The sequence below is a fragment of the Nicotiana tabacum genome, chromosome 20 (assembly GCF_000715075.1).
Source record: "Nicotiana tabacum cultivar K326 chromosome 20, ASM71507v2, whole genome shotgun sequence".
NCBI classification, from domain to species: domain Eukaryota; kingdom Viridiplantae; phylum Streptophyta; class Magnoliopsida; order Solanales; family Solanaceae; genus Nicotiana; species Nicotiana tabacum.
In genome coordinates, this window is record NC_134099.1 from 141,471,502 (window position 1) to 141,543,590 (window position 72,089).

A 72,089-nucleotide genomic window follows, 5' to 3' on the forward strand; every position below is an offset into this window, starting at 1 on the left:
ACTGCTTTAAGAGTTGAGTTGGGTTGAACTAGCTAGCCTTGTCTTCACGAGAAGCGCCATCACGACCGGGTTCGGGGTTAGGGTCGTGACAATAACACCCCATCCTTATTCTCTATGGGATGCCAGATCAAGCTATCGTCTACATTTTTTAATAATATTTTATTGTAGCTAATCTTCAATATACTACTTTTAACAATTAAAACGGACATAAAAGCACATGTACTGAATCGTGAAGTAGCAACACAGAGAATAACACCTTTTCTTTGCCCAATTCAATACCGCATAACGTAATATTCAGAAATTAAATATAGAAATTGAAGAAATGAACCTTTGAGAAACTGAGCTTGAGATTTCCTTGAAGGACCACCATCATTAAACAAAATCACTTTACCTGTCAAAATAAGGTTTATGAATAGAAAAGACGGCGCAAATTAAAATTAGAATGTTAATTATGTTTTAGAAACAGAAGAGGGAAAACATCTAACTATCTTATAATGAGGATATGATATCATAAGTACACACACAAGGTAGATATATTTTCAACTGATTGAAGAATGAGTTAGCCTATTGTTATTAATTCTTAACAAGTTCTAACTTTTACCAAATTAACATTTTTACTAATATTGTGAATATTTACAAATCGTTGTGTTTATGTATATTTATCCATAGGAGGAACGAAATTCGTCTCCCATGTTTCATATTTTAAAAGCGGTGTAGGTTGTGAAATTTGATCGTAAGAGTATGTTTGGAATATGTATATTTTTTTTTTCTTTTTCTTATCTTCTTAACATATCGCACATATAGTTTAGTTGTATGTGATGTAATATCATAAGAAATTACATATTTTCGGATTTTTAGATTGCTAAATAGAAACATAATGGCTAAATAGTCTTTAGATGAAGAGAGGTAGAATTTGTAATTGTTGTTGTTCATTTGTCGTATGAGCAAATCGTCATGGTTATGCAACGGGTGGTGATTGGAGCTATTGTTCCTGCACTATTTGATACCCCAAAAATGAGTTAGTCAGAAGACTTTGAAATCGTCATAGAAGAGTTTGGAATACCTTACAAATTTATAGAAGGTTATCTAGTGATGACACATTATCGATGTTATAATTCATCTAACTTTTGTCTTCATATCTACGGTTATTCGTGAATATATAGTAAAATGCTTCAATAATTTCATGGGAAGTTTTACACACATACCATTCTATCCAAATCCATTAAAATGGTTGGAGTTGGACATAATGTTATTTCACTTTGTATAGGCTTCATTGGCTATATGATTTATTTTTTCATGTTTTTTCTTTCAATATCATTTACTTACTCTATATTCATGCTTCAAGTTGGTGAAACAGTCAAAAGTGTTTTTAAAGGGTATAAAGAATATGAGAGTGTCTTGCCTCACATGGACTTACAAATCCAACGTATTCCATTGGTTCCAGCGACGTCCGAGATGATATTTTTGGAATACTTGTCCCCTATCCTTTTTAGATTAGATAGTAATTCTTGGCCTGTTTTTTTGACTACTTTTGTTAGTTAAATTGAAGTAATCTGCTCATCAAGAGTAACTACCCTTTTTATTTTTTTTGTCGCTAACATGAATTGCCTTTGTTGTTGTTGTGATGTATAAATGCTAATCTACATGATTATAATTCAATTTACGCAAACTACTGAGGAACAGGAATGTTCTGATTCAACTTCAAGTGCACAAAGTGCTCTGCAGAGATTAATTCAGTTGATTTAGTTTTCTTTTTTATGGAAATGCTGAATTTGTGAAGCACGATGATTGGAAGCAAGAAGAAGATAGGAATGCTATAAGCTGCTACTATTAACTACTGTATTATGTTTCCGTTAAGCTTTCTGCAATCGTGTGAACATCAGAAGTTGAGTTATTTTGGTGGCGAAGAGAAAGCAATGTACATCTCCAACTAGTTATGTGTGTGTATCGTAAATTTAGTGTGCTCTGTAGTATAAATTCTATCAAGCCTAAACAAAATTTTAGTTGCTCCACTCAAACATGTAATTAGCCAAAGTAATGTAGCATCAGTTATATGGACCTTTGGGAAATGATGTAAGGGAAAGATGATTCCCTTGTTGCACCTATGAACACCTCACACGTTGCTGTATTTCTCAATACAAGCTTAATACGGGGATTTAAAATGTGTGTTGCATTCATAATGGCGCTTAAAGGAGATATCAAAGTAACTTCCAGTGGATGCTTCTCTCAATTATCTTTCGAACTATGTATCAAGTTATTAGTATGTGAAGACCATGTCTTTTGTAGTTACTTCTGCATTTTAGTTTAATAACATGGCTTGGGCATCTATCTTTTTCCCAAACCTGCACAACATGTATGTATCCATGATTTTGGTTCAGTTTAAGCTGACGAATTAGTTATTTATCAGGAACGTGGTTTACTTTTGAGTTTAAATAGTAGGTTTTAGTGAAGGGTATTTAGGATGTTGATATATTACTGCAAAAAATAGTGGCTCATGTAGATATAAATTCCTTTAAGGGACATTTGAGCAGAACATATGCTGTGGATACCGTATGCTGTGGATAACAGTTGCTCCCCATTCTGATTTGCCGATAGTAAAAGAAATGATCTTTTACCTACTTTGGTATTTGATTAGCTACAAAATGTTCCTAAACCATTGGCATATTATTTTTTTATAATAAGTTGTAAACTACCTACTCCATACCTACCTGAATAAACTGGACACAGATAACACTGGACTTAAAGTACATGGACACATCTAACACTTTGCACCAAAAGAACATGGACAATTCTAATAGTGTGCACTTAAAAGAGAAGCATATTTCTGTATAAATTATCAGTTTATCGCATTGCTATTTAGAAGTCTAACTAAGAGAGAGAGGCCTTTTACAAAACTAAAAGATATACATTCCTCTTATTAAAATCTAAGTTCAAGCTTCAAGAATTGGGTTATGCTTCTTAGCTCTATCCCTCTTATGACATAAGTGTCTGTGTGAAACTACTATAGGCTGTGCATGTATCCACCATAAATGATAGAATAGTTTTTCTATATCAAATTGCATTTTCTTACCCTCAATACAAATATAGTCACGCAAGATAACTACATCGATTAAACTCGAGGAAATTTCTTTTCCTCTCAACAAATAAAAGAACATTCTCATTGACCCAACCAGCTTGACATATCAACTTTTATGTTGCATCAATGCCAATCTAACTTTGAGCGTATGCTAATAAAATTATGATCAAATTGTGACCACAAATCCTTCACTAAAATTCTAACACCAAACAATGAGCCAAAAATTAAAGCACAACCAATAATGAAGCAGATAGCAAAATTATATAGCAACAGCACCACATTCATTCGACATAAGTAATAACTGAATTCATGATTAATAAAGATAATATGAAGTTGCATAGGTAGAGTCATTTCACCAGATCACATATCAACAGCAACACATGCATTCGACATAAGTACAAAATATATAATTGCATAGCTAGAGGCATTTCAGTAAAACCAATCAGAGATTCTTTTCTTTCTTTACGACTCTACGAACCTTGTTGCTAGAGAGTTGAGAATTGAAGTCATCATCTGGTCCTACTGCTAATGCCTTATTAGCAGATCTAGTCTTCTTGTCATACGTCTTCAAAGGAGATATTTTTACATTGCAAGCATCACCATCTTCTAACACCGACGATCCACTTTCTGATAAGCTTTTCTCGATGGGAGTTTGCAAAACAGACTTCAGCTGACTTTCGGCCATTAGATCCTTCGAAAAGCCAAAAAAGTTTAATAGTAGTTAGAGAGCAATACTGTTGTTAGTTTCATAATTTTGACTAATAATTGTTAAATAGATAAATAATGTTGTAAAAGTTTAAATTTCATGAAATTTACCCCAAAAAGTTTATCTCCACTTGAGCTTGTCCATCAAAAAACTGTGGATCCTGTTAAGCAGAAATTAAAAAGAACATTCATTCTATGAGTGCAAAATTATTTATACTTAAATTTTGTATGAGGAGGTTTGTGAGTTAAAAAAATTTACAGTGATATTGTCTTCGAATAAATTGTGGTTGTATTCCTTTAGAAGGTCATCATCATCAGTAAGCTTAAGAACTTTGTAGACTTCGACCTGAGACTCAATATTCTCTTGCTTAATAATAACCTTGAACATGAATTTTTTTATAAAGAATATCGTCCAGTTCACTTGGATAAGAACAGTCAGCAACCGCAAGTGAATTCTACACCAAATTTTATAGGTTAGAAATATTTTTATGGTTAATCAAATTAACTTTAGTAGTATACCTCAAGTAATCTTTCCTTAAGTTCTTTTGCGGACTTCCCTATAAGCTGCATAGCTTCGCGATTCCAAAGCAACAATGAGATAAAAGCGGTTCCATCCATAACACGAACTTGAAGCCTATACCTGCAACTCAATTTTGATTAACCTTATGCATATTGTTTATAGATAGAAGATTTTAAATATACATAAATAGTAATTACCTGTGAGTAAATGAAAATTCTTCTTTATTGTATTTCTTACAAAAGTATTTATTTCCAACTTTATCAACCTTTCGACTACACTGCATGCCAAGTATGACCATCCCCGGTCAAGTTTCAAATTAACCAATTTTGCCGCAATCCAATAGCTACATTCCTATTTAAAAAAAATATTTATTGTAAATGCAAAACAGAAAACATAAGGTAAATATAATTGACAAATAAATTGGGGTTAACTTTATAGTACTAACAAGAATTGGTTAATTTCCCCTCTGTTTACTTCATGTCACTATATGCAGGATGGTTGTTACCTATTGTATTGTACCTTATTGTTATTTTAACTACAATATTTATTTTGATTGTTACATTAATTTTATTGTATCACATAGTTAAATTCGTCGTTACGTAATGACGAAAAGTGCCATTTTATGAGACAACGGATTTGGTGCGGTGACATCGTTACCATGCTTTTTTCTCTCATCTTGTTCATCCTTATTATTAAATAATTATATCCTTTACCCTACTTTTTTATACAATAATTATACTATGTATCTTATTTTTTCTTATTATGTTGTACGATTATTCTTTATATTATTGATGTGTGACATCATGAAATGACGGCAAACGATATAATCTATCCAAACATTATATAAATAAAAATATATAGCATAATACAGTGCAATACAAAATGATACATTATAAAATGATATGTAACAATCATCCAAACAAGCTGTAAGGGAAAAAAGAAATTGACCTCGAAATTCTTTTAAACTGATAAGCATTTTCTTACAATGGAAAGCATCTACTAGTCAAAAGACGCATGTACTAGGTCATTATGGGCAACTTCTTGAAAGGAAAAAATATTATAAATTTTTGTGCTATGCTCATTCTCCCCTAAATTTCTTTGGATACCTTTTGAAACAAACAATTTTCTTTAAAAGGTAGAGTTAAAACCAAGGTGATAGTGTATGGGTCCAAATTTGACCAACCATGACCTATAATGAGCATGACAAACGACCGGGTATCTCCGAGTCGACGCCCCAAGGATATGACCTTAGGGCAAAAGAAGAAATATTACAACCGTTGCGATAGAGTAAATCTCTTAGGGGACATTAAGAATATTCCATAAAAGATTCTTTATATTTTTATTTTTACAACTAAGAGGGATTCTTCTCTAGTATATAAGAGGATCAAAAATATTGTAATAGGGGGGACAAGAAAAAAACAGACGAACCTTGAATGAAAAGATACTCTCTCTCTATTACTATCATCCTAGAGTTTATTATCTTCAACTACGATTTACCCCTTCATCTTTTGATTGATTTGTTCAAAAAGATTTTACAATCTTTTGAGTCAAACAATTTGGCGCCGTCTGTAGGGATTTCTATAGCTAAAATCATAGTTCTCATCTAGGTTCTTGAAAGTGACGATTACTTTTCTTCAAACCTCATAAAAACCAACAATGGCGGAGAAGGAAGCGAGGCTGAAGGCGATAGCAGATGTCTCAAATAATCTCCTGAACTCCCTCAACGAAGCCGGTAGAGAAGACACTGAGAATATAATACCAAGAGATACACCGGAGGGGGAGATCTCACCTCTTCCACACGGGGATCTAACGATCTTGCGCGAAACGGGATCCTCAACGTCCACGGTGGGGGAAGCACCACCAGTAGTCAAAAAGCTGCCAGAAGAATGGTTGACAAGTGCTTTAAGCAACATGCTCGAGAAACCTCCTCAAGGAGATGTTGAAGACTTGCCACCTACAGAAATCTCAGCTACCACCAACGAGCCGAGCGCTACACGAACGGGTAACACCTTCGCTGTTACTAATACAGGTGACGATACACTCATGGCCATCTTAAAGAAAATGGAAGAGATGGAAAATGAGAACAAAACACTCCGTGACCAAATGAAGGAGCATCAGGAGAGGGTTGACAAAATACGAGGCGCTTCGAAGCTACTACCAAAATGCGATGTGGGTCGATCCGTCGAACAGCCATACAGCGAAGGGGCTGCTCCTTATCCTATTCCAAAAACCTTCAAGATGCTGCCATACTTGAAAATATACGATGGGACCACGGACCTGGAGGATCACCTAATCCATTATCTTACTGCGATAAAGGGCAACGATCTATCAAGGGAACAGGTACCATCTGTGCTGCTAAAAAGGTTCGGTGAGACCTTGACAAGGGGAGCATTGACATGGTATTCCCAGCTACCAGCGCGATCAATATCGACGTTCGAAGAGATGGCAGATAAATTTGCCACCACTCATGCAGGGGCGAAAAAGGCTAAAGCTAGGGTCAATGATATCTTTGCTGTCAGGCAAACGACGGGCGAGGGACTTCGGGATTTCCTGGCCCAATTCAATAGAGTAAGGATGAGCCTACCGAACGTGTCAGAAGGGATGGCAGTAGTAGCCTTTCAAAATAGGTTAAACGGGAACGGATCAAAGGCAACCAAAAAACTGCTTAGTAGACTCATGAAGTACCCCCACCACATGGCAAAAGATCCACAACGCCTGCGCCGAGGTAAGGGCAGATGAGGACGATCTAAACAACCCGATTCAGCGATTAACATCAGTCCAGACCGAGGCGAGGAGAGATCGACGTAACGATGGGCAAAGAGATCAACCACCACATTTCAATCGAGAAAGGCATCAGCCCTATGCCCGAACATCCAACCCTCCCCCTCCAAGATATGTAGATGTCGTGCTACGACACACTGCACCCCTCCAAAACGAGAGAGGTATGCCTTCACTACTATCTGCTCATAACTTTTGTGTTTCCCCTTTAAAGATAGTGTACGTACTTGAGAAGCTGGGCACGAAAGTGCAGTGGCCGCAAAAAATGAAATCGGACCCAAGCACCAGGAGGTCAAACGTGAATTCCACGTACCGTAAAAATTGTGTCCTCTGTGAATTCCACCAAGAAAGAGGACACAAGACCGAAGATTGCATAGGTCTGTGGCAAGAAGTAGTTAGGATGTTGAACCAAGGATACCTAAAAGAACTGCTCAGCGATAAAAGGCGGGCCAACTTCGCTCGAGGGCACGACCCATCTCAAGGACCTCCAAAGCCACCATCACCAGCACGTACCGTACAAATGATCATTGGCGGCGGCGAAGACACGGTAATCAACCATGTGAAGTTCACCACCATGCACAAACTCAAACGGACAGTCGCCCACGAATGGTATGATGACCTCGAAGACAGTATCATCTTTGATAAGTCAGATACCGACGGTTTGTTTCCCTCACTATGATGCTTTGGTTATAACTTTACGCATCGCTGATACAGATGTAAAAAGAATCATGGTAGATGACGAAAGCAGAACGTGTATTGTTCACCCACGAGTTCTCATGCAAATGAGGCTCGAGAATAAAATAATACCGCATTGCATAACACTAATGGGTTTTAATAAGTAGAGCGGTCATCTGGAGAAATAGTGCTACCGTTCCTAGCAGGAGGGGTCACCCTGGAAACAACATTCCACATCATGAATCAGGAAACAGCCTACAACGCCATCATTGGGCGACCATGGATACACGCCATGCGAGCCATCCCTTCAAGCTTCTATCAAGTGATCAAATTTCCCACCCCATGGGGGATACTCAGCATCCGAGGCGAGCCACGCACCGCCCAAGAATGTTATCGGATCGCCCAAGATTGCACATACACCAAACAACTTAAAGGAGCAAGTATGAAGGCATAACAATCAGCCATCCCGTGAACTAAACCCGACCTACAAACAGAGGCCATCAAAGACCCGAATATCGTAAAAGCTTGCAAGGCAACTATAGAGGATCTTGACCCCGTCCAATTGGACGACACCGACAACACAAAAAAGGCTTACATAGGACACAACCTCTCGAAACCAGGTAAGTATCGAGAATTTTTAACTAACATCGTCGATCTATTTGCTTTCTCCCACTCAGATATGCCAGGAATCCAAAAGGACATCACCACTCATAGACTGAATGATGACCCACTCTATCCGCTGATACGGCAAATGATGAGAAAGTTCAATGCCGCAATCAATGAGGTGGTCAGCGAGAAGGTGTATAAATTACTCACCAACGGTTCCATCAGAGAATTGAAATACCCCTAATGGGTCGCCAATATTGTCATGGTCAAAAAGAAGAACGGGAAATGGCAAATATGTGTTGACTTCACCGATCTAAACAAAGCATGCCCAAAGGACTCTTTCCCGTTACCCCATATCGGCTAACTGATCGATACGATAGCGGGGCACGAATTACTGATCTTCTTGGACGCCTACTCCGGTTACAACCAAATTCTAATGGCTGAAGAAGATCAAGAAAATACGACTTTCATCACTCACCAAGGAACGTACTACTATAAAGTGATGTCGTTCGGACTCAAGAATGCAGGGGCCACGTAACAGAGGTTAGTCACCAAAATTTTCAAAGAGCAGCTCGGCAAGACCATGAAGTTCTATATCGATGACATGCTGGTAAAGTCGACAAAGAAGGAGGACCACATTAGCCATCTGAAGGAAGCCTTCGAGATATTAAGGCAGTACGAGATGAAGTTAAATCCCGAGAAGTGCGCCTTCGGCATAACCTCAGGAAAATTCCTTGGCTTCCTCATGTCGCAAAGGGGAATTGAAGTCAACCCGGATCAAATCAAAGCCATCAATGCAATACCAGAGGTACTGACCAGCAAAAAGCAGGTGCAGAAGCTAACAGGGCGAATAGCCACCTTAACAAGGTTCATTTCACGATCCTCGGACATATGCCACAAATTCTTCAATGTGCTGAGAAAAGACCACGAGTTGCAATAGAACAAGGAATGTGTCGACGCACTGGGAAACTAAAAGTGTATATGTCTTCGCCACCACTACTCGTCAAAATGGATCCAGGTGAGTGTCTGCTTGTGTATTTAGCAGTTTCCGAAGTCACAGTAAGTGCACTCTTGGTCCGTAAAAATAAAGGTACGCAATCTCCAATTTATTATATCAGCAAAACTTTAATCGATGCCGAGACAAGGTACCCTCACCTTGAAAAACTAGCTCTGGCACTGGTCGCGGCTTCACGAAATCTTAGACCATATTTTCAATGTCACCCCATAAAAGTGGTAACAACCTTTCCACTAAGAGGTGTCCTGCACAAACCCGAACTATCGGGTAGACTTGCCAAATGGGCCATAGAATTAATCAAGCACAACATAATATAGCAACTGTGAACTGCCATGAAGTGGCAGGTGCTCACCGACTTCGTCGCTGATTTCAGCACAGAGATATTGCCCGAGGCAGAACAAGAAGCACTCCGCGCTTCTACGCATACCGACCTCTGGGTCCTCTACACTGACGGTGCCTCTAATGCCTCGGGATTGGGACTGGGACTCGTCCTCGAGGTTCCTACGGGCGAAGTAATTCTCCAATCCATACGATGCCCCGAGATGACTAACAACGAGGCCGAATATGAGGTTGTGATTGTAGGTTTAAAGTTAGCCCTCAAATATGGCGCCCGACGACTCGTCCTCCACTGTGACTCTCAACTCGTTGTGAATCAAGTCACCAGGACTTTCCAAATCAAAGAGCAGGGACTACAAAGATACCAGTTGGAAATCCACAAACTGCTGCCAGAATTCGATGAATGTCGCCTCGACCAAATACCCAGGGCGCAGAATATTGAAGCAGACGGCCTCGCCAAACTAGCTAGGGCCACCAGGAATATCAACAAAGAAAATGTGGTCACCCTCCTTCATTCTGCAATAGACCACGTCGAGGTATATTCTCTAAACCTAACTTGGGACTGGCGTAACTGCTTCGTAGCCTACTTACAGGATGGAACGCTCCCGCAAGATAAAAAAGAAGCCAAAAAGCTCTGGGTACAGGCAGCCCGATACAGCCTAGTAAACGATGACCTCTACAAAAGAACGTTTGGCGGCCCCCTAGCCATGTCTGGGACCACATCAAACAAGACGAGTACTAGAAGAAGTACACAAAGGGCACTGCAGCGCCCACACGGGAAATCGCGCCCTCGTTCGATGCCTTATCCATGCTATCTACTACTGGCCTACCATGAGAAAAGAAGCCGCGAACTATGTCCGAAGATGCAAGCAATGTCAAAAGTACGCCTCTATGATACATCAAGCAAGAGAACTCCTTCATTCCGTCATTTCTCCATGGTCATTCATAAAATGGGGAATGGACATAGTCGGCCCCCTCCCAGCAGGGCGAGGTAAGGTACGCTTCCTTTTGGTTTTAACTGACTACTTCTCTAAATGGGTGGAAGTAGGTGCATACACTCAGATACGTGAGCAGGAGGTCATCACCTTCATATGGAAAAATATTATATGCCGTTTTGGCATCTCCAAGGAGATCAGCTGCGATAACGGACCTCAATTCATCGGAAAAAGAACGACTGAATTTTTTGAAAAGTGGCACATCAAACGAATACTCTCCACGCAATATCACCCTGCCGCCAATGGCCAAGCCAAGTCCTCTAATAAAGTAATACTGAACATATTGAAAAAGAAGCTTGAGGAAGCTAAAGGGATATGGCCTGAACTACCACCTAAAGTATTATGGGCATACTGCACTACGCCAAAATCCAACACAGGAGAAACGCCATACTCAATGGTCTATGGGATCGACGCAGTTATACCCGTCGAGGTCGGGGAGCCCAGCTTGAGATACTCTAATAAGAGAGAAATAGGCAACGATGAAAGTAGGCTACAAGATCTAGATGAAGTTGAAGAACGAAGAGACATGGCCCATATAAGAATGGTAGCCCAGAAGCAGCAAGTAAAAAGATACTACAACAAGAGAGCCAAGGTGCGACCACTCAAAGTTGGCGACTACGTCCTCAAGGCCAAAACACAAGCATCAAAAGACCCTAATGAAGGAAAATTAGGGACGAACTGGGATGGACCATATAAAATTGTAGCAGCAACAAGCAAATTAGCGTTCCAGCTAGAAACAATGGAGGGAAAACTGCTCCAAAACAATTGGAACGTCACCCATCTCAAGTATTTCCACTTCTAAAAGGTATCACCTATGTCGTACTCTTTTTTACTCACCTGGGTTTGTCTCAATCGGGTTTTCCCGGGGAGGTTTATAACGAGGCAGCAAGGGGGATGCCTTAAGGAGCGATGTGTTGTTCATTACATCGACCCGTCGATGTGACCTCCAGATCGAAGTAATGAAGGGACTACATATAGATAATCAAATCTCCATTGTATTTATGGAATCAAATCTCCATTGTATGTACGGAATCAAATCTCCATTATATGTATGGAACCAGATCTCCACTAATCGACATGTGATGTCTTCCTAGGGGAATATGACCGTCTCCAACAATTTAAGCTCGACCTCGTTCGAACCACGACGAGATTCTACTTCGACGAAAGTTCGAAGCAACATCCCAATGGCCAAGGCCATCGACGACAATTTAAGTTCGACCTCGTTCGAACCACGATGGGATTCTACTTCGACAACAGTTCGAAGCAACATCCCAATGGCCAAGGCCATCGACGAAAATTTTAAGTTCGACCTCGTTCGAACCACGACGGGATTCTACTTCGACGATAGTTCAAAGCAACATCCCAATGGACAAGGCCATCAACGACAATTTAAGTTCGACCTCGTTCAAACCACGATAGGATTCTACTTCGACGATAGTTCGAAGCAACATCCCAATGGCCAAGGCCATCGACAACAATTTAAGTTCGACCTCGTTCGAAACACGACGGGATTCTACTTTGACGATAGTTTGAAGCAACATCCCAATGGCCAAGGCCATCAACGATAATTTAAGTTCAACCTCGTTCGAACCACGACGGGATTCTACTTCGATGACAGTTCAAAGCAACATCCCAATGGCCAAGGCCATCGACAACAATTTAAGCTCGACCTCGATTGAACCACGACGGGATTCTACTTCGACGACAGTTCGAAGCAACATCCCAATGGCCAAGGCTATCGACAACAATTTAAGCTCGACCTCGTTTGAACCACGATAGGATTCTACTTCAACGACAGTTCGAAGCAACATCCCAATGGCCAAGGCCATCGACGATAATTTAAGTTCGGCCTCGTTCGAACCACGACGGAATTCTACTTCGACGACAGTTCGAAGCAACATCCCAATGGCCAAGGCCATCAACGACAATTTAAGTTCGACCTCGTTCGAACCACGACGGGATTCTACTTCGACGACAGTTCGAAGTAACATCCCTATGGATAAGGACGTTGACGGCAATATAAGTTCAACCTCGCTCGAACTACGACGGGAGTCCACTTCGACGACAGTTGAAGCGACATCCCAATGGCCAAGGGTGTCAATATCATGTGCGATAAATGCAAAGAAAAAACAACAAACCAACAAACAAGCCAACAAAAGTAAATTTTACATTACAGCAAAATATCATTACATTTGCCCCTACAAACAGGCCTAAGTACGACCTGTGCAAAAATTCCTAAACAAAAGTAAATACAAACCAAGACTACACATCATCCCCAACGGGATAAGCGTCTTCATACCACAAATCTGAAGCAAGGTGATTCACGTCATCAGAATTGACGCCTTCCATGTCAAGTGTGAGGGGGTCGTACCCTCAATCTCCACGACCTTAGCACTCAACTCAGCAGTCAAGTCGGCCACCCTCAGCTGTAGGTCGACATTCTTAGCCGTCAACCCCTGGCTCAATTTGAGCTCGTCCTCCTTCGCCTTAAGGGAGGCCTCCAGTTCACTATTACAGGCGACCGCCTTCACAAGCTCCTCATCCCTCTCCTTCAACTCCTCTATCTTGTGCTCCAATTGGTCCTCCCACTACTTGAGCCCCTCGCGAAACACCTGGAACTCAGGATCCTGATGATAGATGTCAGACATCGCCCGATGCTTAGCACGATACTGCTGATACTTGGACGGCATCTTCTCATAAAGGCCCATCCTTTTTCTCTTACGACGCTCTCTCTCCACCTCTAGGATGAGGGTCTGACAAAAGAGAAGGGCAGAAGTTAGAAACAAAATGCAAAACAACGATTATCGCACCAATCCAACGACAAAGAGAGAAGGAAAGGCACCAACTTGCAGGGCCATACCAGCGACCTTCTGAGACAACTCTACATCGCTCATTGCTCCAAGCATCTCGCTTTCAGGAGCGGCACATAAAGGAGTGATGGCTGACGCCACATGTTCGTTGTTCAACAGCAAGTTATAGTTCTCAAGGACTATCACATGATAATCAGACCCTTCCATCCTAACCTCTACATGGGTATGGCAACCCACAAACTCATTAACATCCTCTGGGTCGATATCCGAACCCAAGCCGTCACCCTCGACACGAGGCCCTCCAACATTAGACGATACACCACCCTCAACGGAGCGTACTAAACCGGCTCCCGGGCCAACTCCCTCCACTTGGGGAGATCTCCCTGACAAAATGGCATCGGCCATAAATACGGGCACCGGGGCTGTCTAGGATGCCCTGCTGCCATCGGCGTTTGTAGCCACGCCCTTCCCCAGTTCCAGCCTCCTCCTTTTTATCTCCAACGACTTGTCTCTGTTAGAAACTTCATCCAAAGGATGTGAGGCCGGTACCGAAAAGCCTCTTCACTCGTGGCCACAGCTCGAGATGAATCTCCCAATTGAATAGGTTGAGGACGACCCTCCCGAACAGACTCGCTCAAGATAAATCGCGTGTCTGCAGTAGCAATGGCTTATCTAAAGGTGAGAACTGGAGCCCTCCGCCTAGAAGCACCCCGACCTGTCATCACAAAAGGTCATATTGTTAAGCAAGGTCGCATGGCCAATGAAGCAGTAAGTAAGACATTTACCTGAGGGAACCCTAGGGCCATAACGCTGCATGAAGGCGAGCCAAGTCCGAGTTTTATTGCATGAGGCAGTAGGTGGGCTACCCAATCCTTGATACCCGCAATAGGCGAGGCGGATAACCCATAGCTGTAAAACGGCAAGTAAGTAAAAGCTACAGTAATTACAGAAAAGAGGGGAACATAGCGAATGACGGCACTTACGAGTTTCGTTCCATCGCTTCAGAAATCTGGCGGAGTTAGAAATGACGTGTTCGGTCTTGATGAGAAGTACTTGTGCCAAAATTTACGGGTCGCCTGGTCATCCGTACCGACCACCAGACCTTTTGTACCGCGAAACCTCAAATGCACCATGGTACCCCTGAGGAAGCCAAGCGTGAACAAGTGAAAAAGGTGATGGACGGAGACGCTACACTCCGCCAACTCTGCATACTTAGTCAATAGCAGAAGCACCTTGAGCGTATACAGCGAAAGCTGTGCTGGGCAAACCTGGTAAAATCTACAGAATTCTTCTACTACGGGGAAGAGAGGAAGGGTGTAGCCTATCATGAAAGGATACTCATAAAAAGCACAGTACCCAGGTCTGTGGACGTCAACGTAATCTCTTCCCACTGGAACCATTTCTACATAAGCAGGGATACCATACTTTACACGGAAGGCATCAAGATGAACCTGCTCCATCTCAGAAAATACAGGTTCGGGATAGGAGGTGGATCTTTGAGGAAGTCACTCTGGGACAAGGGATGCCTCGGTAGTAACTCCTCCACCGTAAGAGGGCTATCACTCTCTTCTACCACCATATCTCCGCTACAGAAAGGAGGCACCGTGGATGACGGGGTGGCTTCAGGAACCTCTTCTCTAGAATGACGAGACCCAGGCATAATATTGTTTAAAGGAGTAACAACACGTAGGGAGTAAAAAGAAGAAACTTCCGGTGAGGAACGAAAACAAAAGCAGGAAGATATAAGAACAAGTGAAGAAGACTGAGAGGTTATCAAGAGAGAAATGGCTAAAGTTTTTTAAGAAATCAAACCATTCACCTATTTATAGGGTTGGGTGGCACTGGAATCGAGGAAGTAGGCCCCGAATCAGTGCAAGAATCGAAGCGCCAAGCCGTCAGTCCCTGCCTCAAAAACCTGCGTAATGATGACGCACGTAAGGCTGATGTCACTTCCCATTAGCGTGAACTCTTCAGTGTTTTGCTGAACATGATGACCATCATCCGTTGGCCACGGCGTAACATTTCAACGGGTCAAATTTCTTCCAAAGAAGGCACGAAGTCCGCTCGTTGAGGACGCGCCCGGTCGCAACCCCGACGAGCGGAGGGACTAACTGTATGGGTCCAAATTTGACCAACCACGACCTAGAACGAGCACGACAAATGGCCGGGTATCTTCGAGTCGACGCCCCAAGGGATATGACCTTAGGGCAAAAGAAGAAACAGTACAACCGTTGCACTAGAGTAATATTGCTCTGAAAATATTTGCTAGCATGTGAACTTGTTAACTTAGTTTCTCAATTCTTTATTTAATAGAGCAAAAAAGTGGTTTCAGGAGCTTCAGGTGAAAAAGTGGGTGCAGCTGAAAAATTAAAGATGCTTCCTGTTATTTGAAGAAACTATTTATATTCGGTAGTCAAAAAAGTGTATAAAATTTGTATAATTTTTATATATAACATACGGAATGTATATATATACAAAAAATATAAATTTTTTCGGCTATTATTTATTTTCCCTATACTCTATGTATAATCAATATATAATACTTTCAATTTATGTGAACCTATTTGATTGAGTACTGAGTTTAAGAAAAAAAAGAATACTTTTGAACCATAATAGAAGAAAAAAAGTTTTATTTGATAATTAAATAATTTATAAGAAAATATTACACATTAATTAAAGCTTGGTAAGAGTTGGACGAGTTGGGCTATGACCCAAATTTTAGCCTAACTTGATCCAACCCATTTCAACTAGGGGTGGCATCGGTCGATTCGGTTCGGTTATGAATATTATCGGTTTAGCATATCGGTTATCGGTTTACAAATTTGATAAACCGATAAGATATCGGTTATCGGCTATCGATTAATCGGTTATCGATCATTATCGGTTCGATTATCGGTTTACCCGATAAGATAACTCAATCTAGAGTTAAGCAAAAAAAAAGAGAAGACAATTCATTGGAGTTAAGCAAAAAAGAGAAGAATTCACATATAGTATACTACCCATTTCTGTATTATGTCTCGTGGCCACAACTGGAATAGTACTAATTCTTCAACAATAGTTGTCCAAATACATTAATAATAATACAAAGTAGTATGCAATTTCACCTTAAAATTAACAAGTGCAAACATATAACACTAACAGTCCAAGATAAACTGGATGTTGTTTGTCAAATGCCTAGCCTGAAAAAAGAAATCATAGAGCAAAACTTTGATATGTGCATGGGCAATACTAATACAGAAACGAAAAACACCTACAAGACAAGAAAATATTGTCCTGTTGTCAAAGCTCTGCATACTGTACAGAAGAATAATGTTAGAAAATATACCTGAAACTAACGAAGATTGTCGATTGAGAATTGATAAGTACGAAGAGAAATTAGTAGTAGTATAGGCTGTACAACATGAGTTCACAAAATTAAGAAAGAAAATAAAAAAAAAAGAATCATTAACAGTCAAAAATACTAATATGAAGATGAATTTTGTTAAAGAAATTAAAAGTCTAATGTATAAGACTAAAGACTTATGCTAGGAGTAATTAGTAAAATCTATGAAGAATGAAGATGAAGCAACTGAAGAGTGCGGCTAAGAAAGAATAGGAGAGAATGAACTGAAGCTCTAGCATATTCCTCCCACTGATTTTCTCTTTAAATTCCTCCCAAAATCGCCCTCTCCCGAGCTCCAAATCAATTTTCCAACTTTTGAAACTAAACCCTCGAAGTTCCTATTTTCTGCCCAACAATTCCGCTTTTGCGGTCAAGGGACCGCACTTGCGGTCCCGCTTCTGCGGAAGAACGACCGCACCTGCAAAAACTCATTAATTCCCCACGTCCGCACATGCGACCTGCTCACCGCATTTGCAGTCACGCAGGTGCGTGAACTTATCCGCACCTGCGTCTCCTTGCCTTTCCTCATCTGGCCGCTTCTGCGGCTTAATTCCGCATCTGCAGGAGTCGCATCTGCGGCCTCTCAACCGCAGATGTGGTTATGACAGCAGCCCAAAGAACTTCAGCTGCAACTCCAAATTTCCAACTTCCCGTTAACCACCCGAAATCATCCCGAGGCCCCCGTGACCTCAACCAAAAGCACAAACAAGTCCTATACCACGATTCAAACTTATACCAATCCTTAAAACACCTAAAACAACATCAAAATATCGAATTAACCATGGATTCAAGCCTAAGAATTCCAAAAACTCTCAAAATACGCTTTCGATCAAAAAGTCTATCAAACCTCGTCTGAATGACCTGAAATTTTGCACACACGTCACATTCAACACTACAGAGCTACCCTAACTTCCGAAATTCCATTCCGACCCTCGGTTCAAAATCTCACTATCGAACCAGAAACTTCGAAAAAAATTCAACTTTCGGTATTTCATGCCTAAATTAGCTACAAACCTCCAAAACACAATCCGAACACGGCCCTAAACCCGAAATCATCCAACAGAGCTAACTGAACCATTAGAATTTCATTCCGAGGCCGTCTTCACACTGTTCCGACTACGGTCAAATTTCCAAAACTTAAGCTCTCATTTAGGGACTAAGTGTCCCAAAACTCTCCGAAACTCCAAATAATTTCTCCCGGCAACTCACAATAGCAGAAACAAAAACGAAAAAAGTAGTTAATAGAGGATCGGGGCATAAATTCTTAAAACAACCAGCCGGGTCGTTACAACTATCTTGCCCTGACCAGAAGAATCTAGCCAAAAATTTCTCTATGAGCTCTAGAGTTCCTTTGGGTGGATTGACATCAGCCAGTAGATGTATAGGGAGAGCTAGAAGAACATGTGTGATAAGGATGACTCTTCCCCCATTGGAGAGGAGTTTGGTATGCCACCTTTTGATTCTACCAATGACTTTGTTTACAATATTTGAATAAAATTCAATCTTCTTTTTCTCTATTGTGAGAGGGCATCCCAGATGTTTAATGGGGAACTTTTGGTATTTCATGCCAGTGATAGCCTTCATTCTGTTGATAATGACCAAATTGGTCTTGATGCTTATTGCAAAACAACTCTTGTTCTTATTGATGAGTTGTCCAGAGATCTTCTCATATTTAGTTAAGGTACTCAATACCAATCTCATGGACCTCTTGTTTCCATTACAGAATAGAATTGTGTCATCTGCAAAAGAAAGATGGTTAACTTTAGGACAATTAGTATTCATATAAAAACTTTTGTAACCCGCTCTATTATGAAGATTGTTCATCATTTGAGAAAGAATTTCGGAACTTAAAATAAAGAGTGAAGGGGAAAGAGGGTCTCACTTGAAGGTCAATTTTGAAATTTTTCAAAAATTTGAAAAACTCCAAAAGGCTATTTTTTAAAATTTTCACTTTAAATCACTCACAAAAATTTTATAATAGTTCCAAATTGTTTTTATGTCCAAACACAACTTTAATTTTTAAATATTATTTTTACTTGAAAAAGAATTCACTTTTTTCTGGAATTTCACAATTCTTATGTCCAAACGCGTACTAAGGAGTCGTTTGGTAGGATGCACTAGAAAAAATAATGCATGCATTAGCTTTTAGTATATTACTAATCCCTTGTTTGGCATACTTTTTTCAACCTATGTATTACTAATGCAAGTATTACTTATACCACCTATTTGATATTATCCTATGTATAACTAATACATAGCAAACTATGGTATTAGTAATACCAAGGCTATTAATGCATGCATTGGTAAAGATAAAATTATTCTTAAAATCTCTTAAAGCTAAAGAATATAGAGGCCATTTTTGTAAACAACTAATTTCTTAAAAATTATACAATGCATTTTAATTTTTAACACATCACAAAACATCGAATAAGAAATAATTTTTGCATAATTAATGCTTGTGTTACAAACTAATGTATTACTAATACACAATATTGTTATATATATCCTATCAAACTACTCGTAAGTGTGATCGTAGGGTTCGTGGGAGAAAAAAAAAAGGAACAAGAAAAGAAAGCAAGTTGCTAAAGGAATGATGCGCTAGCCCTACTCCTAATAGGCAGATTCCTTTATTCAAATACCTAAAAGCCCCCTCATAATCAAACATTGATACTTCAGCCAAAGAGGGTAAAACAGTAAATGCATAACTTTTATTCCCACCCCAATAATTCCACGGTTGTACACCAATGTTATAAATTTATGCGACTGTCCAGAAAATTCCAACGCCACTTTACAAAAGAGCTGTGTGGGTTAGGAGAAGGTATTTGCATTCTCTAATTAACCGATAATCAGATCCAAACTCTTAACCCTAGAAAATCAACCATGTCTTCTAAGCAAGGTACACTCCTTAATCTCCCTTTTCTTCTCTTTTTTAACTTTTAATCGCCTTTTCTATAATTATTGATTTTCAAAGATTTGATTTTTGATTATTTTTGACATATATCTGGCCCAATTAATTTGGGGTTGAGGTGTGGTTGGTTGATTGATTTTGTCGAAGAAAGGCTAAGAACTGAATTGATTTTCTCACTGATTTTTCTTTTTGTGGAACAGGTGGAAAGGCAAAGCCTTTGAAGGCACCAAAGAGTGAAAAGAAGGAATACGACGAGGTAATTTAGTGGAAGATTTTTTTATTTTATTTTATTTTATTTTATTTCTGCGTCCATCCTTTTACTTATTTTGCAGATATCGTGTTTTGACTACAATCCGTGTGTCCAATATATTGTTTATTTTATGTCTTGAATTTGTGTTGAGAAACTTTGATTCAAATAGAGGTAATAGTGATTTGAACTCTCATATTTGGGTAGATATATAGTCTGTACTTATGAGGGATGCATCCTTTGAATTGGAACAAAGGATTGTATACCCGACCCCCAACTTATTCGAGATTGAGACTTAGCTGACTGATATGCCCGTGTGTGCGTATCAGCTGAATTTTTTCTCTTTTTTTTGGGGGGGTGGGGGGGGGGGGATAAGGTTTTAGTCATGTTAAGATTTTTACTTTATATCCTATTCTGTTATATAGGAGTTGTTTTAGCCTTTCCTTAGCAAATATAAAGAACTTTTAGTACGTCTTTTTAAAATAGCATTGGCCTGAGGTGAGCTTATATGAAGTAACATGGTCAGTGAGGATTCATATAGCCGACCCCAACTACTATGATACTGCTGGACAATTTTAGCTAGAGATGTGAACTAGCTATCAATCTTAGAATTTATGGTTATAGTTAAGCCTCGGCCCTATAGATAGCAAGGCGGAAGTTGGACTAGAGATCCAGCCTGTATGCAGAAAACTTATTGTTAGAGTTTAGTGACTATTTTGCAGGTAATATGGTATACTTTCTATCTGCATAAAAAGGTTCTTAACTTTTTCTGGAAGCACTTTGAAAATGGAAAAGAGATTTAACGAGGAAAGGGAACATTGAAGAAACAAAGGAAAAAAGAGAGCAAATTTGTGGAGAATTCATGTGAGTTTTGTTGTGTTCTCAGTAGGGTTGCAAGTGGTACAGAGAGGGTACAACATTATTTTGGTTGATATGGGTGTGGGGTAGGGTGAGCGGAATAATTAAAAGATTTCTTTTTGTTTGGTGGAAATAATTAAAAGATTCATGTAGACGACCCAACTGGTTTCAAGTTGGGGCGTAGTTGATTGATGGGCACAGGGCAGTGTTGATAATGTCCTCTATAGTTCTACCCCTATTCATACGTATCTACGTCAGTGAAGCTAGTGAAGATTGTTATGCAAGTTATTTGGCTCTTTTGAGGAAGATATATTTAGATGTTCACCTTCAGAGATTCTCTACTAGTCAGGATAATATTTGCTAACTCTTCTATGAAGAAGCGCGAGCAGATGACTAATAATGAAACGTTTGTTATTATTGGTCATGTTTCATGCTCAGAATTTGGTATCCACTGTAGTAAGTATTTGTCTCTGGTGTATGAGCTTCCATGTGATGTTTGCTGCTCTCTCTAATTGTATGTGTTCGATTTATCTGCAGAATGACAAGGCTTTCCTTGCAAAGAAGAAGGAAGAGGAAAAGGTAAACTCATTCTTCCGGTGCTTGCAGCCTGTGGATACACCAATCATTCTGATTCAATTAACCCTTTATTTTTGTGATTTTGCAGGCACTAAAGGAGCTCAAGGCAAAGGCTGCGAAAGGCTCCATTGGTGGTGCTGGCCTGAAAAAGAGCGGAAAGAAATGAGAATGTTATATTCTTCCTCCTAGTATTGGGATCTTCTTTTCTCGCCCATGGCTAGATTTGGTGTTCTAAGCTTTTGTTAACGTTTGGGGTGTCTCTATGGTGACTCAATGAATTAGTATGGGGGACTTGCTCCTTTCCAATATAATGACTTGTATTGTGGTGCCTTTCCCTATCAATAATTCATATAGTAGTTAATCTTTGTGTGACATGCTGACTCACTCTAACATAATTCCGACCTCCCCCGTAACCCCCCAAAAAAGTAAAAGAAGAAAGAACAAAACTCAGGTTTTCCATTATTTTTATTGCAGATATGACAAGTTTTTGCATGTTTTAAATTTGAGATTGTCTTGTGCACGGTATTTAGATTCAATCACCTACCAGTCTTCATGTTTTGCATCATAATGTTTGAAGGGTTGTTTGCAATATATCATTTTGGTTCGTGTGTTGCATCGTAATGTTTGAAGGGTTGTTTGCAATATATCATTCTGGGTCGAAAACGGAAGAGTGATTTTGTGGTTGGCTAGGGAATTTGTGATCAACATGGCCAAAACCCTCCCCTGAGAAAACTGTGAGGCAAGTCAACCATGTAACCATCTACATTTAGCTTGTCAAATGCGCATAGAGAACCACGACGTAAAGATTTGGTGTCAGATCCATAAATGGATCGAGAGCTATCAAAATTCAAAGGAACAAGTATTTTTCTCGGTGCGTACAACGACTGTAAGATGATTAGATGAAGCTATGGCTGAAGCATTAACTTAGGGATGCCTTTGTTGGGAAATAGAGAGGTGAGCTGGGTATCTTCAGGGGTTGATCCACTAATAGAAGTCTGATTTTTAATCAGAATGTCTAATTCGTTCTCGACCTCAACACAGATTGATATTAGTTATGTGAACATATTCTCTATAGGTTTGAGAGTAAACAGTGAATTTTGTCAATTAATATGTTATGCCTCTATGCCGAGCTATCTAGCTTCACTAATATGAACTTTTTGTATCCATTCTGCTTCCTTTGTGTTCATTTCATTTCAATACTTTAATAATTTGTCTTTAAAACGAGTCATTGCTTTGGCATGGCGATTCAATTGAGCTTATCTTCATTGACCTCCAACTATAGTGTTCCAACATTGTTGGCAACGGGATAATGAGTAAAATATTCTACACCCGTCATGATTTTCTGCCTCTGGATGCACATCAAGGAGACTTCTCAAGAAGAAAAGAGAATCCTACACATAAGTCCTTCGTAAAATCCCTGAACAAAACCTTTACAATGATTATTAACAAAGAAAAAATAAAAAAACTTTCTTTACAGTTTTCCTTAAATTGTATAACCAACATTTTGGAAATTGATACATCTATTCTATTTTGAGTTCTCCAAACTTCCCCTTCTCCTCGTGCAATGCGTTAAATACAGAAGTCAGCTCTGGGAACGCGGACAACAGTAGTAACTCAAAAAGATCAAGGACTAACTGCTTTATACACACGGATGACTGTACAAGAAACAAGTCCCTAAATTAGTTGATATTATTTAGAAAAAGCCAAAAACAGAAACAAAGATGAAAAAAGACTTCTAAAGGCTATCAATCACAAAAGGAAAAAAGAAATAATCTCATAAGCAGTTCTAAATGCACTGCGGGAAAAATCACCTGGATGAAGTAATAAAGATCCTTTGCACATTGTTCATATTCCTTGTGACCAACAAGCCCTACAATAGCAGCTGGTGCCTTATCTGCAAATGATATAGGAGTCAAACAGTTGCAGAGTAGAGATATGGATTATGATCAAGTGTTGGAATGTGTATAGCCAACAGAACATGGTAAATTAAAATAACCCACCAATCATTAGCTCATAAACAAGTTTTGCACGTCGTTGTGCTTCCTGCAGTTGCATCTCATCCAGCTTCAGTGAATCCTCTACCGAAGGTGAACTTAATGGAGTGGAAACTTGGCCTTGAGGAGAATTAGGGGATGGAGAGGGTCCAGGACGTTGACGTGTCGGGTGCTTTGTAATGAATATACCATCTGGCCAGAGAATCTACATGGAGCACAAAGTTAAAATAGGTAGTACTAAATCCGACATTGGTAGGATATTAGTCTCAATGAACCACTTCTTTCGTTTGAATGCATATGTGCAAAATACAGCAATAAAGTGCAGGGATGACTGATGGCTGCGCAAACTAAATGCCCCACCCCCACTCCAAAAAAGGGAATAAAGAACACAGAGCAGGATCAGAAAAGAACAAAAATTGGACAAAAGAATTTTTCGAATTAAGAAATGTTGGAGGAATTCTAGAGGTAATGGCATTAATCCAGTGAGCTACAATAAATACTAGTCCACATGCAAATCGAATTGTCATTAGCATCTGTCTTTCAGAAAAAATAAACAAATAAGTCAGGACACTTGAAAATTACCTGTTCAACACGTCTGATACCTGCAGCAACAACTGAACCCCTGCGCAGACGCTGGATTTTCTCAATCAGCCAATCATCAAATGCATCACCCATTCCCAATTGTAAAACCTGTTTAGCCACCCAGAACGCCTTCCTCCTAAAATGCACACAAGTCAATAGGTCCAGTGAAGTCCATGACACAAGTGCATTTATAATCAAGTCCAACAGCTTAATTTGTAAGTTGCATAAGTAAATGATACCTGATCCATCCACCATCTTGGAGCTGAAAAATGACGTCAACAAGATCTAATATAGGCACGCTTAAATTTGGTGGCACCCACTACAGTGAAACAAAAATGAGGTTTAGAGCCAATTTGATAATTATCAGGCTAAAACCGCTTCCAACTCACTACTAGGAAAATATATCAAATATAAAGAGCATACTTAAATAAAATAGCGTTCTTATCTTTCAATAATCAATTTGAATCATAAGAAATCTATTCTTTAGAGTTCAATAGTGAAAGGATATATATGCTTAGAAAATTAGAAAAGTCGATAGTGACTACCTCACTGGGAAAGGCGGGATCAATGGGAACATCAACGAGAGATTCAGGTGATGCATGTGAGTTAGTTTCAACTGGTTTTGATGACGTCTGCATGTTTGGGGTTGATTTTCTATTTGTATGCACCTTATGGTCCCTAGTTGAATCCTCAAAAGGTTCTTTGAGAGGTCTTTTTGGAGGAGAGAGTGCGACATAGTTTTTCCTTAATCCGGATTCATGTACCGAATGATCTTGCTCCATCCTTAAAGTTGGATTCTTGCTTTCAGTATTAGAACGCTCCCCCTTGGAGGATAAGAGATCCGTTCGAGGGTTTATACCTGGTGGAGGTTCTTTACTCGTTTGACGTACAGTGCCATCCAGGTCAACTGAAATCGAATATCCATATAAACTATTTATGACTAACACATAGGACAGAGCCCCATCCTTTTTCCCCCTCATCATGCGAACTCAATTTACTCACCTGGTAATGTTTCAATTATGGACAAGGAGTTTGAGAAGCTATATGTCTGCATAACCAAAAAAAGAAAAAAGAAAGAAGAAGGCAAAATCAACTCTCTTTGTTCTAAAATCAATCCAGACTAAGAAACCTGTGAGCTGAAAATATTTTCAACCTGTGAATCCACACTGAGGAAGTCCCATACTTCGATGGAATTGGAAACAGTTGGGAGCAGCAGAAGCTTCTGAGGAAAGCAGAAACAGAAGCCAAATAAAAAATAAAGACAACATTAGAGAAAAGAAATAAAAGCTACAGCAGACTAAAGTGAACAAGATCTTTTAGAGGATTATATACCAAAACCCAGTTTCCTGATTAATCTAAAACTTTTCTTGGCACCCCATGACATCCAAATAGCAGTGGAACTGGTGGTATTTCATTGATTTCAGGAACAAAAGACACTCCTTGGCAGAGATGAAAGTCCAAATACTATTAAAGAACTAAGATCAAGGTAAAGTGCAAAAGTATAACAATAATGAAAAGGGAAATAGAGTGAGAATAACATTTCAGCATTATTTAGATATAATAGTAAATGTGTATAACATGATGCACTTTGATCTAGAGAAGAACGTAATATTGATTGGCTTAGAAAGGGACTTTCAGATGCCATCTGTTAAAGTATCACCTTCAAATACAAGTCAAGGTATTTGCACCGTTCTCGAATGACAGGAACATTCAGACTTGAAGAGAGGAAATGCTTGGGAGGTAAATGAAGATTGTACTCCCGAAACTCTTTAAGACGCCAGTGTAGCTCCTCAAAATGTCGAAACCTGCAACTAGCAGCCAAAAGTTAAATTTGATGCAAGAGACTCTTCAGATGACAATCTCTACGAAAGAGCGATCTTCACAATGCCTATCAGCATAAAGTTCACATCACTCCACCTTCTTTTGATAGACCAACTATTATTGTTCATATCTGTAACAGATATGGAATAAACAGCAAAAGTTTTGGAGCCACTTCTTACAATATTTGCACTCAGGACCTGCAACAGAAAAAAGGCTAATTCAGTAGAAATCCAAGACCATTTGAGTTATCCAGAAAGTCAAGTAAAATGGAAAAAAAGGATGGCAATCAAATCTATACCTCACTTCTTAATTTCAAAAAAGAATCAGCAATTACAGAACCTTTTGCAGAATGAGGACCCATATTAAGATTTTCCAAAATGCTTCTCGACAAGGCAGATGATGATGCAGATGCAGTTGTGTCACTAGAAATTCTACCGAATATTTCTGTCTCAGAGTCATCACTTAAACCATCCAGTTTCACATTTTCTTTGGAGTTTAATATATCTTGCCCATCCCCCAGTAAGAAGCTGGTTCTTTGTATCTCTTGCCACACATGCCCTGTTTGGTTGCTTACTCTAGACCTTTTCCGCCCAGACAGTACTCTATTTAAGTGTTTAGAGCGGATATGTACTTTACCAGATTTTCCTTTTCTTCTCTTATGGCCTTCATTATTTTCAAGTGGATGATGAATGTGATTCACATTCCTTATATTTTTCCCATCCCACACTTGGGTGCCAGGAGAGTCAAGACCTGTCACAGTGCTAGGTTCTTCATCTTCAGTAGTGTAAGAACTACTGCTCTCTGATTCAAGGTCATCTGAGTTATGTTCATTTTCGTCTTGATACAAGTAATCTGGAGGATAACTTGGTCTGTTCAAATCACCCTGCGAGGAAGTATTGTCCTTCACATAATGCTTAGCTCCAATCTTGTTTTCTCTCTCTCTCTCTTTCTGTTTAGCTTCCTTTGAGTGTCCCAGCAGTTTTGGTGCACTTACCAATAAACTCTTTTTGAGTGTATCAGATGCTAGATTGGCCTCTTCTTTCCGTTTATAGTTTCTGCCTTTTGCCCATATGTTGTCTAAATTTTCAGGAGCAAGGGCTTCGGTCTTTCTACGAGAAAGCAAATCTAGCATTTCACCCCACTCTCCTCCAGAGTGGTGTCTCTGAATACCTCTTCCATCATCTGCATCGATTTCTGATGGCAAAGAACTCCAAGAACGAGTAGACCGAGGATCAATCGAAAGCAAAGGGTCCTTTGATAAATCTGTTACATTCACACTGTCCATGGCATGCTCCTCAGTATTATTAGGTTGGTTTTTTTTCAATTGTACAAGTTCTACACCCTTAGCAGAAGGATCTAAAACCTGAGAAAAATGATCTGCCGGTATTTTACCAGATCCAATCGGCATGGACTGTGGTTCTGTTTCTGTTGCTGTGGTTCCTTTATCGGCCTTATTTATAGAAACAACTAAAGACTCAATCCTCTCGTTAATGAACCTGACAAAAGTTTGTGAACAAATAAAGAGCAGAAACAAAATTTGACTACAACAAGCAAGATCTAGGAAGCAGTTACCTCGGGTTCGCTAAATTTAACACTGGTCGTATTACAACACAAGCAAGAAGCTCCCTGACAATGTAGTGGAATAAACAGCACTGCACCTCCTCTGTCTCAAAAGTGTATGAAACGAGACCATCCATGAGATGCTGGAAAACCTGCAGATGAAGAAGATTAGTATAAGATAAATAAAACCATCCTAACCAAAAAGGCTTTTAGAAATCAATGGATTATCAGTTGTTAGGATATCATAAAAAATGAAATTACCTTGTGCTCAGCCTCCGGAGAAAATAAAGCAGGATGTAACTTGTCATCTGCAGCCAACACCAGTTTAAGTTCCACATCAAGCTCTTCAATTGTCAAGGATCTTGGCCGTTTCTTCAGAATCCTCATCTTGCTTGCACGAAACAGCTCCAAATGAGTGCATATTAGACTGATAATATCCCTGCATGTTTTCAGTTGCTGACTTCCTTAAGATCAAAAGTAAGCTAAAGAGGAAATCTTCAGCAACATCCAGGAACTAAAATTTTAAACCTTGTGAAAAGATCTATAAGATTAATAGTTCTCGCGCGACATGAGATTTCCCCTAGTACACCATTCATGATCTGCACAAGTTCCTCAGATCCCTGTCTATCAGAAGTTATGCGGGAGTACCAGAGATCTGTCACCCACTCAGAAACTATATGCCTGGTGAAGTGATCTATTGCTTCTTCTACAGCAGGTGAATTTGCTTTCTTCCTCCAATTGGCCTTCTCATTAACTGCTCTTGGAGCATCAATATGTTTCCTCTGAGAAGTGTTGTTTGATACGGATGACTTTCTTTTATATGTAGCAGCTTTCATCCGTGCATCAAAATCAAGAGACAGATAACGAAGGAAAACAATTAAGAGAGCAGCAGCAGGCAAGTTGATAAAAACTGAGGAGCTCGTCACTGCAAAGCAAAACAATGGAAAAATGACAAGGGTGAGAAAATAGAGAGAAGAAGGCAGACAATAAGGCATGTCATCATAGTAAGTTCTAAAGAAGGGCCAACTATAAGTTTAACTTGAAATGGACTGAACAGATTGCAAACATCCAGGCTTAGTCATAATGCAGTTATAAGAATAAACAAAAGAGAATATCTCTCAAGAAGCATGCAGATGATTACAGAAACAGAGAACTTTGTCAGGACAGCAATACAAAAGGGTAGGTTTTTAGACTTAACTCCTACATGGGTGGGCCACAACACAAGAAACTGTATAACTGGGAAACATTTGAAGCAGTTAAGTGCAGAACTTGCAACAATTGTTCCACTACATCAACGAAGTAGATTACTCATCATACTCAACCCCCAAGACGAATGTCCATGGCAACAACTGAAATGCTCGAACCATATTTAAAAATGATTTCTCTGAGCACAAGGAAGAAGGATAAAATCCTTCAGTAGACTTAAGTAAAATCTTGCTGCAAATTGAAATGGATTGTTTCCAGCAAGAAAGTACATTTCACTTCAAGAGAAAGATACTAAGATAAAAAGACAATTTTATATAAGAATTGAATCGGGGCAAAATGCATACACATGGTACTAGAATATATCTTCATGTCTCTGACTTTACCGCTTGACCAGCCATGCATGTCTTCACAATCTTAATTAAGTAGTTATTCATCGGTTATAAATCAAAGGAGACTACTTTCACCTGCACTTTTCAAGTGGATGCTTCTCAACTTGGATCCTTCATATTTTAAGTATTCAGCGAAGTTGCAAAGAAATATGCCATGTGATTAAGGCTAACATTTTTGACTTCTTTTACTGTCTTGCACTCGTAAATATTATAGGTTGTATTCCTTATTCAGATTGGCTTCATTACCCTTCCTGCATCAATCTATTGGTTGACTTATGTGGACATTGAAATGGTATCCAATCTAGTAAACTATAAGAGAATCGTGAATCCTATGCGTCATGCAAAATTGGCACATGAATAATTGACGGGAGAAGTACTAGATCTTAACATAACCATCAGTATCTATAAATGTTCTGTCGCAAATCAAGAAAGAAATTCTATTATAAATGCATGTTAGAGAAACACAGACTATTTCTCTTCATGAATAATGAATTTCATAAACTAGTGTCCTCCGTCAGTGATTCCACACATTATCCAAATGATCGCGAAAATGATCAGTAGTGGTGCTTCCTAAAGGAGGGTAGAGATAAATAGAGAAACAAATAATCGCTATCTGGTGGGCTTAGACGTTCTTGCATTGTAAATAGATTAGACTTCTGAATTAATCAAATTAGAAGGGAATGACATGTGGGATGTGGACCTTTTTTCAACTACATCATTTTTGGCATAGTAGCCCTTCTAGTGAAGAAAGAACCCTTAAATTTCTTTCTGTCGACGACTCAACATGCATGGTATACCTAATACTTTTCTCGGCATGCAGGATATTTAAATAGAAATCGTCTTCATCTGAATCAACAATCAGCGCACAGCAAACACAAGTGGAAAGATGATCATATTTTGGATGAATAAACCCGTGTGATCAGGAGAAAGGTTAATCATTTTGCGAGTCCTTCTTTGTGCACATGTCAGGAATCAAACCACGTCATTTACTGGTGCACCCCTGTCAAAGTGCTCTTAGAAGGAAACATTTAACACCCCCAATTCACACAAGGTAGCAAATTCAAAGTCCAACAATATCGAGCCGATACAGGTCAATACACTTGAGGCGCAGTTCTTTTATATTTTCCCCCTCCTTTTTTGGTTTTCCAAGTTTGCAACATTTACATTTTAGTAATTCATTCTTCATAATGAGTAAGCTTGTTTATAAAGGCCACCAGGAAGTTCTCCATTAAAGTGACCCTAAATTGTCATTTCATAGTTAGTTTCAGCAGTCACCCCTCTGATACTTGGGCTTTTAGAGTTGTGCCAGCGCAATTTCGAGCAGATTCAAGCTACCACAGGACTTGCGTTTCTCTCTTTTTACCAGAGTAGTTGAATGGGAAGCAAAGAATTTGCGAGGTCAAATACTTGAAGCATAGTTCAAAATACAGGGAATGAGCAGCGAGATCAAGTAAATTCAAGAGGAGAGGAGGTAAATGCGCCACTCTTCACTTACATACTTCGCATCCATAATTATGAACATGATCAAACTATGTTCATGACCGAAATATGGAACCTTAGAATTCACCCTACCTACCCATGAAAATATGGGATTTGAGAGGACCATGTTTCAAAAAGATCTGCATGGAATGTCCTACTACTGCCTAAGCTTTCCAATCAACTAGAGGTGGATTCATGATTTGAGCTTTATGAGTTTGGGAGTTTAGGACAACAACCTCAAGTGCTAATAACTGAGTTGGGAATTTAATATTTGTACATATTTAGTGAATTTCTTAATATATATACAGAGTTTGAGCCAAAGCTACTAGGTCCTGCCGAACCCATATATTACACTCTACATCCCGCCCCTGCAATCAATCATTTACCTATATCAAGGACATCTGTATTAAGTAGGCCCCGAGATGAGCATCATAACTACCAGCTGAAGTGGCGAAGTGACGACAGGAAAGGTCCCTTCCTCCTCTTGGTTTTACCATTGAGCCACATTCTAAAACCCTAAATCTTTGAACTATGAGTAGTCATTAGTATGGTCACGAGGCGTAAAAGCAGCCTCTTTGTAGGAATATGCCCACTCACCCCATTAGTGAGGTAACATTTCATGAATGGGCGCTGTTTCCGAAAACAAACATTTCCTACAATCTCAATTTATAGTTGATTTAGACATCTAAGTCCTTACCCCTATGTTCACAATAGAGAGGCTGTTTCCGAAAGACCCTCGGCTCAATACAACAAAATCACAGCAATTACGACATAAAACTACGGCAGACGAAATAGTAACAGCAATTCGTCAGTGAAAATTGATCAAACTGAACGGGAAAAAAAAGGAGCTGGAGGGAAAGAACACTCACGAGACATGAGATAGGACAGTCCAATGGCGCATATGATCAAAAAAACAACTCGCTTCTTAGCTTCCTCTACTAGGTCCTGAACCGTCACCGCGGCTTGCCTTTCCGTGCTCATTTTGGACCTCCTTCAATTCAAATCCTTCACGCAACCACGATTATCATCGACCTAATTTACAACATACACATCAACTACTACTACGTCTGTCACAAACAAGTTAGATCAGCTATATGAATTCGACGGTTGTCTCTTCAGTAACAACATATTGGGACACATTCTCATGTGGACAAGATCATGGTTAGTGGAAGTTTCTGGAACTTTGATGAATTGCAGTTATCAATGTGATGAAAATGAATTGGAGGAAAAGGTAACAGAACTGATGTAATAAATAAATTGGAAAATCTCAAGTATGAGTATGAGAGGAACTGATTTATCCAAGTAGATGCTCCGCTCTCACTTGCTCTGTGTGCGAAATGTTGAACAGAGGAGCACTGGTAGATTGTAGTCGTAATCAAAGTTTTAAATACCAGTACCAAAATATGAGGGAGAGGTTTTGCCAAAACAAAAGAAGAAAAGAAAATCAGTAAATATTTTAATTTTTTAAAAATTGAAACTATTTAAACCTTGTTGTTTGGCTAAAAACAGTATTTGTAAAAAAACTTGATTGCTTTTTCTTTCTTTTTTTTTTTTTTTTTTTTGGAAAAAGCTCTCCTGCAAAAATGTATAAAGTTTTTCAATCTGTATCACAACATTCTCCGAGTACAGTAGGATTTTTTTTATAAATAATTCATAATTTTTTATATCAAGTAAACTTTCGTTATGGTATGTCAATGTTCATAACCTAATTTACTTATAAACCTGCTAAGTCTTTACTGCATACATAATATCATGACGAGTGCAATCATATATCTTAAATTTTCAATTAAGTTAGTATATTTCTTTTGATTTATCACATTATTGTTACTTTGCACCAGAAAAAGTGAGCACTTGAATCAAAAGGAGTTACAACATAGTTACATCCCTAAATCAGGTTGTCATTCTGTTGTCCCTGCTATGCTGTCCAAGACGGATTTTAGCTTGAAAAATAACTATTTTTTATTTTATTCTAGTGGTGGCAAATAAAAAAAATAGTTATTCACCTATATTATCCGCTAAAAAATAGGTTAAATAATCAATTTTTTAAAATGGGTCAAATATGAATAAAATCCATATTATCTACTTAAAAATAGATAGCCAATAAGTTTAACTTTTATATTTGCAAAAATTTAAATTGGAGGTTCCTCAAGTTTGGGAGACTATAAATACTCCAAAAAATGATCAGCCATGGATAATATGAATAACCATAGGAGAGTAATTTTTTGGATTTTTCATTAATCGAGGGTCCTACATGTGCCATCTGGCAAGCAAACATTACCCTTACTCAAGCATTATATGCCATGTCTTGCTCAAAATAAAATTTCTCATCATCTACCTATATTTCTAGAGGATAACAATAGAAATAGGAGGGTCGGATCGGATATACACGGGCCAAAAATGGATACTGAAAAAACAGATAGAATATTTGACTCGATTCATATTTAATATGGATAAAAAATAAATTAATTGACGGATAAAATATATATATAGATTACCATTATGTTATCTAATATATAGTATTATTAGGTTCTATGTGACTTTCATTAACTTGTCACTTTATTTAATATCATTATCCACTACTATCCTTTGATGTAATATATATATATATATATATGTAAGTTTTTTAATCTTGAAATATATATTTATTTTATTTAAAATATTTCTCAATTTTTTTAATTATTTAAATTTATTAGTCATATTTTTAAGTATTTTATATTTACTTTATTATTATTTTAAAACTAATATTTATAAATATTCTCACATCATCTCTAACTTATTTGTATTATTGTATATTTTTTATTTTTATTTTATCTAATAGACTTGAGTTATGTGGCCTTATCCATATTGTGACCTTTTTTTATCATAAAAGGGAAAAAAGCTTTCTCGTCGCAATTTAAATAAGTTTTACCTTTATTTTTTCTTTATTTGAACCTTATTTTTTCTATTATATTATTCAAAATTTAATATTATTACATTGTCATGGCTTTTCATTTTGCTTGTTTGAATTTAGTATCTATTTCTATCACACCCATTCTAATATAATACATATAAAAATTAAAAATTATATATGTATATCAACCCAAATTCAAATATGCATATCCTTCTATTTTTTAAATTGAACCGCATTTTACAAAAAAATTATGTTATGCTTTTTAACTTAAACTAGTGCACTCAATTCAAATATAAATTGTAAAAAATATTTTCTTAATTGTTTGAACACATTATATTTAATTGTTATAGTAGTATTTCACTATCACTTTCGTTCTCTACATAATGTTTCCAAAAATTAAAAATTGTGAAATAAAATAAAATCAATCATGTTGATCGTAAATAATTATTAAATAGGATTTTTTATTTTTGGAAAGCTTTCAAAATCTATTTAGTATAAAATTATGAGTCAATCTAAATTGATTTCCTCCATAAACTAAATTTGATCAAATCTAGTTTATCTTAATCCTTATTAGATTTGTCTAAATCTATTTAGATTATGCCACTTGACTTAACCACAATGCTAATTATTTATGGTAACTTTATTCCTTTAATATATATACTAGTATCACTACCCGCGCGATACACGGATAAATTATTTCAAATTGCGATGTAGATTGTTTGAATCATGTACAAATAACCTTAAAATACAAACCTCTCAGATACAAATTATATAACATGAGAATTTAATTATGAAATATGATATGAAATTATTGTTCAAATCTCGTAGTGAACAACCAATCTTTTTAATATATATTTATATCAACCTAACCCCTTGATTTTGGTACTTGTATTTCGTTCCGCTGTCGATATTAAAGAATACTAAACATGTCATATTGTGATCTATCTTGTTCGAGTACATTAGATCATATTATCTTAACAAAATTCTTATTATCACTTTATTTTTATCTAGACGTCAAATATATCTTATTCATCACATCGCTTTTACATAAATTCTTTTTTTTGTTCTTTTCTTATAGTTATTGTATTATTTAATATTTAATATTATTATACTATAATATAATTTGTTTATTAGCTTATAATTAAATTAATGTCTTACTTTTTATCCTTTTAATAGTATTTAATAAAAATAAATATTTTATTCTTGAAATTTGGTATTTTTTATGCTTTTATCCTCTTACTCATAATATTTTAATCATTTAAATTTATCAGTAATATTTTTAAATATAATTTAATTATTTTATTTTATCTATTTTTAAATTAATTTAAAATATAAGTATCCTCACACTACCTTTATTTTTTTTATGTATATTCTCTTCCTATTACAAATGTTAATTAGTTTTTATGTTAATGTTTTACCTATAGCCAAAATAATATCATATTTTGTTTTAAATTGTAACTCTTAATTAGTCTAAAATATTAATACATAAGCTATTTGATTATCATGTTCCAAATGTATTGAGTTCTCTTATAATTAATTTTGTATTAGATTAAGTTAAATTTTCTTTCCTTTTTAGCTATAAGATACAATTTAATTTTTAATTTTCATTAGTAAGATTACCAATATTAGAAATTTATTTTGTATTTTTAAAATTTTATTTAATCATAGAAAAAATTTCTTAATTGTTTGAACACATTATTTCTAAATATTGTAGTAATATTTTTACTATCATTTTAGTTCTTTACATAATATTTTAAAAAACAAAAAAATAATCTCATCTCAAATTCAAATAATTCTTATCATTCTATTTTCTAAAATGGACCGCATTTTTAAAAAATTATGCTATGCATTCAAACTCAAACTAACTGCACTCGATTCAGATATTAATCATAGAAAAATATTTTCGTAATTGTTTGAACATATCTAAATGTTGTAATAATATTTTCACTGTCATTTTATTTCTTTACATAAATTTTCTTTCTTTTTTAGTTTTAAGATACAAATTTAATTTTTGTAAAATTACCTATATTAAAAATTTTATTTTTTATTATTGTTTTATTTTTCATAAGTAAGACTTCAATTTCATGGTATTATCCATAATTTGAGCATTCACATCATAGTTTTAAGAACTTTTTAATCTCAAATTCAAATAGCCTTTTCTTTTAATTTCTAATAGTAAATTTTTAATAATTTAACATAATTTTGCTATTTTTTTTAATCTAATATATAGTCTTATTACATTTTATGTGGCTTTTCATTAACTTGTAAATTTATTTAATATCATTATCAACTACTTTTCTTTAATAATATAAGATAAATATATAATTTTTTTAATTATGAAATAAATATTTATTTTGTTTTAAAAACATTGCTCGAAAATTTTAAATTATTTTAAATTTAATAATATTTTTAAATATTGTATATTTATTTTATTTTATTTTCTAAACTTATGATTTATAAATGTCCTTACATTATCTCTAATTTATTTTTATTGTTCAATTTTTTTAGTTTTTTATTTTAACTATTGGACTTGAGTTATGTGGACATATATTATGACTTTTCTTAGTATAATATAAAAAACTTTCTCGTCTGAAATTTTAATAAGTTTGACCCTTTTTTCTATGATAAAAAATCTGAATTTTTATTTTTTCTCTTATTCGTTATTTTTGATTTTATATTATTCAATACCTAATATTATTACATTGTCATATGAATTTTTATTAGCCTGTTTGAATTTAGTATTTGTTTTTGCCACACTCATTCTAATATAATATAAATAAAAATTTAAAAACTTTCACATCTCAAATTCAAATAATTTTTATCATTCTATTTTTTTTAATAGGACCATATTTTAAAAAAATTATGTTATGCTTTCAAATTAAACTAACCGAACTTAATTCAAATATAATCAAATAAAAATATTTTTCTTAATTGTTCGATTCGAACACATTATATCTAAATGTTGTAGTAATATTTACGTATAAAATATTCGTTCGCACGATTTATCAGTATTAATATGAATTTATTATTCTTGTTATTAAAATATCTTTTGTTGATTATTTAATTTTTCTCTTACCTTATAAATAATTTGTATACTTTATGTAAGATCTTATTTTGCTGCTTGAAATTATTTAATTTTTAAACTCAATAAATCCTTAATATCTTACGTAAATTTTAGTTTTATTCTATATTTTAACTTACTCCAAAGTATAAATAGTTATAGGTTATCTCAATTTACGTCTTTATATATTTTTATTTTTTTATTATAGTTTTTAATTAATTTTTCACCTCCATATTTCTAGTTAATATAGAAAAAAATTTATGAGTAGTTTAATATATAGATATAAATATAGATATAGATACAAATATAAATATAAATTTAATTATAGATATATAGATTAGATTTGTCTAAGATCTATTTAGATTATGTATAAGATTCATTAAACTACTTCCATTAATTATGTTTCTATATATAATTTCTAATTATTAATGTTGTCCAAAAATTGCCAAGTGACTTCTATTTATCTTGCTACTTGACTTAACCACAATGCATACTACTCTCCTTTTAATATAATATAGATATAGATTAGATTTGTCTAAATCTATTTAGAATATGCCACTTGACTTAGCCACAATGCTAATTATTTATGGTAACTTTATTCCTTTTGTAAGCACGCGATTTTTGCTTCACGAGCAATCACTCCAAAAGGAAAACAAAAAATAAAAATAGTGACAAATGATTTCGCTGTACAATTTTTCGATTTTTTTTCGTGACATGTGTTATTAGTCGTTTGTAGGTCTGTCCATTTCGCATTTAGTCATTATCAAACAAAATACAAAAAAATATGTGTCGTTAAAAGAAAATTCAAAAAATATAAATATATGCGCGTCGTTCGTTCTAGGTTGTGATTTAACTTACTTAAATATTTTTTGTGATAATTATGTGGAAATGTTACAGTGTTGTTGATTTTAATTTCACTATTTTATTATTATCTCATTTTTGTTTAAAAGAAAAAAAAAAGCAAAAGAGTGAAGGAAAATCGGTTTGGGCCCAAAAGAAATGAAACAAAAAACAGGCCCAAACCAGCACTCAGACCCAGTCCAAGTCCAGGCCTGCCCAGGCACCTCCTGAAACGACGCCGTTTCAGGCAAATCAATCTGAGCCGTCCGTCCAGGCCAATCCAACGGCTCAGGATCTCTTTCAGCAACCCATTTTCAAACCAGACCCAATAACCAATCTGACCCAACCCCTCACTTAAACCAAACGACCTCGTTCAACTACCAAACGACCCCGTTTCATTTCTCACCATCAGATCCAAGCCGTTGAGATCGTCTGATCTAACGGCTCAGATCCGATCAACCTCCCCATATATAAACTCAGCCCTTTACCTCGCACCCCCTATCCGAACCCCACCCCTCACTCGTCTCCTTCCCCAACCTGAAACCCCCAAACCCTAGCAAGCCGCCCTAGTTTCCCTTCCACCAAAACCCGGCGGCATGAACGCCGGTGGCCACCTCCCGAACACCCTAAGACCCCCTCACTCCCCTGAACACGAATCCACTAACCATGAACCTCGAATCACCTCCTGTCGTCTCGAATCTGGATTTGAAGATTCGAGACAAAACTCGATCTATACCAAACCTCACCATCTTTGTATCAGACACTCCCCTGACCTTCCTCATGACCAAACCAAGCTTGGTTTGGTCCGAATCTACCCACAACTCCTAAAAATCCAGATCTGAAAATCCAGACCTTAGAACATATGCACCTGGGGAATCCGGCCGGTCTTGACAAGGGTTTGAGGTCTAATAGACCTTAATCAAGGTGTTCTCATGTGAGAACACCCTGATTAAAGTTTGTTTGACCTCAAGAGTTCGAAGTTGAGTCTGATTTGGGTCCGTTTTGATTTCAAACTTTTTCGGTAAGTTTCCTTTTCTCTTTGTTTGGTTCTAATTAAGTTGTCAGCATGCTTCGTTATGTTTGTTTGTTATTTTGTTATTTTCATTCGGATTTCTCCCATCTCTGTCAAAGGCCTCTTATTTGGTCAGTTGTTTTCTGTTTGTGTTCTAAATGTACTCTGTGATATACATGTGCGTCAATTAGATTAGTCGTCAAATGAGTTAATTCATATAGGCCCCCCAGTAATTGAACAAAAGTTGTCTGATGCCCTTTAGGTCCCTGAACGTATTGTTTATATGAGCGACTGATTATTACCTGTTATAATTAGTGTAGTCGACCTGATAAATGTCGTCGATTAGTCTCCTACGACTGAATGTTCAAATATTCTGAATGGGCCTGTATTGTGATTTGAATGTTGGGCATTACCTATGAATGTTAGTTTGTAACTACATTGTAAACAATTAAAAAGCCAGGCTGGGGCAGTTCTGAAATCGAATGATCAAAGCCCAAAGTGCCCTGATGCTGCAATAGGCAGGGCAGTAATAATCAAGGTTAAACAGGGGTAATCTGGGGTTTGAAAAGGGCAGAAAAGGTTAGTTTAAATGAAGCTGACAAGTAGGGTACTAATTAAGATTAAACTAATACCAATGGGGAACAAGACACAAGGGTATGGGGGCTTAAAATGAATAATAAAATGATGCCCATAACTCTTGATTAAACAAAACCAGGCGTGGGGAACCAATGGCTGACATCAAGAGATGCTCAAGCATGGGTTTAACAGAGTATGGGCAGGCTGCAAGTTGCAGCATGAGGGCAGCTTAACTGCACTGGGTCATTTGACTTATAAATAGGTCCTTTGAGAACCTAAGGAGGGCTGGACTTTTAGTCTTCAGAAAAGGGAGAAAACAAAAGGTTGGAAAGCTTTTAGTTTGAAGAGAGGTCTAGTGAGTTTAAAGAAAAGACTGAAAACATAAGAGAGTTCCAGTAAATACTGTAGCCAAACACTGTCTAAAAGTTGGGTAAGGATTCATATTGGTCAAGCTGTCTTGGCCAGGTTTTGTTGTTTGCATTAACTGAGCTGCTTGGGATTGTCGAACTGTTGGTGTTGCTGCATTGAACACTCTGCTATCTCTGTTGTTTCCTTACTCTTTCCTGGGATTGCTGGTTTGGTATTCGACTATCTGCTAGTTCTTTGTTCTAGGAAACATTGCTGTTTGTCTGTGGGTTGTGGAAAACATTTGATTGTTGGTTTGTTGCTGTGCTGTTGCTGTGTATCTGCTGTTGCTGTGTTTACTGCATACTGCCCAGCTGATCATTCCTTTCTTCTTTGTCCTTTATACCAGGTACACAACCAATGCACTGTCAAAATGTAATTGGAAAAATGAGCATGAATCAAAATGAAAGATCCTGAAGAATGTCTCTTATACATAGATTGTTACATTAAATATTCATGTGATGTGTAATAGTTTTACATTTTGTTATGGATACTAGAGGTAGTCTTCATGCCTATAAATGTCAATGCATGGTAATCGGATGCTAGAATGTGTATATAGGTTGATGATGAGAGTATGCCCAAGGCAGTAGGTAGTATCTCATACTTAATTCAATAGTGTAGTATGAGCCTGTAATGTAGTCCAAGCATGAAATTTGTACACTGTAAATTAAGTTCTTTCCTTTCCAATAAATTGCCATATATAACTCTTAAAACCATGTTTCAAGATAAAGAACACAAATTCAGGGCCTCAACCTCATGAAGGTCGAGCCCAGGTCGAAAACAGACCAGGCAGGCCCGCATCGAACGAGCAGTGGCCCAGGTCTGGCCAACCGCGCGTGGGCTGGATTTGGGCCCATGATTATTTGTTCGGCCGACTGTGCACGCAGCTTCGGTCCCGATTTTTTAAGCATTTCCGAATTCCGTTACAAACAACTTGCAAGCATGTAATTAATTAGGACTATCTACTGTTTTTCAATTGATAGAGACAAACACGGCAAGAAACGTAGTTGCTATAGGATATCCTTTTAAAACAAGAACGAGATGAGCCTCGATGAAAATAAACAAAACGCGCAGATGCGGGGCCCTTGTTAAATGTATATTATTGAAGCATTTAGTTTCCAGGACGGGTTGTTTAGCAAACCTCACAACCCTCCTAAAATAACTACACGTTAGTCTCTTTAGGATACGCTTTAATAAACCTTATCTTCTTAAACTCGGGTGCACATTTATGTGACCCAAATCCAAATCTCGATGGATTCGAAATGTATTTCTAATCACGGGTACATTGATTGTGACGTGGTTCGAGAGGCATGTCCATGACGTCGCGAATTCCTTTTAAAAGTAGAACGAGACGAGCCTCGTCAAACAAAAATATACACAGCCGCGGGGCCCTCTAACTGTATATATATTAAAACACTTAGAATTCGGGACAGGCCGTTTAGCAAATTTTTCGGCCTTACCCAAACAACAATACGCTAGTTGCTTTAGGCACGTCTTAATAATTTATTCTCCTTAATTCGGGTGCACATTTATGTGACCCAAATCCAAATCTCAACGGAGTCGAAATATGTCTCTAGTCACGGGCACATTGATTGTGACGTGGCCCGAGACGCATTTCCACGTCGTTGCAAATTCCTTCAAAAAAAAAAATAAGAATGAGATGAGCCTCGCCGAATAAAAATACAAATTGTGGGGCCCTCAGTAAATACTTGTTTTAAATTACTTAGAATTCAGGAGGGCCGTTTAGCGAATTTCACGGCCTTCCCCAAAATAATAACACAATAGTCTCTTTAGGCGCGTGTTTAATAATCTATTTTCTTAAACTTGGGTGTGCATTTCATGTGACCTAAATCCAAATCCTAAAACATCAAATAAAATATGTTTCGGATTGTGGGTGCATTTCAATGTGACGCAGTCCAAAGACGTGTTTTAAGCGATGTTCACATTCTTGTAAAAACAATAATAATAAAGCGGTTAAAAGTTAAAATTTGCACATTGGTTCATAATTGTATTTTAAAATCAGATAAATAAGCCGAATATAACAATTGAGCGACCGTGCTAGAACCACGGAACTCGGGAATGCCTAACACCTTCTCCCGGGTTAACAGAATTCCTTATCTAGATTTCTGGTACGCAGACTGTAATATAGAGTCATTCTTTTCCTCGATTAGGGATTAAAATTGGTGACTTGGGACACCCTAAATCTCCCAAGTGGCGACTCTGAAATAAATAAACGAATCCCGTTTCGATTGTCCTTTAATTGGAAAAAACTCCCATGCGCCCCCTCGGGTGCGTAAAAAGGAGGTGTGACAGCTCTGGCGACTCTGCTGGGGATTGGTGTCCCAGAACCACTGGTTCAGGGTTAAGAATTCGAGCTTGAAATAATTGTTATTATTTAGCTTTATTTATTATCTGATTTTTTTTTACATGTTTGAGCCTAAGGTGCTAAATGTTGCTTTTACTGCTTTGATATTATTTGAACTGTACATATAAACTGTGCCGAAACCCTCCTCTTCTCTCTTGAGAAGCGCACACTGGTCGTGGCTTCTTTCTGTTAGTGTCATATGCCAAAATAGAACGAGGATTCGGAGGAGTTGCAAAATCGGATGGCCTTTTGGTTACCGGTACACAGCTCCCATCCTTGGCTCGAGTTGTCCGCTCGGGTAAGCCAAGTCTAGAACAAACACCTAGGTTTTACAGCTTAGCATAACATAACGTCATGCCGGAGCCCTGGTAGGAACGCTTATTTGCATCATGTGCATTTGACCTAGGGGACTCAGCACAGGGGCTGGGTCCGTCTAGGACAAGCAACCTGAGAATAAAGACCATCCTGCTACATCCTGTTTGCTTTATGCATTTACTTGTTTCAAGGCTTGCATGCTGACCGGTTTCTGAATATCGGGAATGTTTGGAAAAGGAAGAGGAATAACGGTTAAGGGGTTAATTATTCTTGAAAAGTCACAAAAAATGGTTAAAGCTCTGCCAGAATTTTGAAAAAAAAAAAAAAAATGTGTGTCTTATTAATTTGTTTTTAAAAAAGGGAGTCTTTGATTCGTTTTTAAGAGAAAAATAGGGTGTCCCCAAAATTCGATTTATGCCTGAACTACGTCAGTTTGATTCTTGCATGGTGCGGGATACGTAGGCAACCCCCATCGGGCTCAACTTGTTTTTCAAAATATAGGTACAACCCAAAGAACGAAAGTTTTTAAGGTGACATCATACTTTTTCGGAAAACAACCAAAATTTCGTTTTTTTTAGAAAAAAGGTGTGTCAATTTGGTATTTGAGTCCAATGAGTCTGGATCTTTTGCTTAATCACCCCAATAAACATGCAGAATGAGCATAAATCCAAGTTTGCCGGTAACAGTTAGAAGCAAAATCCCTCTGGAGGTGCGATTATGGTGGGAGGATTTGGAAAAATCAGAGCAAGACAAGATCAAACTGCACCTGGGAGGTTTGGTTGATTTGTTGAATGTCAGGCCTCGGTGCGACATCATAAAAGCTTTGGTTACATTTTGGGATCCGGCCCACAACGTGTTCCGTTTCTCGAATTTTGAACTCACCCCAACCTTAGAAGAAGTGGCGGGTTACATGGACGTCACTGAAGGTTTGAGACACAAATACCTGATCGCTCCAAGAGCCGTGAATCCACACAAATTCATGGATCTGTTGAAGATAAGCAAGGGAGTCCCGTACGCTGAACTAGATAGAGAGTTTTCTACCCTACAATTCATATACCAGAGGTACGGGAGCATAGGAGGATTTAATGATCCAGAAAGTGGTGTTTGCAGCAGGGGAAATCTGGTAAAATGGAATGAGCATAGGCGGCTCGCTTTTATGGTGGCATTTTTGGGCCTTGTGGTGTTTCCCCGAAAAGATAGAAATATCGACCTAAAAGTGGCCGGAATCGTCAAAATCCTGATTACCAACGATAAAAGCATCCTTGCTCCTATGATAGTGTCAGAAATGTACCGAGCCCTCACGGCTTGTAAGGCCGGAGCAGACTTCTTCGAGGGGTGCAACTTGTTATTACAGATGTGGATGATCGAACACTTGTGTCACCATCCTCAGTATATGCGCTACATATCTACAAATGGGGGTTGCATCGAGGGTTATAACCTAAGGGTTTCAGGTTTCCGATCACCGGGAGGGTTTGAAGAATGGATATCCTATCTCCGGGTCATCACCGCAGATCAAATAAACTGGACTTTGGGTTGGCTTTCTGTGGAAGAAATCATATACATGCCCGCCACTGGTCCTCATTTCCTTTTGATGGGACTCAAAGGTATTCAACCTTATGCCCCTTACAGGGTGATGAGACAGTTAGGAAGATGTCAAGTACTACACCCGGACGAAGATCTCAGCACTTATGCAGTCGAGGTCAGCAGTGACGACCAATTTCCTGAAAAGACAGTTTGTTGCATATGGAGTGAATGCCAGTACCTGACGGCAAATACTCGGGTAGGTGATGTGTCTAGGGGTGAAGTCTCGCCAACCTATCTCGCTTGGAATAACAAGAAAAACATTGTGAAACGGCCGACCAAACGGCCTCACCTCCAAGATTTTGTTGAGTCATCGCAAGAACAATGGGACTGGCTCGCAAAAGAGGAAGGTTACTTGGTTGAAATCAGGAAGCTGAAGCGGCAAGTTGAAAGGATTGTATTCGAAAACAACGTGCAAGTCGCCCAAGAGCAGGCTGAAAAAGACAAGCTAGCCCAAGAAAACCAAGCTCTGAAGGCCCGCCTTCGCCAAGCCAGTGAGAATAACATCGACCGACGGAAGCGTTGCTCCGACGCAAGATTGATAGCCAGTTTGAGAAATCAGGTCATCCAAAGCCAAGAAGAATTAGACCAATCAAAGGCTTGCATAGCGAGGATGAGGGTCAAATGGGCAGAAGGTACAATGGCCCGGAGAAAGCGCCTACAGCAAGTCATGAGGAATTGTGAACTGAGCGTCAAAGCGGCAGAGGAAACAAATTCCGCTCTGCAAGAACGGATCTTCAAGCAAACACAAGATGCCCAAGCCGACCGGAGACGCTATTACAATGCAATGACAAGGATGGAAAGGCAAATGGATATATTCCAGGATCAGCTCGCCACCAATGCACAAACGCTAGGATTAAAGAGCCGACAGATAAGGCAGTTGTTCGCAGAAAGGGACAACATTCGAGCAAGAATTGACGAAATTGGGCATTACATCTACCTAAAATGTTTGGCATGCGAGCAAACACCTCGGGAAACCCTCATTGCTTCCATCATGGGCTGCGTCCACTGGATTATGAACGAGTTGAAGAGCTTGCAAAGAGACCTTACACCTAGGGCCGCGAAAGGGCCGAAAGATGCCTCGTGGGTCCCTAACTTGGAAAATTAGTTGTTGATCGAGTCCTGGTCGTTTTGTTTGTTGTTTCCCCATATGTTGTTTTCTTTTCCTCAAACCAAGTTTAAAACCGTGGAGTCTGTACTGTTGCTATTTTGTTCGAAGCAATGTGTAATAGCAAATTTTGATAATGAAATTAAGTGACTCCGGAAGAATTTTTATGTAGCTTTACTCTGAGGCAGAACTACGCTTGGTCTGATTCACGCAGGGACGTGATACGTAGGCAATCCCCATAAGATTCGACCGCTTTTAATAAAGAAAGAAAATAAAGTACAAAATAAAATAAAACACAGAGTTTCCAAAAATACTTTAAAAGGACGAATGAGCAAACCGGGATGACGCATGTTGTTTGAGGCAAAGCATGTAGAAACGATTAACTGCCTAGGTGCATTGCATCCTCTGTGTTATGATCAAATCTGTTAAAATCTAACGCTAACAAAGTTTGTTGTTGTCTGATTCAGACAAGTTAGTTGTTAAAGAACTCTGGCAACACACTCCTACCAAACCAGATCCAAAGGACCGGTAGCAACAAGCATGACTACTTCAGAGAATAGTAATGAGGAAGAAAGGCCAATGAGCCAGTTGCTAAAAGAAGCGATGGAAAAGATTGAAAGGATGGGATTAGAGATGAATGCAATGCAGCTAGCCCTAGCCAAAACACAAAAGAGCCCTGAAACACTGGGACACATGCCAGAATACCCCCACTCTGGCCCTTCCACAAGCCGTCCAAATCCCCTTTATCATCAAGAAAGAAGCCCTCATGATTCCCAAGCTCCACCACCCCACCAACCTCTCCCAACACCCAATATTCCCATTTTTGTGGGACCGACCTCAGCCCCTTTGCAGAGAACGACCAGTGAGCCATTGTTTCAGGCTCACGATACCCAATACTATCCCCCTGAGCCTACATTCCATGCACCCGAACCACAGGCTTACAATCCCCATTTGGAAGTACCGGCAGAGGTTGAGAAGCCGGTTAAGGCCCCTGAACAGGATGAAGTATTGAGAAAGTTCAAAAGCCTGGAGCAATCCTTCAGGAACTTGCACGGGCTGGGCAATCAAGTCAGCGTGGCATACAAAGATCTGTGCCCTTTCCCAGACGTCCAACTCCCGGCTGGGTTCAAGATGCCCAAGTTTGATTTATATGAAGGTCACGGTGACCCCATGGCACATTTGCGGGGATTCTGTAGTAAAATGAGAGGGGCAGGCGGCAAGGATGAGCTGTTGATAGCTTATTTCGGCCAAAGTCTGAGCGGATCTGCACTGGAATGGTATACCAGGCAGGATTTCAGCAGGTGGTACACGTGGGATGATCTGGCGCAGGCTTTTGCAGGTCATTTCCAGTACAATCTAGAGATAGTCCCTGACCGTCTCACGTTATTGAGAACTGGGAAGAAACCCGGGGAAAGTTTTCGCGAGTTCGGGTTCCGCTGGAGAGAACAAGCAGCTAGAGTCGACCCTCCCATGAGAGAGGGAGGGATGGTGGACTATTTTTTACAGACATTGGATCCAACCTACTTTGGTCACTTGGTGACAACGGTTGGAAAAATCTTTCAACGAGGTGGTCAAGATAGGGGTCATGATAGAAGAGGGTTTGAGGTCTGACAAGATCTTGAACTATTCGGCACTCAAGGCCACAACCCAGGCCATTCAAAACGGCACGGGAGGTGCGTTGAGAAGAAAGAAAGAAGAGGTTGCCACGATCGAGGCAGGCAGTTGGTCCAGGGCTGGCAGGCCGCACTACAACCAACCCAGACCTCACAGGTCAGAATACCCATACAGCCCACCACAAAATTTCTATCCACCTCGAGAACCACATTGTTCCGTACACCAAGCCCAGGCATACACTCAGCCTCCGGTTTGCCCACAATGGCACGCACCGACCCCCCACAACACATACCCAGCTCCACATAATAACTACCCACCGCAAAACACCTACCCTCCACCAAGGGCATATAGAAACCCTTCAGGGATAGGCTTTCGGGGAAATCCAGATGCTAGGAATGACAGGTTGCGGAAGCAGAGAACCTTCACGGAGCTGGGAGAAACCTACACCGCTTTGTTCCACAAGCTGCGACAATTGGGTTTGGTTAGTCCTGTCCAGACTCGAGAACCAAATCCCCCACCTCAGAATTTGGATCGATCAATCAGTTGTGAATACTGTTCAGGGATGCTCGGGCATGATACCGAGAAGTGCTGGAAATTAAGGCATGCCATACAAGATCTTATTGACACCAATAAGATCGAGGTTCAGACACCAGAAGCTCCTAACATCAACCAAAACCCACTGCCAGCGCACCACGAAACTCACATGATTGAGTTGGTGTGTGAAGGAGGAGAATTGAGAAAACCTTCACAAACAGTGATGATGATCCAAGCCGCCCCAAAGGAAGTCTCAACCAGTGGAGGAACGAGTGTACAGTCGCAGGGAGAAGGCGTCAAGCCAGTAGTGATATTAGGAAAGAGCCCGTCCGCCATAACAAGCAAACCCGAGCCAAGCAAGTTGGTAGTACCAGGGATCCCGCCCACACCGGCGGTCGTGTTGAAAGGGGTATGTAGAGAACGGGTGACCATAAAGCCTGTGGTCCAGCTGCCGATGATTGACAGCAGGGCTGTGCCTTGGAAATATGAAAAGGCGGTGGTGTTGTACAAAGGAAAACAGGTGGAAGAAGTCAGTTGTGAAGCGCAAGGGCTGACTCGATCAGGTCGATGTTTTGCTCCGGTGGAGCTAAGAAGGACCAACCCAGTTGCAACCAAGAAACCTGTGTCCGAAGAAGAGGCTGAAGAGTTCCTGAGGAAGATGAAAGTACATGACTATTCTGTGGTCGAACAGCTGAGAAAAACACCGGCCCAGATCTCATTGTTGTCGTTACTGATCCATTCTGAGGAGCATCGTCGGGCCCTGCTAAAGATATTGAACGAAGCTCATGTACCCAGTGAGATTGCTGTAAACCACCTGGAAACCATTGCCAGCAAGATTTTCGAGGTAAACAGGGTAACATTCTCAGATGATGACCTACCGGTGGAGGGTACGAAGCATAATAAGGCTCTATACCTAGCTGTCAAATGTGAAGACTCGGTGGTAACTCGAGTATTGGTGGATAATGGCTCAAGCGCCAATATTTGTCCATTATCCACTCTGGACCAGTTAAAGATCGACCACGGAAGAATCCGAAAGAATAGCATCTGTGTCCGGGGGTTTGACGGAAACGGAACAGCCACTGTAGGGGATGTTGTACTTGAATTGACCATTGGTCCAGTCCTGTTTACCATGGAATTCCAGGTGTTAGATGCCACAGTTTCTTATAACCTGCTGTTAGGACGACCCTGGATTCATGCAGCCAAAGCGGTGCCTTCCACTCTACATCAGACGGTGAAGTTCGAGTGGGAAAGACAAGAGGTCGTGTTACACGGCGAGGATACAACGTGCACCATGGGCGGAACCATTGTACCTTTCATAGAGACTGCTGATGACAAAGGTCCTTGGGTCTACCAGATTTTCGATACAGGGTCGGCCAGCAAAATTTCTGAAGGAGAAATCATCCCGCACCCTAGGGTAGCTGCCGCGACAGTCATGATGGTCTCGAAAATGCTGGGTAACGGATTTGTGCCAGGAAAAGGCCTGGGAGTCGAGCTTCAAGGGATTGTCCAACCTGTCTCCCTTCCTAAAAATCTGGAAACTTTCGGATTGGGGTTCAAACCAACCGCAGCAGATAGGAAGCAAGCGCGAAAAATGAAGAAGAGAGTTTGGTTTCTGCCTAAACCAGTGCCACGTCTTTCAAGGTCTTTTGTCAAAGCAAAGGCCAATGGGTCGCCGGTCCCAAAGATTCGAGGGCCTTTGATCGGTATAAATGAAGACCTGAATCAGAGTTTTGAGAGACTATTCGCGGATGTCAGTATGGTGGAAGCTGGAGAAAGTTCTAGCAGAGCAGAGATACAGTTTGTGGGGCCTGAGGCCAAGACCAACAATTGGACGGTTACTCCTCTTCCTATCCGAGGGGAGTCTTGGTAGTAGGCTTTGATTTATGTTTTGTTGTTTTGTCCGGATTATTCAAGGGTGTAATCCAAATTTTACTTTCGTTTTGTAAAAGTGTGAACCCTTTTATCCCGCAAGCTTAATAAAGTTATTTCCTTTTGTTCCATTTTAATTTTGTTTTGTTCTTTTTCTTTCTGAACAGTTCTCTTTTGACTGGTTCTAATGACATGGCATGCACAACGGATCTTCGACCTAGTCTAATAAATCAATCTGAATCCCACTCAATGATGCAAGAGGTCGTTTGTGATGATGAATCTGAATGTGATGAAGGTGAAGCCTTCGAAGAAATAAACCGAGAATTATGCCAATTTGAAGAGAAACCCAAGCCTAACCTAAATGACACTGAGGCTGTGAATCTAGGAGACGCTGATAACGTCCAAGAGACCAAAATTAGCATCCACATTGAGCCGAATGTCAGAGAAGAATTGATCAAAACCCTCATGGAATTCAAAGATGTTTTTGCATGGTCCTATGACGATATGCCTGGATTAAGCACCAATTTAGTGGTTCACAAATTGCCCACTGACCCGGCATGCCCTCCGGTCAAGCAAAAACTAAGGAAATTTAAAACAGAAATGAGTGTAAAGATCAAAGAAGAAGTGATTAAGCAGTTGCAATCGAAGGTCATTCGGGTCACTCGATACCCCGAGTGGTTGGCCAATGTGGTACCAGTCCCAAAGAAGGATGGAAAAATCAGGGTGTGTGTTGATTACCGCAACCTCAACAAAGCAAGTCCCAAGGACAATTTCCCGCTACCCAACATTCATATCTTGATCGATAATTGCGCTGGGCGCGAGATCGGATCCTTTGTGGATTGCTATGCGGGTTATCATCAGATCCTAATGGACGAAGAGGATGCTGAGAAGACAGCGTTTATTACGCCATGGGGAACCTACTGCTATCGGGTAATGCCGTTCGGGTTAAAGAACGCCGGGGCAACGTACATGCGAGCAATGACTGTTGTGTTTCATGACATGATACACAAGGAAATCGAGGTGTACGTCGATGATGTGATCATCAAATCTTGGCGTCAGGAGGACCATGTAGCAGACCTAAGGAGATTTTTCCAAAGACTCCGGAGGTATGATATCAAGCTTAACCCGGCCAAATGCGCATTCGGGGTTCCATCAGGAAAGTTGTTAGGATTCATCGTCAGTCGATGGGGGATTGAGTTAGACCCATCCAAAATTGAATCCATCCAAGATTTGCCCCCGCCAAGGAACAAAACAGAGGTAATGAGTTTGCTGGGTAGACTCAATTACATCAGCAGGTTCATCGCTCAACTCACAGCAACTTGTGAGCCCATATTTCGGCTGCTGAGAAAGGATGCTGCGGTAGGTTGGACGGCAGAGTGTCAGGAGGCCTTCGACCAAATCAAAGGGTATCTATCAAATCCGCCCGTCCTGGTCCCGCCTAAGCCAGGGAAGCCTTTGATTCTTTATCTAACGGTCCTGAAAAATTCATTTGGTTGTGTACTGGGGCAACATGATGACACGGGAAGGAAGGAGCAGGCCATCTACTATCTTAGCAAGAAATTCACAGTACATGAGGTCAAGTACACTCAACTCGAGAAAACATGTTGCGCCTTAACTTGGGTAGCTCAGAAGTTGAAGCACTACCTGTCTTCATATACTACTTATCTCATATCCCGTTTGGACCCATTAAAATATATCTTTCAGAAACCTATGCCCACGGGAAGGTTGGCAAAATGGCAAATTCTGCTCACAGAGTTTGATATCGTCTATATGACGAGGATGGCCATGAAAGCCCAGGCGCTGGCAGACCATTTGGCAGAGAATCCCGTTGATGAAAAATACGAGCCTTTAAGAACGTACTTTCCTGACGAAGAGGTAATGCATACAAATGAGTTGGAATTGACTGAGGAACTAGGTTGGAAGCTTTTCTTCGATGGAACTGCGAACGCAAAAGGGGTTGGAATAGGGGCAGTACTCATTTCTGAAACAGGACGGCATTATCCTGTTACAGCTCAACTACGCTTCTATTGCACCAACAATATGGCCGAGTATGAGGCTTGCATTCTGGGTCTGCGCTTGGCTGCTGACATGGATGTCCAAGACGTCTTGGTCTTGGGAGACTCGGACCTCTTGGTACATCAAATTCAGGGTGAATGGGAAACACGAGATCTAAAACTCATACCATACCGACAATGCTTGCATGATCTGAGCAAGCAATTTCGATCGGTGAAGTTCAAACACATCCCGAGAGTTCACAACGAGGTTGCCAACAATTCAAGATTACACACCGCAATTCCACCCCATATCGTCCCAAGGCGAATGGAGCAGTCGAAGCAGCCAATAAGAATATCAAGAATATACTGCGAAAAATGGTGGAAGGGTCCAGACAATGGCACGAGAGATTACCCTTTGCCTTGTTGGGTTACCGCACTACCGTCCGGACTTCCATAGGCTCAACTCCTTATTTGTTGGTGTATGGAACTGAGGCCGTGATACCAGCGGAGGTCGAAATTCCGTCCCTCCGAATTGTCGCTGAAGCCGGGATTGATGATGATGAATGGGTCCAAGCTCGATTGAAACAGTTGAGCCTGATAGATGAGAAAAGATTGGCAGCAGTGTGCCATGGTCAGCTGTACCAGAAGAGAATGGCAAGAGCGTATAATAAGAAGGTGCGCCCCAGGAAGTTTGAAGTAGGGCAGCTGGTATTGAAGAAGATCCTCCCACATCAGGTCGAGGCAAAAGGCAAATTCGCCCCAAATTGGCAAGGGCCTTATATCGTGACCAGAGTATTGTCCAACGGTGCTTTGTGTTTGACAGATGTCGAAGGTAGATGTGTCGACATGGCTATCAATTCAGATGCGGTCAAGAGATATTATGCGTAATTTATTTAATTATGGCAATTTTTGGTTTACTTGTTTGTATTTGGCATTTATTGGATAATGAGATGACGGAGGCAATTCTTTCTTCTATCCAAACACTTTTTAACCCTTGTTTCCCCCTTTTAGCTTAAAGTTATTCTTTCATACCCCTCTTTTGGAATCACTAATGGAAAAGACATGAAAAAAAAGAGAGAAAAAGAAAAGAAAAGAGCATGAAAAAAAAAGAAGAAAAAAAGGAAAAGAAAAAGAAAATGAAAAGAAGGAAAAAGAAAAAGAAGAAGATAAAATCATAAGAAATACAAAACCGTGGGAACTACGTTTGACCTGATTCCTCAAAGAGGATACGTAGGCGCCTCACGGCTCGGTCATAGTATGCATCATAGTAAATATAGGATGCATAATGTACATAGTGTGCATAATAGGCACATCGTGCGTAACGCACATAGCGCAACATAAGTGTAAAAAATAAATTCCCCAAGCAAGAAAACTGGGGCAGAGGTTATGTTTTAAGTTCCAACAAAGGTTTGATTCCAAAAGTTGTAGCACATCACCCATCAAATTATTTTCAATTTCATAGCCTTTCTTTAACTCCACACCAAAACCAACATCAATGTCCAAAAGACCTCCCGATCAATGTTCAAGAGATGTCGAGTCAAGCAATGAGGCCGAGAATAACACACCGATCCCCAGCAAAGAAGAGGATCGTAAGAATGGGAATGAATTGATGGTCAAAGGAATCTCCAGAAGAGAGGGCCGTATCTACAACGCCCCGATTCCCCGAAAGAAATAAAATGAGAGAGTCTTATCGGTGAAAACCTTCACAGGCACCGAGAGGCGATGTAAGATGAGGGATATGAAATGAGAGAGTCTTATTGGTGAAAACCCTCACAGGCACCATAAGGCGCCGGGAGATGAGAGAAAAGAGAGAGTCTCATTAGTGAAAACCCCTCGAAGGGCACTATGAGGCGACAAGATAGATCAGCAAAAGCTACCACATTCGCAACGAGATGAACAGCCATTTATCATCCCCAGCAAGTCAGACCATCGGGCAAATCGATTGATACAAATAGACTGGGTCGGGAATCTATGGTGCACGTCATGATCACGGGGACCAGTCATGTCCTCTAGATAAGTTCTTTTGAGTTTCTCCTCCCCACCAAATATGGGTTCAGAAAGATTTTTTTCCTCTAGCTTTTATTTTTTCTTCCTAAAATTTGTCTTGAAAAGAATTTTTCAAAGCTTACTACCAGAAACCGGAGGGGAATTCACCCAATGCAAGGATCGTGCCCGGCAATTTTGGAGGAAGTGAGCTCCTAAAGGGAGTGGGTTCGGGAGTTAAAAGCAGACTCCCACAGAATATGCTTAAAAAGAAAGCGGAAAAGGGGATTAATTGAAAGCCAATCCCCAGCAGGCTAGAGACCCCCAGCAGGCAACTTTGCCCCCCTAATCAATTGGGACATAGAGCAAGAGAAGAGAAGAAAGGAAAATCATCCGCCAAAAAGGCACCCTCTACCGCCACAATGAAAACTAATTAAATCCTTTTTTCTGCTGCAGGAAAACAAAGGACTGATGATGGCAGCAAGATGCAGCGCCAGGGAAATCACCAAAATCGGGGCAGAAAATTTTCTGCCAATTGTCGAAAATTTTCTCGAAAGAATGGGGAAGCAATTTGAATACTTTTAAGTTCTAGGTCGCCCACCAGTATAATGCGGGAATACATTTAAGTTCTAGGTCGCCCACCAGTATAATGCGGGAATACTTTTAAGTTCTAGGTCGCCCACCAGTATAATGCGGGAATACATTTAAGTTCTAGGTCGCCCACCAGTATAATGCGGGAATACTTTTAAGTTCTAGGTCGCCCACCAGTATAATGCGGGAATACATTTAAGTTCTAGGTCGCCCACCAGTATAATGCGGGAATACATTTTAAGTTCTAGGTCGCCCACCAGTATAATGCGGGAATACATTTAAGTTCTAGGTCGCCCACCAGTATAATGCGGGAATACATTTTAAGTTCTAGGTCGCCCACCAGTATAATGCGGGAATACATTTAAGTTCTAGGTCGCCCACCAGTATAATGCGGGAATACATTTAAGTTCTAGGTCGCCCACCAGTATAATGCGGGAATACATTTAAGTTCTAGGTCGCCCACCAGTATAATGCGGGAATACATTTAAGTTCTAGGTCGCCCACCAGTATAATGCGGGAATACATTTAAGTTCTAGGTCGCCCACCAGTATAATGCGGGAATACATTTAAGTTCTAGGTCGCCCACCAGTATAATGCGGGAATACATTTAAGTTCTAGGTCGCCCACCAGTATAATGCGGGAATACTTTTAAGTTCTAGGTCGCCCACCAGTATAATGCGGGAATACATTTAAGTTCTAGGTCGCCCACCAGTATAATGCGGGAATACTTTTAAGTTCTAGGTCGCCCACCAGTATAATGCGGGAATACATTTAAGTTCTAGGTCGCCCACCAGTATAATGCGGGAATACTTTTAAGTTCTAGGTCGCCCACCAGTATAATGCGGGAATACTTTTAAGTTCTAGGTCGCCCACCAGTATAATGCGGGAATACATTTAAGTTCTAGGTCGCCCACCAGTATAATGCGGGAATACTTTTAAGTTCTAGGTCGCCCACCAGTATAATGCGGGAATACTTTTAAGTTCTAGGTCGCCCACCAGTATAATGCGGGAATACTTTTAAGTTCTAGGTCGCCCACCAGTATAATGCGGGAATACATTTAAGTTCTAGGTCGCCCACCAGTATAATGCGGGAATACTTTTAAGTTCTAGGTCGCCCACCAGTATAATGCGGGAATACATTTAAGTTCTAGGTCGCCCACCAGTATAATGCGGGAATACTTTTAAGTTCTAGGTCGCCCACCAGTATAATGCGGGAATACATTTAAGTTCTAGGTCACCCACCAGTATAATGCGGGAATACTTTTAGCTCTAGATTTTGGAATCAGTCACCCCACCTGAAGACGGAAGGGTACAACAAAGATCCCCAAGCAGGAAACAATAAAATCCCCAGCGCCAAGAGGCAGAAGGCTGCCAAAGCAAGCGCACATTCAAAATAAAGAAGGAACGCGTCTCAGAAGAAGCAGTTTGGGAACGTTATAGCATGCCCAACATAACAATTTTGATGAAAAGCCATACCACCAAAGAAACAATTGAAAGGCTTGAAGAAGAGGGCATGTTCCCGGCGGATCAAGCAAAGTGATGAAAACTGGCATTCAAACGTCAGCGAAGGACCAGCGTCATCTCCCAAAGTCACAAGATAAAGGCATCGGAGGAAAGCGTTAGCCGACAAGAAAGCAAGGCAACAAGAACAAGTTGAAGATGGATAAGATTTCATGATCCTCAGTCTAGCTTAGCTTCTTGTTTTTCCTTTTAGAGCAATGTAACAGGGAGATCGGTTGAGCAGTAGCATCCTACAGCAGCATACAACAGCGCACAACAACAGCAAGCACTACGGTCACACGGTAGTCCCAGCTACCAAAATTTCCCGAACTACATTGACCTGATTCCTGTTCAGCCCAGGATATGTAGGAAACCTCTGAAGCAAAGGTTCGGTCAAATCTTTTTCAAAAAATGCTTCACACAGAGTATTCGGACGGGCAAAAATCGCTCTCTCTATCTTTGCGCGAAAACCCTTGGTAACTTTATTCCTTTTGTAAGCACGCGATTTTTGCTTCACGAGCAATCACTCCAAAAGGAAAACAAAAAATAAAAATAGTGACAAATGATTTCGCTGTACAATTTTTCGATTTTTTTTCGTGACATGTGTTATTAGTCGTTTGTAGGTCTGTCCATTTCGCATTTAGTCATTATCAAACAAAATACAAAAAAATATGTGTCGTTAAAAGAAAATTCAAAAAATATAAATATATGCGCGTCGTTCGTTCTAGGTTGTGATTTAACTTACTTAAATATTTTTTGTGATAATTATGTGGAAATGTTACAGTATTGTTGATTTTAATTTCACTATTTTATTATTATCTCATTTTTGTTTAAAAGAAAAAAAAAAGCAAAAGAGTGAAGGAAAATCGGTTTGGGCCCAAAAGAAATGAAACAAAAAACAGGCCCAAACCAGCACTCAGACCCAGTCCAAGTCCAGGCCTGCCCAGGCACCTCCTGAAACGACGCCGTTTCAGGCAAATCAATCTGAGTCGTCCGTCCAGGCCAATCCAACGGCTCAGGATCTCTTTCAGCAATCCATTTTCAAACCCGACCCAATAACCAATCTGACCCAACCCCTCACTTAAACCAAACGACCCCGTTCAACTACCAAACGACCCCGTTTCATTTCTCACCATCAGATCCAAGCCGTTGAGATCGTCTGATCTAACGGCTCAGATCCGATCAACCTCCCCATATATAAACTCAGCCCTTTACCTCGCACCCCCTATCCGAACCCCACCCCTCACTCGTCTCCTTCCCCAACCTGAAACCCCCAAACCCTAGCAAGCCGCCCTAGTTTCCCTTCCACCAAAACCCGGCGGCATGAACGCCGGTGGCTACCTCCCGAACACCCTAAGACCCCCTCACTCCCCTGAACACGAATCCACTAACCATGAACCTCGAATCACCTCCTGTTGTCTCGAATCTGGATTTGAAGATTCGCGACAAAACTCGATCTATACCAAACCTCACCATCTTTGTATCAGACACTCCCCTGACCTTCCTCATGACCAAACCAAGCTTGGTTTGGTCCGAATCTACCCACAACTCCTAAAAATCCAGATCTGAAAATCCAGACCTTAGAACACATGCACCTGGGGAATCCGGCCGGTCTTGACAAGGGTTTGAGGTCTAATAGACCTTAATCAAGGTGTTCTCATGTGAGAACACCCTGATTAAAGTTTGTTCGGCCTCAAGAGTTCGAAGTTGAGTCTGATTTGGGTCCGTTTTGATTTCAAACTTTTTCGGTAAGTTTCCTTTTCTCTTTGTTTGGTTCTAATTAAGTTGTCAGCATGCTTCGTTATGTTTGTTTGTTATTTTGTTATTTTCATTCAGATTTCTCCCATCTCTGTCAAAGGCCTCTTATTTGGTCAGTTGTTTTCTGTTTGTGTTCTAAATATACTCTGTGATATACATGTGCATCAATTAGATTAGTCGTCAAATGAGTTAATTCATATAGGCCCCCCCAGTAATTGAACAAAAGTTGTCTGATGCCCTTTAGGTCCCTGAACGTATTGTTTATATGAGCGACTGATTATTACCTGTTATAATTAGTGTAGTCGACCTGATAAATGTCGTCGATTAGTCTCCTACGACTGAATGTTCAAATATTCTGAATGGGCCTGTATTGTGATTTGAATGTTGGGCATTACCTATGAATGTTAGTTTGTAACTACATTGTAAACAATTAAAAAGCCAGGCTGGGGCAGTTCTGAAATCGAATGATCAAAGCCCAAAGTGCCCTGATGCTGCAATAGGCAGGGCAGTAATAATCAAGGTTAAACAGGGGTAATCTGGGGTTTGAAAAGGGCAGAAAAGGTTAGTTTAAATGAAGCTGACAAGTAGGGTACTAATTAAGATTAAACTAATACCAATGGGGAACAAGACACAAGGGTATGAGGGCTTAAAATGAATAATAAAATGATGCCCATAACTCTTGATTAAACAAAACCAGGCATGGGGAACCAATGGCTGGCATCAAGAGATGCTCAAGCATGGGTTTAACAGAGTATGGGCAGGCTGCAAGTTGCAGCATGAGGGCAGCTTAACTGCACTGGGTCATTTGGCTTATAAATAGGTCCTTTGAGAACCTAGGGAAGGCTGGACTTTTAGTCTTCAGAAAAGGGAGAAAACAAAAGGTTGGAAAGCTTTTAGTTTGAAGAGAGGTCTAGTGAGTTTAAAGAAAAGACTGAAAACATAAGAGAGTTCCAGTAAATACTGTAGCCAAACACTGTCTAAAAGTTGGGTAAGGATTCATATTGGTCAAGCTGTCTTGGTCAGGTTTTGTTGTTTGCATTAACTGAGCTGCTTGGGATTGTCGAACTGTTGGTGTTGCTGCATTGAACACTCTGCTATCTCTGTTGTTTCCTTACTCTTTCCTGGGATTGCTGGTTTGGTATTCGACTATCTGCTAGTTCTTTGTTCTGGGAAACATTGCTGTTTGTCTGTGGGTTGTGGAAAATATTTGATTGTTGGTTTGTTGCTGTGCTGTTGCTGTGTATCTGCTGTTGCTGTGTTTACTGCATACTGCCCAGCTGATCATTCCTTTCTTCTTTGTCCTCTATACCAGGTACACAACCAATGCACTGTCAAAATGTAATTGGAAAAATGAGCATGAATCAAAATGAAAGATCTTGAAGAATGTCTCTTATACATAGATTGTTACATTAAATATTCATGTGATGTGTAATAGTTTTACATTTTGTTATGGATACTAGAGGTAGTCTTCATGCCTATAAATGTCAATGCATGGTAATCGGATGCTAGAATGTGAATATAGGTTGATGATGAGAGTATGCCCAAGGCAGTAGGTAGTATCTCATACTTAATTCAATAGTGTAGTATGAGCCTGTAATGTAGTCCAAGCATGAAATTTGTACACTGTAAATTAAGTTCTTTCCTTTCCAATAAATTGCCATATATAACTCTTAAAACCATGTTTCAAGATAAAGAACACAAATTCAGGGCCTCAACCTCATGAAGGTCGAGCCCAGGTCGAAAACAGACCAGGCAGGCCCGCATCGAACGAGCAGTGGCCCAGGTCTGGCCAACCGCGCGTGGGCTGGATTTGGGCCCATGATTATTTGTTCGGCCGACTGTGCACGCAGCTTCGGTCCCGATTTTTTAAGCATTTCCGAATTCCGTTACAAACAACTTGCAAGCATGTAATTAATTAGGACTATCTACTGTTTTTCAATTGATAGAGACAAACACGGCAAGAAACGTAGTTGCTATAGGATATCCTTTTAAAACAAGAACGAGATGAGCCTCGATGAAAATAAACAAAACGCGCAGATGCGGGGCCCTTGTTAAATGTATATTATTGAAGCATTTAGTTTCCAGGACAGGTTGTTTAGCAAACCTCACAACCCTCCTAAAATAACTACACGTTAGTCTCTTTAGGATACGCTTTAATAAACCTTACCTTCTTAAACTCGGGTGCACATTTATGTGACCCAAATCCAAATCTCGACGGATTCGAAATGTATTTCTAATCACGGGTATATTGATTGTGACGTGGTTCGAGATGGCATGTCCATGACGTCGCAAATTCCTTTTAAAAGTAGAACGAGATGAGCCTCGTCAAACAAAAATATACACAGCCGCGGGGCCCTCTAACTGTATATATATTAAAACACTTAGAATTCGGGACAGACCGTTTAACGAATTTTTCGGCCTTACCCAAAACAACAATACGCTAGTTGCTTTAGGCACGTCTTAATAATTTATTCTCCTTAATTCGGGTGCACATTTATGTGACCCAAATCCAAATCTCAACGGAGTCGAAATATGTCTCTAGTCACGGGCACATTGATTGTGACGTGGCCCGAGACGCATTTCCACGTCGTTGCAAATTCCTTCAAAAAAAATAAGAATGAGATGAGCCTCGCCGAATAAAAATACAAATTGTGGGGCCCTCAGTAAATACTTGTTTTAAATTACTTAGAATTCAGGAGGGCCGTTTAGCGAATTTCACGGCCTTCCCCAAAATAATAACACGATAGTCTCTTTAGGCGCGTGTTTAATAATCTATTTTCTTAAACTTGGGTGTGCATTTCATGTGACCTAAATCCAAATCCTAAAACATCAAATAAAATATGTTTCGGATTGTGGGTGCATTTCAATGTGACGCAGTTCAAAGACGTGTTTTAAGCGATGTTCACATTCTTGTAAAAACAATAATAATAAAGCGGTTAAAAGTTAAAATTTGCACATTGGTTCATAATTGTATTTTAAAATCAGATAAATAAGCCGAATATAACAGTTGAGCGACCGTGCTAGAACCACGGAACTCGGGAATGCCTAACACCTTCTCCCGGGTTAACATAATTCCTTATCTAGATTTCTGGTACGCAGACTGTAATATAGAGTCATTCTTTTTCTCGATTCGGGATTAAAATTGGTGACTTGGGACACCCTAAATCTCCCAAGTGGCGACTCTGAAATAAATAAACGAATCCCGTTTCGATTGTCCTTTAATTGAAAAAAACTCCCATGCGCCCCCTCGGATGCGTAAAAAGGAGGTGTGACACCTTTAATATATATATAGATATAGATTGTTATAGTAGTATTTCACTATCACTTTCTTTCTCTACATAATGTTTCCATAAATTAAAAATTGTGAAATAAAATAAAATCAATCATGCTGATCGTAAATAATTATTAAATAAGAATTTTTAGTTTTGGAAAGCTTTCAAAATCTATTTAGTATAAAATTATGAATCAATCTAAATTGATTTCCTCCATAAACTAAATTTGATCAAATCTAATTTATCTTACTCCTTATTAGATTTGTCTAAATCTATTTAGATTATGCCACTTGGCTTAACCATAATGCTAATTATTTATGGTAGCTTTATTCCTTTAATATATATATATAGAGATAAAAATACCCCCACGTCTAATGGCAGAACTGGTGGACCTTCAATTTAACGAGGTGACATATTTTTATTGGACCACGTGGCTCTTGATTTCAGTCAGTACAAATGAGTATATTATGGTCAGACGACTTAAAAAATAACTATTATGTGTTACTAAGAAAATTTTCTCATAAAAATATTTTAATAGATAATATGTTTATCAATTTTTTATATTTTTACTAAGCATATATTTACTTATAAAAAATTTAACAAAGTAAGATTGAAATAATATTTAAGTAATAAAAAATCTGAAAAACTCGATAAAATCAAACCAATTGAAACTGATATAGTTAGCTTGATTGGCTTTTGATAAAAACCGAACCAATTCGGTACATGTACCCTGGTCCTAGGCCTGGTAATTGAAGCAAGATTCTCTGAAAATATAATGGAAAGAGAAGAAGAAAAAAAAATTATTAGTCGTCGGAGTAAACTATTTTCCGTAGTTTTGCAAGAATCAAGCAAAATTACAATGAGTTGAATATATGATTAATGAAATCTTGGTCATTTTGGTCCAGTTTAGTGTTTGAAGACTAAAATTCCCTAATCCCTTCCAGAACCACACACGATGAGGAAGGCACAGAAACACACACACACTAATGTGTAGATAAATCAATCAATCACGACACATGCTTTTGGATCTGCTTGCTTTTGAGGAGCATTTATTTTCATTTTAGCTCTCCCCGAATTACTTGTAGAGATAGACATAAGATTTATCAACCAAATTTTCCCGAAAATCAACTAAAGCACTATTAGTTGAACCATATTTTTTCAGATATGGAGGCCTCTATTTGAGTTCTCAAAGAAAGAACAACAAAGAAATGAAATGAAATAAAAAAACCGAGAGGAGAGATGATGATGCAGTTGAGCTCCGGCGGCCAGTGGAAATGGTGACAAATTTCCACCGGCGACAATAAGAAAAGAGAAAAGATATAAAGTAAAAAATGACTTAGGCTAGAAGTGTAATTTTTTACCTAGGTAATAAAAGTAGAGTCGGATTCGGTTAATGGGGCGGATGTTAGACTCAAATTTGATTTCTGGCTGAGCTTGCCACGTGCCCCAATAAAAATATGTCACCTCATTAAATTGAAAGCCCACCAGTTCTGCTGTGAGACGTGGATATTTTTATTAATAAAATTAATGTCGTATGTATTTTTGGACTGATAGATGGACGAAGAGTATTCATAAACAATTTAGCAAATAATAAGGATAGCTTAGACCTTTTTTCGAAACTAATATTAACTCCGTGCTAATATAATAAAATTATTGCAATTTAGATAATAAATAATTTTCTTATTACATTTTTAAAAGGAACTTTCTAATTTTTCTCGAAGGAAAATAAGTCCACGTAGAGCAAAATAAATAAAAAGAATTTGTATAATCAACTCAACTAGATCGTTGAGGTCACATTGTTATATGACTTTTTAGACTCTCTTCAAAATATTTGAACAATAAAATTTGTAGTTGATAGTACTTCTCCCTCCAGCTTCTAAATATTAAAAATTTGTATAAGAAGAATTAAGAAGTCAATGCTTGATTTTATGCCAAAATTTAGATGCGTCGGCGTTTCAAATTGGTGTATAAATTAATGTTAAAAATTTATTAAAATTGCAATAATGTATGGATATGAACTCATAAATCTATACTATATTAAAAGGCCCTTAGCGAAATGTCGTTCGCCGTTTTTACCCTCTAAAAATAGAATTTACATTAGACAAAAAGTCTTTTAGTTATTTTTCTAATATTTAGGACTTTTAAACCAACTATAATCTTTACTATTGAATCTATTTCCTTATTTAAATTATGTAAGAATCCTAAATATTTAAGAATTTGAAATCAACTAAACTTTTCCATATTGAACTTTTACTTATTCCAACTATAACCAACTATGCACTAACACGCTTTGGCCTAAGTATTCTCATACCAAATAGAAAATTTTCACTCTTTCTTCCATTTCCATTTGAAATGCTTGGACTAAAATAAATTAAAAGATAAATTAAAATTAAAGAATTTATTTAATCTATCTATATACTATATTAAAAGCACGAAGGCCTTTAGCGAAATGTCGTTTGCTTTTTTTATCCTTTTAAAATAGAGCTCACACTAGACAAAATAGTCATTTAATTATTATCTTAATATTTAGGACTTTAAAAGAAACTAAAATTTGATTATTAGATTTTTCCTTATTGAATTAAATAAGAAACCCCAATATTAAGGACTTTAAAATAGATATTATTTAAGAGAATTAATTAAGAGTATTACGTTTCTTTTCCTTGTATACTCATGTGACTTCCATAGAAATATGTTTACATTGATTCCTCTTATTAGGGAACCTATAATTCTAACATTACCTAATTAAATATTTGTTCTAATTATTAAATGTAATTTTCAATATTACATAAAATCGATAAAGAGAATAATATTATGCTCGAGTAGGAGAATAGTTTGAAAATAATTTGTATCTTCTATACTATCAAAAAAGCATAAAATCTCAACAAATAATTAAGTCTTTGAATTAATAAAGCAACGGAAAAGTCAATTCAATTTTGTTTTAAAATTATTATGTAAGTAAACTTATTTGTCAAGTTGATAAAACTCTTAAGGTACACAAATTATTTTACACAAGAAGAGCAATTGCCGTGAAAGAAATAAGAAAATAGAGAAAAATTGATTATAATATAGTATTAAAAGTTAAATTGCTAAAATGTTAAGTTGAAGCAATAAGGATATAACCCAAGACAAAAAAAAATCACAAAAATTACCCTTATCATTTTTCTTTCTTTTTATATTTATTTTAATAAATGTAGCTCCCTATATTTTTCATATCGTATTACATCATTTTTTATAATTCAATATTAGCTATTTCATACTTTATATTGTTATTTATCTATGGGTTTCTAGGAGCTATAGTTCTATCTCTACGCTCACAAATTTCTAAAAGACCCAAAGATTCAAATTCTTCAATTTATTTTATTATCTTTGAATAATTATTTTAAAGTATTTTTTTGTTATTTGTTTATAGTATTTGGTAATAAAGATAACAATAATTTTCATAAGATATATATTATCTCATAAATCATAATAAGATATATAAAGACTTATGTGGCGTAACATTTCTTTGTTTAATGAGCTAGCTTAGTGAGATTAACATTCATTATATTTAGAAACTTACATTTTCTTTCTTTGATATTTTTTCAATAACTAAAACACATTATTGAATAATATATATATAATTTTTAAAAATTATATATTTATTGATATAGGTACACGGGCAAAGTGCGTACCCTAATACTAGTATAACATAAAAATCTGAACTCACACAATACTTTGTCCACCTTTATTTCCTTTTTATTTGCAAAATTAACTACAAGGAGGAGAATTTGTGTCCGCCCCACCCCTTCTCTTCTAACAGTTGATAATACGAGAGGGTAGGTCTATTTTGGTCCCTTAAATATAATTCCGAGCATATTTAGTCCCTTAAGTATGCTAAAGTGGAGCATATTTAGTCTCACTGATAGAATGTATTCAAAAACTAACGGTGTTAACCAACTCTGATTCATGAAACAAATCTTCTGCTCTGAAACAAAACGTTTCCTCTCCTTTTATTGGATAACGCAAATTATCACTTTAATTTCTCATTTTTAGATAATGTCTTCTAAAATTTTGACCTTAAAAATAACCCTTCTGTGCCAGTTTTCAATGAGAAAATGACGTCGTATAGCCGCTGTAAAAACAATAGTCGAAAAATATATAAATTTGTATATTATTTTGTATATATATATACATTTTGTATGTTAATATATAAAAATTATACAAATTTCATGTACTTTTTTCGACTACCGGATATAAATAGTTTCTGGTGCGGGCTAAAAGTGATAATACAATCCGATTATTCGTTTGCTTCAATAATATGCCTAGAAGTGATCTTGGTAGCTCTATTTTTTCAAATTTTAACTTTTCTTTTTGGAAAAATCAACCGAAATTTTAAAAGTAAAAGTTTCAACGTTAAAATCTTAAATTTATCAGTTCTATGCTATTAGTGAGTGTTGGTTTATAAAATATTTTTGATGATTTAATTAAAAAGACGGTGAGTGCCGAAACCAACCCCGTAATTGATCTTGGGCAGATTCTGTCATTGAGACTAAATGTGTTCCACTTTAGCATACTTAAGAGACTAAATATGCTCAAGGTTATATTTGAGGGACCAAAATAGATATTGGCCAAAAACTCTCTCAAAAGATCATTTCAATTTTACTGGTTTTATTCATTTTTGAGCTCCGTTTTTACCCTTTTGAACAAAAATAATGGCAGCTCGAAAGCGGATGCTTCTCAAGGTCATAATCCTAGGCGATAGCGGGTGAACTTTTCATGTTTCTCTTCTCAGTTCTCCCAATCTCATTCATTGATTCCCTAATACAGTTTTAAGAATTTTAATTCCGATTTGGTCTGAAACTTAATTCTATAATTTGGATTTGTTTGCTTTGCATGATTGCGAATTTTATATAAGGTTGTTATTGCTACGTAGTTTGATTTCTCTTCAATGAATTGTGTGAACCACCTAATCTAATTTCTCTATTTAACATTGTATTAGAGTAAGCAGAGATCAACGGTTGGAATTCATCGCCATCCGTCCCAAAAGATATTTTCACGTACTTGGTCCTGGAAGAGAATTAAGACCTGCACTTGAGGGGCATGTTGTAGACCTAATATAAGTTAAAAGGTGTCTCTTTTAAGCTTTAACATGATGTGGTTAACACAGTGGCAATGATAATTTTCACCATGGGGATTCAAAAAATTTAAAAAGGTAAATACGCGAAGAAGCCGAGGGGATTCATCATCTAATATACATAAAATGTTGACCTTATATGCAATGTAATTTTCTGGCGAAGCTGTGAACCCCATTCACCCCCCCATAGCTCCACCCTTAACATATTGCAGTAGTTTTTTTTTTTTTTTCCCTCGCTTGTATTTCCTTATCTTTTCTACATATTGGAAAATACTAGCTGACACCTATAAGCAACTCTTTAGAATGGAAAAGCCTGAAATTTCGCTAAGGCTGTAGTAATATTTGATCTATATACACAATATAATTTTTGAGCAACCAGGGTTCAGCTGACAACCTTTCGGCATATGTAGATACGCCCCTAGTTCTTTAGACGTTGAAGAGTGATCTGCACTTGTTCTTTGAACAACTGGACAAAATGAAGGGAAAAAAGAATGTTAAATGGATAATGCTTCCCGGTTTTGGTTTCTTGACAAAAAAATAGTGGGCAGGCTTGAAAACCGAGTGTGTAAATTTGGAAATTTGACTGCTTCTAATCATTAATCGGGTTTGAAATCTTGACATCTTTGCTTTTCTAGGTTTTCTAGGTTTCCTCATTTTTTACCTGTTTGAATATATTTTAGTAGACTAGGTTGTGGAACCTTAAAATCCTTCTCAGCTGATTTAGTATTCCTTGAATCCATAAACTGAACCATCTGGATCAGAGGCTCTTATCTGTTTGATGTTTAATCTGTACATTATTTTACGTTAGCATACCATCTAGATTTAATGACTGACTTCCCTGTTGATCCTTTTATAGGGTGGGAAAGACGTCTCTGATGAACCAGTATGCTCACATTCCTCTTTTTTGAATTCCAGCAAAATATATACTTTATTTTTTTTCCTTTTCGAGTTTTGTCTTACCATATACATCTCTTTCATGATTATTTTTAGGTATGTGAATCGCAAGTTTAGTAACCAATACAAGGCGACAACCGGAGCTGATTTCTTGACAAAAGAAATTCAGTTTGAGGATAGGTTATACATATTGCAGGTAAGATTCAGGAGTCAGAAGCATCTAATGAGTGCTATTACCTCATCCCTCTTTTCTTTTCTCGAAATTAGTTTGTTCTTATGTTATTGTTCACTTTCACTTAATTCTTATTCTCGATTGACCCTGTTAAATTCATTTGGAAATAAAAATAACGTTCGTGTCAATTATGTGATTGGATTGCAGTAGAATAGTGCTTGCAAAAAGTTTATCTAATATCTAATATAGAGGGCTTATTCAACCCTGACCAATGCTTCTGCATTTTAATTTCTAGCAATAAATAGTGAGGTCTGTAACTATCTCAATCTCCATATCAAGCTTCTTATTTTGGTCTAAGAGTAGCATATATAGAAAGTTCTGGTCAGTTAAATTTCCAATTTTTTAAAAGATATACTAGTTCAGTCTCAAAAAGAGAGAGGATGATATACCAGTTGTAATGCAGTGTAGTCTGCATAAGGAAAGATTGATTATTTCACATTTAGCAATTAGAATTGATATTCTTGAGAAGGTTAATCTAGCATTTTGTGTAGTTATAGAGCAAATCAGTTTTCTGCAGATTGGCTGGATTTTAGGATATATCAATTTAATTTCTAGGGAGTAGTATGATAGCTTCCAGAGTATCTTGTTAAAATGTATATAATTTCATTAGGAGAAACATTCCTGCCTTGGCACTTCTTCTGTTACCGTCTCCTAAAGTATAGGACTTCCAAATTAAGGATATTACAGTGTTTTGGAGCTTTAGATGCTTTTTCTCTCATTACAGGACAAGGTGTCACTTCGTGATGCTACAAAGGGTAAATTAGGGTTTTGTTTATTTGGACAAAGTTTTAATTCTTTTTGAAATTTGAGCAGAAAAAAGCTTTAGTGGAAGTAATGTACATTCTCTAATTGTTAGCATCTCCTTTTAGAATCATAAACAGTCGTAGATGGACATAGGTGAAAAGAAAAAAGGGTTATGAGGAACATAGGACCGAACTTTGCCATCATAGAAATGTTGTTTGTTTTCGCTATAAAAGCTGCTCTTATGAAAAACTTTTGCACTTGTCAGATTGTTTCTGCTGGAATGTTTGACCAAATATAAGCAAGTTGAATAAATCTGAGATGACTGTTATCATAATGTTTGATGCATATTGCTATTCTTAAGGAAATGAATTAATTCCTATAAAAGTCGATTCCAGATATGGAATTGTAAGGTGATTCATTCTGTCATTGGGTCATAGGACTACATGAATTCGGAGGCATTTGACAGGCCAATCACGACTTCTAAATCTGTGTAGGGATTATTGGGAGGTTTGGAGAAATTAGTTTAACCCTAATTCGCCTTAGAAGACAAATTACTTAGTATTGGAATAAAACAATCTTGAACAGAATAGATACACAGATACAGATAATTCATATAGCCGAGTCCATCTAATTTGGAATGAGGCAAACATTAATTGAATGGTTGATTATCAGGCCAACCATTTTATACAAAAAGCATATGTACTGTTGGGTTCTGTTCAATGATTGACATCATGATCCTACTAATAAAAAAAATAAAGTTTCACTTCCTGGTCCTGTCACATGGTGCCAGTTCAAGTGTGTTCCTTTTGCCCCGAAAGAAAAGTTCATGCATTTGCACCCTGAAATGTCCACAACATTTAAATTTTAAATTCTCCTCATTTTTTCTTTTCTGCATGCTTATAACAACAACAATATAGGTATGAGACTAAAGAAATGATTACATTTCTGTACCATTACAAATATATTCACTTAGGTATATTTCAATGACAGGAGGCATATAGGTCAGGGTTTGCGTGTTCACTGCTCAGGAACCTCGTACTAAGGGTCTCTTTTCAGATTCACTACTGACCTTTTCAACTATAAAACAAATCTAAGATCATTTTCTAAATATATTCTGAAAGATGATTGACAGAATGTTTTGACGCATTGGTTCAAGGAAACATATGTTAATTCTTGGCTCACCGATTTTGTCGTCTCCCTAACCAAGGTCTTATTGAATTTGTCTAATACAGTAGGTCTAATTACGTATGTGATTGACAAGATGCTATTATAGTTAGTTTAAACGGAACGAACATCCAGTTTCTACAAGCAATATTCTTCAAAACCAATGCTATTTTCTTGTAGTCTACTGCAGATGAACCGCTCCTCAACAAATCAATTTCTTTTTGTGTATCGCGAAAAGTAGCTCTGCTAAATGTGCGGTTTTCGATTTAGTTTGTATTTATGACTTGTGGAATATCACAAAGTATACAGTACCCATGGGAGATGGTTGGAAAAACCTGACAGTTATTTTACTCACCATCTTCGCTTCTAATCTGCCACATCTTACTCTGCTTCGGATATGGGATACAGCTGGGCAGGAAAGGTTCCAAAGTCTGGGTGTAGCTTTTTACCGTGGAGCAGATTGTTGTGTTCTAGTATATGATGTGAATGTTATGAAGTCATTTGAGAATCTTAACAACTGGAGGGAAGAATTTTTAATCCAGGTAATATGGATCCATAATTTGCCCCCGTGTTTTGATGTGTTTAAAATAAATAGCTGATAAGTTTTGCATTTAATGTTCAGGCAAGCCCATCTGATCCCGAGAACTTTCCATTTGTCGTACTGGGGAATAAGATAGATGTTGATGGCGGCAACAGTCAAGTGGTAAATTAATTTATCTTTTGATGATTCTTCTCATGATGATTCTTCTTTTATTGTCATTTTTTCTTTCAAATTTGGCATCTAGGAATGGAGTTGTTTTTTGCTCTAAATTGGTTGCATGGGTTGCAGGTCTCTGAGAAGAAAGTAAAGGCATGGTGTGCTTCCAAGGGAAACATACCATATTTTGAGACCTCAGCAAAAGAGGGATTCAATGTGGATGCAGCTTTCCAGTGTATGGCCAAAAATGCTCTGAAAAATGAACCTGAAAATGAAATGTAAGTCTCTTGCAAACAGGAACTCTACTATGCCAACTTATATGGGCATTAATTATATGCATTCAGTTCCCAGTATTATAAACGGAACTGTTTAAGCCAGAGTCGGTTCACCCAATCCTCCAATTATGCTTGAAAGGTTCTCTGTTCTTTTTTAAGTAGAAGCGCCTTGAAGAATTAACTTGGATTTTATCTCCTGTTTTGAGAAAACTGTGTCATCTTCTGAGAAATGTATTCGATGGTTCATGCAATTAGGTGTAATTTGGAGAAGTTGCCCTAGGTCTTGTAACAAGTACTCTTTTCGAGTGATCTGTTATCTGTATCCAATATCATAGAACTGTGTGCATCATTCGATCTTTAGCCGTGCAAACATTCTTTTTCTACATCTACCGAGTTGCTGACTGGTCTGACAACTATTGTTTTTCTTCTTGATGTTTATAGTTACCTTCCGGATACTATTGATGTTGCTGGTGGAAGTCAATCCAGATCAACAAGATGCGAATGTTGAAGGGCTTCTCTGTTGGGTTGTTTCATCGACTGAACCACAGATTCTCTGATTTGAATCCTCTGTTGATATTAATTAAGTTTATTACAGCACTGTTAGTTGAAGTCTGTATTTGATTTTAGCTTCCAAATTGCAAAAGTATGATTATATTGATGCTGCATTTTTTTACTCCTTGTATACTTCTTTTTGCTTCAACCTTAATGATATTACGAGATACTAACACTATACATCCAAAACTACCTTTATCATGGAATTTTGGAATACATGGAATTCGTTTTAGCTGTGGGAGCTTCCTTCATTCCTTTTTCTTTTTCTTTTTTTTGGAAATGCCGGATTGTTTAATACTATGTTATACTGTAGTAATTTTTTGATGTGATTTATTATTTAAATTGACTTAGTAATTGTTTTAATAATTTTATTTCATAATTACTAGTAGTAATATTTTGTACAACTAATTTAGTGTTTGGACAACATTAGAATTAGAAGATTGAAAACAGAGAGTATTTGAAGTTGAATTTTTTTTGTAGAAGTTGATTTTTTTTTTTTGTAGAAGTTGCAATTTGTATTAAGAATCTCACTTGGAAAAAAAGTTTGTGGCAGTTGCGAGTTGTATTTAGGTATGTATTTATTTTGTAACATTTTTGTATAAAAGTTGAAAATTTGTGAGTAAGAACTAGTATTTCACATGAAATATGCGTTTTTAAAGTAAAAATTGTATGGGGTAGCCACTATTTAAAGTGGTATTTACTTTTTATACAGCATTTTTTATACTAAGCAAAAATAGCCACTAGTTTATTAAAATTAATATGAAAGGACGTTGTTACCCTTTCCTTCCCAAACGGAAATACAGTGGTATCACAGGTTGGATAGATATACCATTTTCAGATTCTCTTTCTGGGCTATTCTCTCTGCATATTCTTTCTGGGCTATTCGCTCTGCATATTCTTCTTCTATTCCCAACCTCCATTTTCTTTCTTTTTCTTTATCGTCTTCTTCCTGTATATTTTGCTTTGTATTTTGTCAATTGAAAAGTGACTCCTTTTTTATGATCTCAGAAAAGCTATGCCAGAGCATGTAGTTAATGAAGAATGGGAGATTGAGTCAAAGGAAAATACAAGGCCTACTCCTCAAACACTGCATATAAGTAATAGAAATTCACTGTATTTTTTTTCTATTGAGTCTACTGCTACTACTACTATACCTATTGTGCCTTGAGATCCTATGGAGAGGGAATTAGGTGTTAAGTCATGATCACCTTTTTAATTCTCCTTCTCTTTTGACTTTTACATGCTATGATTTTTAAATTGGTTAAACCTTTAGTCAAAATGGAAGAAAAAAGTGAATTTATCATAAAAAGATAAAATATTTGTATTTAAGTTAAAAAGTCAAGGACACTTGGTCCTTAACTTCGAGTTCCAATTTCAAAAGTTAAGGACACTTGGTCCTGAACTTAGAATTACAAGTTCAAAAGTTAAGGACACTTGGTCCTGAACTTAGACTAACAAGCTCAAAAGTTAAGGACAATAGGTCCTAAACTTACAGTTACAAGTTCAAAAGTTAAGGACAATAAGTCCTGAAGTCCTGAACTTAGACTAACAAGCTCAAAAGTTAAGGACAATATGTCCTGAACTTAGGCTAAGAAGCCCAAAAGTTAAAGACAATAGGTCCTGAACTTAGACTAACGAGCTCAAAAGTTAAGGACACTTGGTCCTGAACTTACAGTTACAAGTTCAAAAATTAAGGACACTTGGTCTTGAACTTAGACTAACAAGCTCAAAAGTTAAGGATAATCGGTCCTAAACTTAGACTTATAAGTTCAAAAGTTAAAGACAATAGGTCCTAAAGTCCTGAAGTCATGAACTTAGAGTTCCAAGTTCAAAAGTTAAGGATATATAGTCCTGAAATCCTGAACTTAGAGTTGCAAGTTCAAAGGTTAAGGACACTTGGTCCTAAACTTTATTAGCAGAAGGGTGTTTTCGTCTGGGCAGGTAAAGTTTATTAAAGCAGTGGCTAAAGACTAAAGTTATTTTAAACAGTGGCTTAAAAGTAAATACATATGTTATTAGTGGCTAACCGTGCACTTCCCCTGTTTTTAAACAAGTGTTTGGACCTTCAAAATGAGTACTTATTACAGTCCTGTCTCTCCATAATAACCTCGTTTGTTTCAATATTTTTTGGCTTTTATAGTGAATGGTTGTTATACACCTATAACAACATTTGACATTAAAATATTATTTGGCCGTTATAAATAAAAGCTATCCAAATATCAATTATTTTTCCTTTTCTAATGTTACATATAAAAATAAGAAAATTATTCAAATTTAAAATCTCAAAAGATCTGCGTATTTCACTAGTTAAATATTGAAGAAAGCTAATATATTATTAATAAATTCATAACTAATGATAAAAATTTAAACTCTAAAGCACACATTTAAATCTACTTAGAGAAATAAATTCTTTCAAGATTAATGGAAGAACTTTGTAATTGTAGTTTTTTCTGTAGATTTCATTCTCTTACTAGCGATATAATGCTTGAATTGGCGAAGATTCGTATCCAAATTTTCAGCAAAAAGATATTCAATAGCTTTCACTTGAAGACAATCAAAGAGCTTAACAGTTAAATCTTCTATCTAAATATTTTTTGGCATTTGTCCAATGGAAAAGACATCCTGTGCAAAT

General features: G+C 38.0%; 2 protein-coding genes and 1 long non-coding RNA gene across 4 annotated transcripts; 2 read left to right on the forward strand and 1 right to left on the reverse strand.

Annotated features, from left to right (window-relative positions):
• The first annotated feature begins 19,649 nt into the window (after nt 1–19,649).
• On the forward strand, nt 19,650–21,859 carry LOC107766177 (uncharacterized). Its single transcript, XR_001643608.2, has 4 exons — nt 19,650–19,794; nt 20,007–20,062; nt 21,449–21,490; nt 21,576–21,859. It is a non-coding gene; the product is annotated as an uncharacterized LOC107766177 (long non-coding RNA).
• A 983-nt stretch (nt 21,860–22,842) lies between these two features.
• On the reverse strand, nt 22,843–32,095 carry LOC107766178 (uncharacterized). The gene is made up of 15 exons (XM_016584921.2): nt 31,388–32,095; nt 27,973–28,369; nt 27,706–27,883; nt 27,457–27,596; nt 26,183–27,380; nt 25,981–26,081; nt 25,724–25,868; nt 25,217–25,285; nt 25,066–25,111; nt 24,609–24,970; nt 24,303–24,382; nt 24,064–24,199; nt 23,488–23,686; nt 23,299–23,381; nt 22,843–23,142 (listed from the first exon to the last, which is right to left on the reverse strand). Exons 1-15 carry the CDS (start codon nt 31,497–31,499, stop codon nt 23,008–23,010), a joined length of 3,381 nt encoding a protein of 1,126 aa, XP_016440407.1. The 5' UTR covers nt 31,500–32,095; the 3' UTR covers nt 22,843–23,007.
• A 32,316-nt stretch (nt 32,096–64,411) lies between these two features.
• Nucleotides 64,412–69,689, forward strand: LOC107785073 (ras-related protein Rab7-like). 2 transcript variants are annotated; one of them, XM_075241284.1, is made up of 7 exons: nt 64,412–64,530; nt 65,756–65,782; nt 65,890–65,989; nt 68,236–68,475; nt 68,556–68,636; nt 68,763–68,908; nt 69,347–69,689. In XM_075241284.1, exons 1-7 carry the CDS (start codon nt 64,478–64,480, stop codon nt 69,411–69,413), a joined length of 714 nt encoding a protein of 237 aa, XP_075097385.1. In that variant the 5' UTR covers nt 64,412–64,477; the 3' UTR covers nt 69,414–69,689. The 2 variants fall into 2 exon arrangements, with proteins under 2 accessions (XP_075097385.1, XP_075097386.1); XM_075241285.1 differs by having other exon boundaries at nt 64,439–64,507.
• Nucleotides 69,690–72,089: the final 2,400 nt, after the last annotated feature.

Coding starts and splice junctions, on each gene's coding strand:
- LOC107766178 (XM_016584921.2), bottom strand. CDS start 31,499: ATGAGCACGGAAAGGCAAGCCGCGGTGACGGTTCAGGACCTAGTAGAG. Junction 27,597..27,705: donor CTCCGGAGGCTGAGCACAAG/GTAATTTCATTT, acceptor CTTCATCTGCAG/GTTTTCCAGCATCTCATGGA. Junction 25,286..25,723: donor ACCTTGACTTGTATTTGAAG/GTGATACTTTAA, acceptor TGCTTTCCTCAG/AAGCTTCTGCTGCTCCCAAC.
- LOC107785073 (XM_075241284.1), top strand. CDS start 64,478: ATGGCAGCTCGAAAGCGGATGCTTCTCAAGGTCATAATCCTAGGCGAT. Junction 65,783..65,889: donor AAGACGTCTCTGATGAACCA/GTATGCTCACAT, acceptor GATTATTTTTAG/GTATGTGAATCGCAAGTTTA. Junction 68,909..69,346: donor AATGAACCTGAAAATGAAAT/GTAAGTCTCTTG, acceptor TGATGTTTATAG/TTACCTTCCGGATACTATTG.